The sequence below is a fragment of the Gossypium hirsutum genome, chromosome D02 (assembly GCF_007990345.1).
Source record: "Gossypium hirsutum isolate 1008001.06 chromosome D02, Gossypium_hirsutum_v2.1, whole genome shotgun sequence".
NCBI classification, from domain to species: Eukaryota; Viridiplantae; Streptophyta; class Magnoliopsida; order Malvales; family Malvaceae; genus Gossypium; species Gossypium hirsutum.
The window spans coordinates 12,508,335-12,580,423 of record NC_053438.1 but is presented as its reverse complement, the minus strand read 5'-3'; the positions used below and the strand labels follow the sequence as shown (position 1 = coordinate 12,580,423).

At 33.5% G+C, this 72,089-nt stretch overlaps 2 protein-coding genes and 1 long non-coding RNA gene across 4 annotated transcripts; 1 reads left to right on the top strand and 2 right to left on the bottom strand.

Moving 5' to 3' along the window:
- Nucleotides 1–31,216: 31,216 nt before the first annotated feature.
- Nucleotides 31,217–45,563, top strand: LOC107910364 (histone-lysine N-methyltransferase ASHH2). Its single transcript, XM_016838184.2, has 19 exons — nt 31,217–31,404; nt 31,555–31,609; nt 31,789–35,539; nt 35,732–35,936; nt 37,007–37,176; nt 37,298–37,377; nt 38,344–38,475; nt 38,606–38,722; nt 39,477–39,569; nt 40,067–40,144; nt 40,578–40,634; nt 41,430–42,168; nt 42,247–42,302; nt 42,517–42,596; nt 42,697–42,779; nt 42,883–42,962; nt 43,803–43,882; nt 43,975–44,020; nt 44,137–45,563. The coding sequence occupies exons 3-19, from the start codon at nt 31,843–31,845 to the stop codon at nt 45,292–45,294; spliced, it is 6,951 nt and encodes a 2,316-aa protein (XP_016693673.2). The 5' UTR covers nt 31,217–31,404; nt 31,555–31,609; nt 31,789–31,842; the 3' UTR covers nt 45,295–45,563.
- A 3,305-nt stretch (nt 45,564–48,868) lies between these two features.
- Nucleotides 48,869–50,800, bottom strand: LOC121214618 (uncharacterized). Its single transcript, XR_005910199.1, has 3 exons — nt 50,735–50,800; nt 50,175–50,260; nt 48,869–49,147 (listed from the first exon to the last, which is right to left on the bottom strand). It is a non-coding gene; the product is annotated as an uncharacterized lncRNA (long non-coding RNA).
- An 8,882-nt stretch (nt 50,801–59,682) lies between these two features.
- LOC107910363 (uncharacterized) lies at nt 59,683–62,716 on the bottom strand. Of its 2 annotated transcripts, none has more exons than XM_016838183.2 (5): nt 62,495–62,716; nt 61,203–62,119; nt 60,770–60,995; nt 60,413–60,495; nt 59,683–60,054 (listed from the first exon to the last, which is right to left on the bottom strand). In XM_016838183.2, the coding sequence occupies exons 2-5, from the start codon at nt 62,022–62,024 to the stop codon at nt 59,974–59,976; spliced, it is 1,212 nt and encodes a 403-aa protein (XP_016693672.1). In that variant the 5' UTR covers nt 62,025–62,119; nt 62,495–62,716; the 3' UTR covers nt 59,683–59,973. The 2 variants fall into 2 exon arrangements, with proteins under 2 accessions (XP_016693672.1, XP_016693671.1); XM_016838182.2 differs by having other exon boundaries at nt 61,203–62,152; nt 62,495–62,680.
- Between the last annotated feature and the right edge of the window lie 9,373 nt (nt 62,717–72,089).

Here is a 72,089-nt window from a genome sequence, read left to right as displayed (position 1 = left end):
TGTGTCACACAGTCGTGCGACAGCCCCTGTCTCAAGCCGTGTGAACCCAAAAATGTACCTAAAATCAAGCCATTTCACAACCAATTCATTTGTGCACACTTTCAAGGGACCTAAGCATCATTCAAATACACAATTATGCCATTTCAAACAACCTAATTCCCTAACCAATATGCTATTCAAAGGTACCATAATAGCATTAAAACATCATTTACCTAAACATGTTAACATTTCCTCAATTCATGCATAAAGACCTAGTTCAAATATGTGCCATAACATGTCACAAATTGACCATTTGTAAGCCATCATCAACTTACCAAAAGAACCTTGTTCACAAGCACTTTAAAGTACCAAAATGACATAGCTTAACAAACATTACAAGTCCATCAACCAAACATAATCTTCAAAGCATAACATAATCACCATTACATAAAATCCTTTACATGTCATTATTAACCTTAGCCAAAATACTCAAAAACTATCGAATTGACTACTGGAAAGTGTGATAGGTCTCCGATGAGCTTCTAACTAATCAAGCTTCCGATAATCTAAAAAAGGAAAGAAACTACGTAAGCAACGTGTGCTTAGTAAGCTCGTATAAACTTAAACTAAACTTACTATGTCATTTTAACAATTCAAAGGTTAAACATAAATCATCACCAATGTAATAAGCTTAGTAAAAGCCTATACAACATCACCAACTCACAAGTTAGTAAACTTGTCCATGATACAAATGAAATAAACCATAAGATATGTAAATTCCATAAGTAGATGCATCATTTAGCTCATAAGTCATTTTCATAAGTCATGATTCAATCCATTTGCATATTTACTATTTCATTTCCTTTCTTACCCGTTGACTCATCTAAAATTACATCAGATACTCAGGAAAGCTCACACATAGTGTGCCTTTACATCTGTAATAGCCTGGTTTAGACCCTAGTCGGACAGTGGTTTCGGGACCACAAATCTAAGTCAGAAAAATATTTTAATATTATTTTTGGTGTCTACAGCATGTTAATTTATATGTGTGAAAATTTCCTGTGAAAATTTTATCGTCTGTGTGCTCGATTTTATAAAAGGACTTAATAGCATAAAATGAAAAAGTAGCATACTTTTTGTTAAAGTGCTATATTGTTATGGCTTTTATAATGTGGGGTCCTTATATTGAAATTTGACTATTGAATAATAGCATGGACGGTATTGGGCTTATAATTGATGATTTTATAATGTTTAATTAATGGACAAAATGGTAAATAATATATTATTATGAATTAAATAAACAAAACATAAAATAGCCATGCATTCTCATCTTTTTTTGGCCGAAAGTTGAAAGAAAAAGAAACCATGGTTGCTTAAATAGTTTGGCACACTTGCAAGCTTAAATTAGGTATGTAATTTGTTCGGTTTTTTGATAATTTTTACGTTTTCGAGATCGTTGCTTTGTGTTTTATCTAGCCCATGCTTAAATTTTAGAATCTAATGATGAATTTGAGTTATGCCATTGTTTATTTTGTAAGCTTTGTGATGTTAAATGGTGAAATATGAAAGCTTAATGATAGATAAATATATTTTGTATTGTGATTTTTTATGAATTTGCTTAGTATGTACTAATTTGTGAAAATGAGAAATTGAAGGGTTACAATGTGAAATATATGAAAGATATGAGCTTATATGAACTATATGGATATTCGGCCAAGCATGGGAAATATGAAATTTTGTGTATTTTGTGATTTTATGAAATAGGGACTAAAATGTTAATAATATGAATTTTAAGGGTTAAAGTGCAAAATGCCCTAATTATATGTTTGTGGTTTGAATTGAATGAAATGTGTTATTAAACAGCCAAATTTGAATTTATATGGATCAAGAACAAAAGAAAATAGAATTAAATCGAGGGAAATCAAAAGTGGTCGAATAGCCGTTCTGGTCCGTTCGTCTTCGTCCGAGTTAAGTTCGTAAGTAAATAAATGCCGTTAAATTTCAATGTATATGCATTATAAATGTCAAATTGAATTTTAATAAATATATGTGCAAATGCTGAATTGTTTTTAAGTATGGGAAAATTGTTTACGAGCTTAATTCGATTGAATTACGACATTTGAAAGCTCGTACGAACCATAGGATTCCGTTATGTGATATCGTGTAAGACCTGTCTGGGACGTTGGCATTGATTTGCGATTTACGTGTAAGACCATGTCTGGGACATTGGCATCGTATATGATTACGTGTAAGACTCGGTCTGGGACAGTGACATCGTTATTTGATTACATGTAAGACCATGTCTGGGACGTTGGCATTGTATGATATTTTTGAGTTATCTGAGTATCCTTATTGATTCCAAATGGTTCAACGGGCAGTGTTAAGTTAAGATCGAGTGTGAAATCGAGTTAAATGGCTCAGGTACGTGCGAAATTAAATGTTCATGAAAATAGGTAAGTATAATACTTAAGATGACGATATGAATTATACATGTTAAAGGTGTGACTAATATTTGCATGAGTTTGTTCATGTTTGGCCATATTGATATAACTATGGTAATGTTCATTTGATAATTTATTTGCTTTTAACTTATTAGGAAATATAAGCTTACTGTGTGTGTGTGTTTGTTCGTTATTTTTTTAGATTTTTGGAAAGCTAGTTACGAGCTCGGGGATTGTCAAGGAAGTCTGTCACACTATCGATCTCTATTTTGGTATTTTGAAAGCTTGAAACTTTGAACATATGGCATGTATAGGCTAGCATTTGTTTTGGTTGGTCTCGAAATTTGTATATATTTAGCCTGCGAAGATGGCTCAGTCTTCATGTTAATGTTCTAATGTTTAAGTAATTTTGGTCATGATATATGCGTGTAGTAATCTTGATATATAAATGTGTTTTGTAACACCCTCTAACCCCAAACCGTCGCCGGAATAGAGTTACGAGACATTACTGGACATATCAGATAATTTACAATAATTCTTAAATAAATATTAAACACATTAAGATAAAATCATAAATTCATATAATATTTTAGTAATTGACTTCATTCATTTTTTTAATTTTTTTAAAAAAATTTTGGCAGCATTTCTGCTTATTTTTACATAAAACCCCCTGCAATTAAAAACATTTCATTTTCAAATCACAACCAATTCAACCAATTCAACAAATTCAACCAAATCATTTCACATTCTCAATTTCTATTCCAAATACTTTCTAATCAACTTAATCAACATAATATCAATTTAAATTTAACAATATACTAAATTAAATAAATATAGATAAACTTCTTTCATTATAATTCATAAACTTATAAGACTAACATTTTCAACTGTTTATATTAAAAACATAATAACTTTTATACACATCCTATGTACATGCCACATTACCAAAACAAAATATACGTCACCAAAAAGTTTGCTGAAGTCGAGTCTGGCTTTGGATGCTGGTTCAGTATTTGACTTCTACAACCTGCGCACGGAAACAATCGTACGCTGAGTATGCATATACTCAGTGGTATCACTATAATTCAATTTATAATTAATTACATTAAACCACACACATACTTTTCATTACAATTATCACTACTAATAAACAAATTCAATCTTTTTATATTATCAATTAACTATATATATAAATATCATTCTTATTTCTTTATTTCAAATTTCACTTTTCACATATACTATATCATTCGAGATTGATTTTATCAGTAAATTTATTTCATTTGTCCCTATTAACTTGACTCGGACTCGGCGGATACACGGATTACAACCAAACACACCAGTGAACAGTAATCAGTAACGGTAGCAGTAACGGTAACAGTAACAGTATTCAACATACAAAGTGCTGAACCTGTAACAGTAACGGTAACAGTATTCGACACACAAAGTGTCGAGTCGGTAACAGTAATAGTAACAGTATTCGACACACAAAGTGCCGAATCAGTAACAGTAACAGTAGTCGGCACATAAGTGCCTGATCAGTAAGCCGGCAAATATCCCGTACACTTCCATATCCTATGGCATGCCAACTATATCCGACTAGCCCGACTAGTTAATAGGGTATTTAATTCACTTTTCAGTATAAATTTTCATCTTAATTCAGTATCAATTATAATTCCTTATTTCAATCGGTTTCACAGTATTACAGTAATTCTTTACTTCAGTAATTTCACAATTCAATGCATTATACATAACAATATTCAGTATTTTCACAATTCACTCAGTAATCAAAACAATATCTAGTATTCCATAATTCGGTTCAGTATCAGTTTCAATTTCATTACTACATTATAAATTTATTATTTATTAAACACTTACCTTAAAATACTTACCACACATAATTAGCAAATTAAACACTTAATAATAATAAAGTTTGAATTATAGTGATACAAACCGTAATTCCCGTGTCTATTCCTCGTCCACTTTTTCTTTTCCTTTCCTCGTGGATGCATCGGGTGCGATATTAGCAAATTAAACTCTAAGCTTCAAATCCCTAATTTTTCCATTTTTCTTTTCTTTCTTTCTTTTTCCTTCCCCTGTTTCGAATGACTCTCTATTTCGTCTCTTTCTCTTTTTCTTTTTATGTTCTTTTATTTTACTTTATATTATAATAATATATATTTTATTCTAAATATCTATTAAATATTCAATCATATATTCACATTTGTATAACATCAACACCATTCAATTGTCACAATTTGATTTGTTTATCAATAAAAATCTCCTAATATAATTATTTAATTTATTAATATTTTTTTACTTAAATTTTAAGTAATTAATAATTATAATACAAGTGTGTATATATATTATTACACTTGTACCATCTTATCACCACACATTTGTCTTAATTTTAATTTATTCCATAATAAAATAATAAAATAAATAAAAATTACCATTTAAATAAATAATTATAATAATTATATACATATAATATTTATATATATAACTTAAACAAAACCTTGAATTTAATGCATATATGCCGCCCCATTTATGGGACTTGGCATATTTGCCTATTTAGTCCTTTTAACTTTCTTTTAATCTATAATAAGACTTTCACTCTTTATTCAATTTGATCCTCTTTCCTAATTATTCTTAATTAAACTAATTTCACCTATCTAAAACCTAATTAAACACACAACTAATCTCGTAAGTATTTCTAATAATTATTTATGACTCAGTTTACTAAGATGGAGGCCCGATAACACACACTTTTTCGGTGCCCACGGATTTTGGGTCGTTACATGTTTTGATTGTTAATGAAGTTCATGTTAATGCATTTTCAGTCATGGTATAGATTATGTGGTGTGTTTAGAATTTCATTGTAGTATGAAGCAATGATATACATATATGTGGCTTATGATTAGTTCACTTTGGTATTTGCTTATTACTTGAGCATATTATGGAGAAATGTCCCATTATATATATGTTTGTGACGTTTTGAAATATAATTTGGTATTGGACAATGAAAAGCTTGGTCTATAATCGACTATGAAAGTAACTCACTTTAAAAGTGTATTTATGGTATATGAAACATAGGTTAAATAATGGTTATGTCATTATTTTTGTTGATTATTTAGATGTGAATGGAGATAGTAAATTATGGTTATGTTTTATGGTAGTTTGGTTTGGTCATATGAGTTTGAATTTAGGAACCGAATATATAAATAATGATTCGGTTGAACATAAGTTATTTGGTTGGTTTTAATTCATGTGAATTTGAGATACTATTGATATGATCATTTGTGGCTTAGTTAATTTGATTTGGTTTGTGGTGTCAAATATATATACATATATTATGTTTGAATGTTTAGTCATGTAAGTTCAGTTGTTAAATAATAAGTATTGAATATGTTTCATGATTGTTTTGGTACTTTTTTTGGTACAGATCTAATTGGTAAATGATGATTATGATTTAAATATGTTTTGGGTAGCTTAAATGGATAGTTTAAAAAGTATCAAGATAATGTTAAATTTTAAAATAGGTATGTGCATTATACATATATATACATCAATAATATGTTCGTCCAGGTTGCATTATTACTAAAGTTTCATATGTGATTGCATAATAAGTATAGTTATTTAGTTCGAATGACTTTATTGTATGATTGTACAGAAGTTACTAAATGTTATGTTTGATTTATCTAATGAATTATATGAATGCCATTAATATTAAAGTTATGTGGTTCGGACATCAAATTATATTTAATTAACATGATTTGGTAGATAATTGATATTGGATTTAGAAGTTACATGGTATAGAAGTTGATATAACCATGAGTATAAAAATGACAAATGACTATGCTGATCTATGTTTTGTCCGGTAATACCTCGTAACCCTAATTCGGTGACGAATATGGGTTAGGGGTGTTACAACATCATTGCTCACACTAGCTGTGAAATGGGCTTGCTCACACGAGCTGTGGGTTAGAATGTAAGCTACACGATGTTGCTCACACGAGCTGTGGAGAATTCGCAACAAATGCAGGACCTCAGCCATCGGTAGGACATTCAAGACTAGCACCTGAAACATGAAATCCCTCATGACATATCATTTGTATCCTAAGAATTCTTAAGGTTCAACCGGGACTAGATATCCGTCAATTCAACATAGGATGAATACATTCATATATTGTTGAATTTGTATTAAAGTAACATAGTAAACATTTAATTTAGACAACATTAAAATGAATATTGTTTACACGAACTTACCTCGATAGTTAGGGCGTAGTGATATAGTCGAACTAGTCTGACGCTTTAGCTTTTCCTCGAACTAAGTCCGAACGTGGTTTATCTTGATGTAAAGAGATAATTTCAATCAATAAAGTACTTCTAGTATTTAATTTAATCCATAGTTCATACTTATGTAAAATTACCAATTTGCCCTTAATATTTTAACTTTTTACAATTTAGTCTCTAAGCTTCTAACTTAGAATCTAACCATTTTAACCTAAATTTAACTTGACCCATGATGCAAGGGACCTTGAAACAACCCATATTTACCAACATTTCACGATAAAACCTATAGATTTGCACCTTTAACAATTTAATCCCTAATTTCAAATTTCATCAAAAATCATTTAACAAGATATGTTTGTTTTACAAAAAAAGTTTAATAATCTATCATTTAACATCAAAACACATTCAAAAAAATCCATGGCAAGTCCTCAATCTTAAAAAATTTTGCAAATTAACCCTCGGGGCTAGCTAGATTAAGCTAAAACAATCACAAAAATATAAAAATAATAAAAAACGGGACAATTATACATACCATGCACAAGAACAAGGCTAGTCAAATGCTCCAAGCTCCTTTAATGGTGTTTTAGGTTTTTAGAATGAAAGAATGAGAAACATGATACTTGTTTCATCTTTTCTTCATTTAATTTTTCTTTTAATTAATCAATTACGATTTTAACCTTTAAAAATTATCAGAATTTCATTAAAACCTCGCCCATACACATCCACTAACACCTTAAATGGTCTATTTACCATTCAAGTCCTTTAGTTTAAGATTTCATAGCCACTGGACATTTTTAACTAATACAACCTTAATATAATCCCATAGACCTATAATAAATAATAAAATAAAAATGTTACTCGTCGGAATTGTGGTCCCGAAACCACTGTTTCCAACATCACTGAAAACAGGTTGTTTCATTTTCGTATAGAGAAAAATAAAAATTTTGAAAACTAACTCGATTTGTGATATTTATAACAATAAACCTTAGATCAAATTTGCACTTGTGTTTTTGAATAGGCGGATCTTTGTCGTTCCCAATTTTCAACCAAACAATCTTCTCTGCTATTCTCGTACCACAAACTGCTTCGAGTGTGTGCTCGAATGATTCGAATCAAAACACAGAACTAGAAATAGTTTTCTTAACTTTTGTTGTGAAAAAAAAATTCTCTTCTCAAATAGATGTTGGAGAAAAATGGTTCAAAAATGGTTTTCTTGCACAGCGGAAACTTTAAATTTTGAAAATCGACTCGATTTATGATATTTATAGCAATAAACCTTAGACTGAATTCGTACCTGTGTTTTCGGGTAAGCGGATCCTTTTTTGTTATTGGCTTTCAACCTAACAATCTTCTCTGCTTTTCTTATACGACAAACTATTTTAAATGTGGGATCGAACAAATCAAATCAAATACAAAACTAGAATTTTTTTTTTACTTTCAGTGGAAAAGTAAATCCATCTTAAATAGAAACAAGTAGAATTGCAATTTTCCAAAAATAGAATTTATTCTTAAAATAAATTTTCACTACTTTTTGCCAAAATAGCAATGTTAAAAACTTCAGAGAAACTTGTGTTTTTCTCTTTCAGTTGGTTTTGTAGCCTATCAGTGCCATCTATTTATAGGGAAAGTTGATAGAATCCTAATTGAAGTGGCAGAATACAAAGAATATTATTTTGATAGAAAAAATCTCTAACTCGCTATTATTTAGGGAGAGAAGCCGCAATCCTAGATAGGAATATTAGGGTTTGTCCTCTCATGCATTCCATATCAGAGGAGTTGGACCTCTCCTGTATTGGGTTTAATTATATGCACTGCCTGGGCTTTAACCCAACACTTTAAAATTTATTCCAACTTGGTACATGTCTTTTTTTCTGTTTATCAAATTAGATATTATTTTCTCAATTAATTTAAATAAACTAATTTCTAATTAAATAATTTTCTCAACACAATTCTAATTTTGTTAAAATCATGACGACTTTACCGTAAAAAATATAAGAAAATATATTTAAATTTTCTACATTCAATTCAATTCACAATGACCAATTAATTTAAATCAAATTTTGAACTTCAATTAATTAATTAATTAATTAATAATTTAAAAAACCATAAATTAATGCTCAAGTCATTTCCATACTTAGTGAGAAAACCACATTCATTTTCGAAGGCAACTCATTTCTCTAACTTTATCAATTCTATCCATTTCTATTCATTCGATTCATCCTGCAATTTATTTTTTTGTTTCAACAAGCTATCGAAGTGACTGATTCGACATTTGCAATTAAGGCTCAAATGATTTATAATTAAGTTCCAATTTTTCGCCTATTAATTATAAACTTATTTAGTCACAAAGTTAATCCACTACAGTATCATGATTGAGTTCTCCCCAACAAGGTACCATTACGAAAGCAACATGATCTATACTTGTCCAATGACCTTGACATAAGTGTATTACGCTCATAGGATATCCTTAATGTAACACCCTTTACCTGTCTCTGTCACCGGATTAGGGTTATAGGATGCTACAAACATAACACAAAAGAATTATGCTATATCAATGTAAAATTTCTTGAAACAAACATTGATCATCACACTTATAATAAAAAACATGATATTCATATATTATCAAGGTTAAAATGAACACACGAAAGCTCTAAAACAATTTAAAATGAATAAAGGACTCATTTGAAACATTTTAGAAAAAAAAGGCAAAAATACAAAATAGTAGGGGTTACACGGTCGTGTGGACAAACTGTGTGATAGGCTAAGGCCGTGCGAAGCTATGGAACATGGTCATGCTAAGCTATGGAACATGGTCGTGTTGTTTAACCATGTGCAAGGGCAAAAACCTTGTAGGTGGAGTCATAATGTTGTGTCTCCAAACTGTGTAACAGACTATGGCCGTGTATGCCAATTGAAACCTAAATCACACAGAGCATACCATCGTGCCATATACCCGTGTAAAGGACCCTTTTTCAACAAGTCACCTAAACCTAGTTCACTTAAGTTACAAGCTACATCACGCCAACATTCAAACTTGTTCAAATAATCATCAAAACATACTTAAAACAACACTTATTACATATATCTTAAGTGCCAAACCAATATGCCACAATTGGCACCTCAATTCAAACTTTTTCAAGCTAACATTCAATGACCTTTCATCCATAAATTCTATCACCTAAACATTTCCATATAACAATCATTTCATGTACCAACAAAGCATTTTCAAGTATAAAGACCAAATAGACATATCTTACCAATTCAAAATCTACTTCATCATGAGTATTGCATACAAGCTCAAATATACAACACCCATTGCACACATATGCCATCCTATCCATTCTTTAATTCATTAAAATGTAACTTATAAAACAAGACCAAACAATACATATATACATAGACATTCATATTCACAAGCCTACCAACATAACCAAAATACCATTTGTTCAAACATGTACCATTTCAAAACACAATTTTCATATATACATATAAACCGTAACTCCTATTTACATGTGCATATCCATTAGCTTAAGTAAATTATATTTCAAGTAGGTTATTCACTTGCCACTTCATTTCTTATAATAATACCAAATCATCCAACATCATCAACGTCAGTAGACCAAGATCATAAACATCCAAAATAACTTAAACACAAATGCAACCCTATATACATGTCACATAATTGAATCTGGAGTAAATAAAGATTACCAAATCAGAGGTTGGATAGTGTGAGCTCCAAGTTAATCCGAACAACGCATTTCACAAAATAACCTATTCAAAGATAGGAAAGCAAACAAGATAATCATTACAAATGCTTAGTAAGCTTGTCTGAAATTCATTTAACCTACCTCGATAAGTTTACAATTAAATTATGAAAAACATAATGTAACAAGTACAAATAACATACATTCACAAGTACAAATATCATTTGGCATCCTGTTACATTCACAAGTACATCACTTAACACTTCCAGAGGTTAATATGTTAGATTACACAATATTATAATGTAACCATTTATCTTTAATATGATCAAAAACACATTTGACCAATTATATCTCAATTCATTTTTACTTATTTATCAATCACAACTAAAAACAATATAACTCACCTCTGTTCGCATTTAATTAAATGGATGAGCTACTATACAGTTTCTTGTTATCATAGTTTGATAGCAACAGGTGAGATTATCACACATGAATCAAATAAAATTTCCAACAGTACCATTTAATCTATATAAAAAACGTTCAGCAAGTACAAAATTTAAATTATCCATTCTCATGTATCCATTTTAGATTTAGTATTCACATTATTTAAACAATTTCATTTCATATCTTGTTTATTTTCATCGCCCAGAGAACTATAACGAATATACCTCGGATCCACAAGATAATAATGCTCACACGAGCTATGAATCAGACATTAACCATTACATGATGCTACTTACACGAGCTATAAAGAATATGCAACACATGCAGAATCTTAGCCACCGATAAGGTATCCAGTAAGTCGGGACAGTAACAATTACACGATACTGCTCATACAAGCTACGAAGGATCCACAATCTACGAAGGGTCTTAGCCATCGGTAAGGTATCCCCCACCGGTACATAGTACCTACTATAAAAAACCCTAATGACATATCATTTGTATCCTAGTTATTCACTGAGTTCACATGGGCCCTTTATCACATATTTAATCTTTACATTCTCTTGAACATTTTCGTACATATATCAAGTAACCATACACTTACTCATTTCCATTCATGTGTCAAATAACCATATACTTTTAATTTAAACTAATTAGCATTTAATAATCTCTCCATATCATATAACTATTCGTATTAGCCACATATATTGTACTTTGCACTATAGTTCTTTCGATGCCAACAATTATTGTATTACAACAATTAACTATTAAACAATTAAATAATACAATAACAAACAATCATTAACAAATTAAGCCTCATAAAAAACTTACCTAATCAAAATCAGCAACGAATGTGACACCAAGGACTTTTAGGCAAATTTTCCTTTTTTCATGTTTATCTTCCACTTATTTTAAATCTCGATCTATAATATGATTTAATTAAATTAATCAATTACAAAGATCTCAAAACAACCTATAGTAATCATAAATTAATTCATTTTTCATTTTTCAAATTGCCCTAAAGATTTGCATTTTGTTCAACTTAGTCCCTGAAATCGAAACTAACATAACTTTCATATTTGAGCTTTGATTTTTAAACCCATTTCAAATCCATCTTTCAATACCCCTCTGTTATCAATAATTACATAAATTTCATATCAAATTTAGCATATTCACATTTTAGTCCCTATACACAAAATTAACAAAATTCACTTCATAAAATAGTCCTATCTCAAATCCAAACTTCAAATACAACCATTTAACATCAAAATTTCAAGCATTCATCAATGAAAATATTTTAAAACTTTATCAGTTTTGAAAACAAAGGTACAGGTTAACTAGATTAAGCTGCAACAATCTTAAAAACATATTTACGAAAAACAGACTCGATTTCGCTTACCATGCTAGGGCCGAAAGATTGAAGCTTAAACGATGGTTTTCTTCTTCTTCTTCTTCTTCCTTGCATTTTCAATGAAGAAAGCCAAAAATATGATGATAGTGGTGGCTTTTGTTTCTTACATTATTTAACATATAATTTTAATTTTATTAAAAAAATTCTTTTAAAACAACATCCCAAAATCGTCCACCATTATTAAAAATGGCTAAATTTCTATTTTAAAACCACCCAATTAAGTTTTGTATTCAATTAGCCCTTTTAATCTAATAGCGATTAACTTTTACATCTTTTATGATTTAGTCCTTTTTTCCTTAATTAACTATCAAATCATCAAAATTTTCAGAACAAACTTCAATCTACTTATATGATAGCTGATATCCAAAATTACATCCCCTTTAATATTGAATCTCATATCGCTGATCATACCTTGAATTCAACACTATGAAATTTTCTATAGTTGATGGTGCATTCTCATGAATTTTATAGATTTAGACTTACTACTAACTTTCAAGATTGGCATACTTATCACGCTGCCTAAAACACAATTCTTGAAAGTTCCCAATTATTGATGCATTCCAATATAATTTAATTATTCAACGTCTTTGAATCACCGCCTCATAATATGATCAATTCCTATTCTCGTTCCCACTTATTCAGTTACTTCTTAATTTATGTTCATATTTGACATTCCAAACTTCACTTAATTTTAGTAACACACCTGAATACTTTCTAAATCTTTTTCGAATTTGGGTACTCGTATTCTTACTCTTTACCTGAATACTATAAGAGTTACTGCAATGTTTTTGTTTCATTTCTTTATGGTTTGGTTAAGCACATTTATAATCCATTTTGGTTATTACTTCATAATTATCATTCTTTTACTCCTTTACTTGGTCATTTACTATACAACTCATATTCAATTTCAGGTGTCAACTCTAAATGCACGTTAGTTCACGCTCGTCAATCTCATAACTAACCCATTAACATTTGAAAATCCTTTCAAAACTTTCTTTAACTGTATTCATAAGAATCCATAGTTATCTTGAATTCTTACATTCTATCCTACATCTAACCATGAATCATACCAAATTTTCATGTTCTTATTACCTCTAGACATTATCAAAAGCTCATGTTTTAGTCATACTTATCCATGTCAGATTCACTTTAATAAATGAATATACATGTATGTACTCCATTCAAGTGAGTTGTAGAGTCCTCAAAGCTTTCTTTGGTATACCGTTAGTTCTTACTATTTTTGTTTTCACGATCTCTACTTCCAGACAGTATCAACTTTTACTCATATTTTCATACCTTACTTTATGATTAGAAGTATATTCAAAACTTTCATAATCACCAATTTGGGCACTTACACCTTTTTTTACTATTATCTCAACAATTATTTTTAGAATTAATGTTGAATTTTCAAAGGTGTTAGGTTTAATGGATACTTTAGAAGAACTCTCAGATTTTTATTTAATTCAAATTGGAGTGATGTCTTCTAAATCTTCTCTAGAAATTCAATTGATTTGACAGCACTAGTGAAATCTCGACTATCGTTGGTAACCTAAGTTCATCTTCTTTTAACCACTAGCGATTCTACATTTGCTCAACCTTACGATGACATGCCATTTACATTTATCACCTTATAAACATATTAAGAAATCAAATTTCCAATCCAGTCATAACCCCCAAGAGTTCACCAATCATTAAATCACAAGGCCCTATCATACTTTCCAAGTTCGAGATCGGCTTTCAAATCATATTTGAGATGCAAATATATATACACACAAAACTAATAATCCATTTATAACATTCCACCCCATTTTATTCCAAGCTTAGAATTTTAAACTTAAGTTGAACTCGGAGTGTGTATACACAAACAAATCAATACTATTTCTATATGAATTCAATATTATCACGAGAGCATACTTTAAACATTACTATTCTTTTATTCATTCTAAATTTCCAAAACACAGGGAATAGTTCATATGCTTATATTCATGTATATACATATGGAAGTATATGGTATTTCAATTAATCATACTATTAACCTTCAGCTTCAGTTTCTAATCAAGATCATACGAGAATCGCTACTAATACTTACCTAAGTCTCAGAGACAGATAAGTCTTAACGCTAGAATCATATATCTACATGTTCTTTATGTTTGGAAAAATTCAATTTTAAAAATGGTTTTATGTCACAATGAAAAATTAAATTTTTTGAAAATTGAGTCGATTTATGATATTTATAGTAATAAACCTTTTCGAAAAAGTAGTAATAATTTTTTTTCCAAAAAGTACCTATGCTTTGTGCGAGATGGATCCTAAACGTTCTTGACTTTCAATCGGACCACCTTATCCTTTATTCTTGTACCATAAATCGCTTCGAGTGTGTGCTCAAATAATCACGAATCAAACACAGAACCAAAAATAATTTCTTACTTTAGTAGGAAAGTAAATCTCTCTCAATAGAAACTGATAAAATTGTTATTCCCAAAAAAAAAGAATTTATACTTAGAAAATAAATTCTCACTATTTTCAGGAAAATTAAAAATACATCAAAGTTGTGTATATTTAGCGCTACCAATATAATCTATTTATAGGAAAAGATAGGAAAATTTTAACAACTCATTTTTAGTGGTGTCAAAAATGGTGGTTTTAGAAACTCATTTTCCAATGATTGAGTCAGTATATATTATTTATTTACTAGTCTATTATTTTGTTATATTGAACTTTGATCAATAAATTTTAGTGATTGGGTAGTTATTTAAAGTACAGTGGTTAGACACTAAAGTTAGTAGTTTTGGAAATTAAGGTATCGGGACCTCATTTCTGTAAATCGGTCCTATAAATATTTAATAAAAATATTTACGGGGTTATTATATTGGTGAATTGAATTTTGTATAGGTAAATTTGTTGAATTTGTGGCAAATTAAGGTATAAGAACTAAATTGTAAAAATGTAAAAGTTAATTGTTATTGAATTTTATTAATTAAATGGGCTAAATAGTATTATTAAAAGGGTCAAAATGGTAATTAGGACAATATGAACACGGTTGGTGCTTGTTTTTAAAGGAAAAAAATATGTTTTTATAATATTAAGGTTAAATATAAAATTAGTACTCAAACTTTTCCAGTTCTCCCAAATTAGTACTTATGGTTTCCTAGATTGATACCTAAACTTTTTTTTCATCCACTATATTGGTACCTGAGCCTAATGTTGTTAACTTTTTGCTGATGCGGTAGCGCTAGTCAATCGTATGTCGTCACGTGATGTCCTTTTATACTTTTTTTTCTTTCCTTTTCATTTTCCCTTATTTTCTTCCCTTTGTTCTTTTTTTCTTCTACTTTTTCCTTTTCATTTTCCCTACAAATTCACCCAAAACATCCCCGACGACCTACAAATCCTTTCTAAAACCATAAAATATCATCATCGTTCGCTGCCGTTCACTATTCACTGTCATGGTGTTTCCTAAAATTGTAAAATATCATCGCCATCACCATTCAATGTTATCACTCTGGTGGCATTAGGCTCAAGTACCAATATAGTGGATGGAAAAAAATTTTGGCTACCAATCTGGAACAAAAAAAAACCATAAGTATCAATCTGAGAGAAGTGGACAAAATTCGGGTACTAATTTTATATTTAATCCATAATATTAAATTAATAATAAATTATGATAAAACATAAAAAAATAAAGGTCATTATCCTTTCCCATTATCCTTCCACCGATTTTTCACCATTTTTAAGAGAAAGAAAAATTTTCAAGCATTCAAACTATTCGGCCCATGCATGTAACTTCAATCCAAGCTTGTTTTTCGTAAATTTTATATTTTTGATATTGTTATAATTTAATCAAGCTAACCTTAGCATTAAATCGTAAAAATTTAAAAAATTTTCCCTTGATGATTTTTTTTATGTTAAATAGCTTGATTGTAAGCTTAAAAATGATTAAGGGCTAATTTGTAAAGTGAATTTTGTTAGTTTTGAGTTTAGGGACTAAAATAAAAATATTTCAAATTTGACATGAAATTTCTATAATATCTAAAATTATAGGGCTATAGAAGAATATATTTCAAATTGGATTGTAAAACGAGATTTAAATTTAAAAGATATGATAGTTTTGGTTTTAGGGACTAAATTGAATAAAATGAAAAACTTTAGGAAAATTGTGTAAAATAAAATTAAGTTGTCATATAACTTAAATAAGATGTTATAAGGTAATTGGGACTTATATTTTGAAATGAATTACCATATAGATTAAGAATTGAATCAACCGATATATAATCGAGAAAAAGAGAAAATTGCATATTAGTCCTTGACACTTCTATTGTTGTTGTTTGTACCTAGTAGGTTCATATTCTATAATTATGTTTATAAATGTATTCAATGTGCTTAAATCATGATTTTTTGATATATAAATTATTTTTTTAAATGTATTCAAAATGGTACAAAAAGGGTGAGAAAATATTGAATTGTAAAGAATTAATATGATATACATATTCAGCCCGGATGAACATAGGATAGGATGCAATTGGCATCCCAATAGGGTTATTTACTCACTTGTACGGGATTTGCATTACGGTGTCTACTGATTTGCACTGCGAGGCTTACTGCTCAGCACTTTGGTGCCTACTATTAAAGCACTTCGGTGCCTACTAGTGTGGTGTAGTCACCTGCATATCCGTATCTATTATTATTATTCATTGGGCTAATGGTTTTAAAAGGAAATGAGTTGCCAGATTCAATATGGTGATTGGAAGTTTATACAGTTATATGTGTTCCTATGTTTTGATTGATCAAATGATGTATTCATTTCATAGTTCTAATGAAATGACATTGAATTGAATTGAATTGCACGAGCAAATTGATAGATTATATGGCTGTATATGAAATACTCACCTTATGGTTGTGATATGCTGTGACGGGAAACTTATTTAAACTTGTTATTTTGATATGTTTAGTTACAAAATGAGATAAGTTTACTTTTTTAACACCTATGAGCTTACTAAGCATATATAATGCTTACCGTATTACGTTTTTATGTCTTGTAGTTGTCTTTTTCGAAACGTGAAGATCGGATCAACTCAAAGCTCACACTATCCAATCTTCAATTTGGTAGTCTTTTATTCATTCTAGACTCAGTTATGTGGCATGTATATAGGAAATCTTATGTACATATGTCTACCTAAGATTTGGAGTTTTGAATCATGAATATGGCTTGAATTTTCCAATAGCTAGAAGTTACATACCTATATGAGAATGCCTAAATATGTGACACTTGTGTATATATCTTATTATGTTTGGATGTTAACTTGAATGGTACTAGTTTTGGACCTTATATGGTGCTTAACTTTGAGGGTAAATGTGTTGTGTATTAAGATGTACACTTTGTCATGTTGTTAGGCAATGGATGAAGTATAAATCATATATTTGATTATGATTTGGTTAATATTGGAATGCAAAAGATGAATGGTAAGCTATACTTGAGTAGTTGATGAATACATAGATTGACAAGCTTAGCAAAATGTCCAATTCATATGGGATAGCTTGATTGGTCTTGTGGTTGGTTAAATGGATATGTTGGTATGCATTTAAGTTGGTTTTGTGCAGGTTTGAATGGCCAAATATGCATCATTTGAGCATATTGTTTGGCTTGGCACGAAATAGGTACCAGATGGTCTTATTTTATCAAAAACAAAGTCCTCGTCGCAACGTTGGCCAATAGCCTCTAACGTCTCGATGTCAAGTGGTTTGACGTCATGACATGGTTTGACGTCATGACATGACTCACTATCTAGCAATGTCATGATGTGGAGTCCAAAATTTTTCAACTTTACAATTTTTTCCTAATTCATGGCTGGGTCATCAATAGAGCTTTCTTAAGCTCGATTTAGTCTCAATTTCTATTTGAATGATATCATATTATCACGATTGAGATATGAATGATTATTGCATGATTATTTTATTTTTTTAATTTCTAATTACATGACTGTTGGTTGACTTAGTAGAATAAAAATAATACTTTTCTGATAGAAAAACTAGTTCCCTAGTTCAACTAAGAATGAGGGGTGGCACACCCTAGTTAAATATACTAGGATTGTTGCCCCCTATATGTATCATGAGGGGGTTTCGGCCGCCTCTCCTGTATTATGTCTAATTATGTGTTTCTTGGACTTTTAACCAAACACTTTATAATTTAATCCAACCCAGTACATGTTTTTCTATCTCCCAAAATAAATATTATTTATTAAATTAAATAATTTTCTCAAACTAATTCCAAATCCTTTAAAGTCATGACAAAATCCATAAGAAAATATATTTAATTTCCATATTCAATGGATTCACAATAACCAATTAATTTAATTCTATTTTTAAACTTCAAATATTTGATAAAAAATAATTCAAAAAATTTAAATTAATTCTCAAGTCATTTTCATACTCAGTGAGAAATCACATTCATTTCTGAATGTAATTCATTATCTAACTTTATCATTTCTATCCATTTTTGTTCATTTGATTCTATATGCAATTCGTTTCTGATTTCAACAAGCTAGTGAAGGGACCGCTTGGACATATGTAACTAGTGTTCAAATGATTTATAATTAAGTTTTAGCTTTTCACCTATTAATTATAAACGCATTTAGTCACGAAGTCATTCCATTATAGTATCGTGATTGAGCTCTCCCCAATTACATATCATTACGAAATCTACTCAATCACTGCTCGTCCAATGACTTTTTCATAAGTGTGTTACCCTCAGAGGATATCTTTAATCTCCTTGGGATAAATTCGTTCTCCCAATGTGATCTTATTTTATCTCATGGTAACCATTACATCGTTCTTCATAAAAAGTCAATCACTATCAAATAGTAATTAAGTCATTTATTATAAAGACAAGCAACCTATGACTACATTTACTTTTCATCTATCATGTAATGCCACTAACAGAATATCATTTACACATTTCTTTAGCTATGAATTCTTGTAACACCCCAAACCCGGCCTAGACATTATGGCTGAATCTGGAAATGTTACGAAGAAAAGTTATAAATCCAAATTTTTCTCTATGAAGTCATCGTATATCTTTGTTACTAAAAGAGTCCACTTTATTTAAAATCGTATTGTTATACTTATTAACTAAAATCATCAATTGTTTACATTTTTCAAAATAAATCGAATAACTTGCAACGAAAGTTCTTAAGACGTTATATTTTGGAAAACCGAGTTTGCTTTCTTGAAAATGGTTGATTCCATAAAATAGTTGTTTTCGTAAAATCGTTTTATCAAATGTCATGCTAGAAATCCAAAATTAAAATCCAAATCCAAAATAAAACTCAAAAGTCCAGAGAGTCCAAAATTTACAAAACTCTTAGCTTAGAATTCTAACTAAGTTTAATTTAAGTAAAAGTAGTTTACGGAAGAATGGACATAACCGAGCTTATATCGCATTGACTCGCCTAAGTCTGAGGGTTACCTGAATGTGACAGACAAAGAGAGTGAGATTTATAACTCAGTGTGTAACTAACAAAAATATAATCACCGACTGAATACATAACAGAACAGTTACTGACAAATGTCTCAAGCAAAATCAGAGTCACATACAAATTACAATCCTACCCCATCCGTCACACACCATTTCTGACCATCCCAACATACCATTTGGGGTATAAAACGCCCATCCATCCCTACACACCACTTAGTGTCCTTACGAAACTTTTCAGAAAAAATCACAACATTGCTGCAAGTATAATGGTAAGTTAACGCCTCACACAGAACACTTCTTCAACATAAAACATAACCCGCCCCATAGCCACATACAAACAGAATACCAAATATATCATATTAACAGACAGTAGAACATATATATCATGCATGCTTATATAATAGATATTGAACATTCTCATACAAAGCATATCAAACATATCGCATCACATTACATGCATTTAGGCATTATTTACATCGATTTCATACTAACAAAATATCAAATTTCATGCTTAAAGGCTTATATAACAAATACTGACCCCATGGACGGCTCACAGCCGATCGGGATGACATGTATGTCCCTAGGGAAAAATTCAAAAATTTGGGACCACATGCCCGTGTGGCCCATACGGCCCAAAGTACCATTTCCTGAGTGGCCCACACGGCCTAAAATAGCCGTGCTTGTATGGCCCACATAGCCCAAAATGGCCTAGACTTGTGCCACAAACGACCGTGTGAAGTCTACAGGTCCCAAGTTCGGCTTTCGTCATTCCTTGTTTTTCGATTTTATTATTACACACCTGATTTGATTTCATCACAACAGCACCCACGGAGTAAACAGTACCTAACAATCGACAATAAAACGCCTAGAATCAATCTCAATTCCCTAATTTTTATCGAGTAACCATGACTATAATGCAACCATACACAATTCCAGCTAAAAGATTGTACTCATAATCGTTCAAAAACTTACCCACGTCCATGGCAGCCCCTAATCTCTAATTCGCAATAGGAGAATCTCGGACTCCTTGAATGCCACCTAGCAACAATGATACACGGAGTCAACATACGCTTCAAATAGAGTACTAAAAAATTAACAAAGGTTCCTACCAAATCCACAGGAAATCTTTACTTACAACACATACTAACACTACCTAGATAAATCGAGTTGCAAAAGAAATGAAAAAGATCCCCAACACCATGCAAGAGCATAATTAGAATCAAACTGTGGCAAAAAAAACACCACCAATTGAAGGAGATAGCAAAGAATAAAGAATAATCAAATGAAAAGGGAGAAGACGATGAAAAAGAAAGAACTGACATGAGAGAAAAAAATGGAAACGTAGGAAAAGAGGGATTTTGGGAAAAATAATAAAATAAAAAGATAAAACCAACCCCTCTCAAATCCCCAACTAACAAGAGGTAGTTTTCTTTTTGTTAAGGAATTGTTGTGGCTTGTAAAGAGGTAGTTAGATTAAAGTGAAATTGGGTAAGCAACCCCTCTCAAACCCCCAACTAACAAGTTGTATTCCTTAACAAAAAGATAAAACCTTAACTAACAGAATAGATTTCCTCCTTAAGACCATAACATCTCGATCCAGGATCTGGACCAGCTCCTTCTCAAAAGTTAAATCTAGTCTAACTTCAATCTGCTCAACAAAAACAATATAAAATGGGTCCAATCGATACCGCCTCAACATAGAGATGAGAAATATGTCATGAATACGATCTAACACCTGAGGTAGCTCTAACTGATAAATAATCGATCCCATATGTTTCAGAATTTGATACGACTCAATGAATCTAGGGTTCAACTTGTCATTACATCCAAATCGTAGAACTTTTTTCCATGAAGACCCCTTAAGGAACACATAATCACCCACGGAATACTCAATGTCCCTCATTTTCAAATCCATACAAGACTTCTGTCTATCAGAAGCTGCCTTAAGACGATCTTGAATCAGTCTAACTTTGTGTTCAGTCTCAGAAACTAACTCAGGATCCAAAACCTGTCGCTCACCCAACTCCGTCCAACACAATGGAATACGACACTTATGACTATACAGAGCCTCATAAGATGCCATTTGAATACTGGACTGGAAACTGTTATTATAGGTAAATTCGGCTAACGACAAAAAATCCTTCCAATTACCTCAGAAATCAATTACACAACTTCGAAGCATATCCTCTAGTATCTGAATCACCTTATCAGATTGACCATCTATCTGAGGATAGAACACAATACTGAAATCTAACCTCGAACCTAGAGCCTCATGAAGTTTTCTCCAAAATTGGAAAGTGAAGCGAGGATCTCTATCAGAAATAATTGAGACTTGTACCCCATGAAGTCTCACGATTTTTGAAATATACAACTTGTCTAACTTCTAAATAGAATAATCTGTCTAAACAGGAATGAAGTGGGCAGACTTGGTCAACCGATCTACAATGACCTGTACAAAAATCTTTCTTACTAGGTGTTAAAGACAACCCACTAAAGAAGTCCATAATCACACGCTCTCATTTCTACATAGGAATCTTAATGGGTTGAAGCAAACCCGAAGGCAACTAGTGCTCAGCCTTAACTTGCTGGCATGTCACTCAATGAGAAACAAAATTTGTCACCTCTCATTTCAAACCAGGCCACCAGTATAGTTTACGAAGATCCCGATACATCTTGTTTTTATCAAGATGTATAGTATAAGGGCTACTATGTGCTTCCCCCAGAATGGACTGTCCTAAATCAGAATAATTTGGTACACAAACCCGTCCTTGGAAACATAGAACTCTATCACTATTCAGCCCAATATCAAGCGTACCACCTTCCTCTACCTGACAGAATCGTAAAACTAGAGAATCATTCCCTAACTACTTATCTCGAATCTAATCAATCAAAGTTGGTATACCTTGAAACTTGTCTAACGGACCCCCATCATCAAATAGACTTAGGTGAGCAAACATCGCCTTCAAATCATACATTGCTCTATGGCTAAAAGCATCGACCACCACATTGGCCTTATCGAAATGATACTCAATAATGCAGTTGTAATCCTTAAGCAGTTCAATCCATCTATGCTGCCTAAGGTTTAAATCCTTCTGGATAAAGATATACTTAAGGCTCTTGTGATTAGTGTAAATAATACACCTCTCACCATACAAATAATGCCTCCAAATTTTTAAGGTAAAGACAACAGCAGCTAACTTGAGATAATGTGTCGGATAATTTCCCTCATGTGACTTAAGCTGTCGAGATGCATAAGCCACTACCTTACCGTCTTGCATCAAAATACATCCCAAACCAATGTGCAACGCATCACTGTATACCACGAACTCCTTACCAGATTCAGGCTCTATCAGAATAGGAGCCTGAATCAAAATAGATTTAAACTTCTCAAAGCTTGATTGTTAATCGTCAGTCCAGACAAAAGGGGCGTTCTTATGCAACAACTTAGATAGATGAGTTTCAATTAACGAGAATCCCTCGAAAAATATTTGATAATAGCCCGCAATGCCTAGAAAACCACAGATCTCAAAAACATTCCTAGGCTGTTTCCAATCAAGCACAGCTTCAATCTTTCTAGGATCAACTCAGATCCCCTTCATAGAAACCATATGCCCCAAAAAAGTTACTTCCCTTAACTAGAATTCACACTTGCTCAACTTAACGTAGAGTTGTTTCTCTCAAAGTATCTAAAGGACTATTCTAAGATGTTCATTATGATCATCTTTGGTCTTAGAGTATACCAGAATGTCATCAATAAAGACCACGACGAACTGATCAAAAAATGTTAGAAAACGCGGTTCATCATATCTATGAATACAGTCGAAGCATTCGTCAAACCAAAGGGCATGATTAGGAACTAAAAGTAGTCTTATAAACATCAACATTCTTAACCTTAAGTTGATGGTACCCAGAACAGAGATTTATCTTTGAAAACATCAAAACCCCACAAAACTAATCAAACAAGTCATCGATCCTCAGAAGTGGGTACTTATTATTCACTGTTAACTTATTTAACTGACGGTAGTCAATACATATCCTCATAGTACCATCATTTTTCTTTACAAACAAAACTGGTGCCTCCTACAGAGACACACTAGGACAAATGAACCCACAATTAAGGAGTTCCTGAAGTTGAGCCTTTAATTCTATAAGTTCATTCGGTGTCATACGATAAAGAGCGATGGACACCAGAGCTGTACCTGGCAGAAGCTCAATACCGAGCTCGACTTCCCAATCTGAAGCTAAACTCGATAACTTTTCGGGAAAAACATCCAAAAATTCTTTAATCGTTTGGATGTCCCAACAGACTAACCCACAGAAGTCAAATCACTCACAAAAGCCAAGTGCGCTTCACACCCTTTCCGAACTAGTTTCTCAGCCACAAGAGCGAAAATCACATTGGATAAGTAATCACGTCGCTCGCTGATTACAACCACCTCCGCATCATTCTCAGATCTTAAAACCACTCTCTTAGTAGCACAATCCAAACTAGCTTGATGCTCGACAATCTAGTCTATACCCAGAATCAGATCAAATCCTTCAAACTGTAATTCTATTAGATTAGTCAGAAATACAACCCATTGTACCTCCAACGGTACATTCCTATACAGTCTATTATCCCAAACAGATTGGCCCAATGAGCTGAGTACAGTAATCTCAATAGATGTGCTCTAAATCGAAACCCTCAAGTTTACAGAAATAAATCTAGCTACATATGAATGTGTTGAACCTATGTATATCAGTGCAAAATAAGGGGCATCATAAATAAAGAACGTACCTGTAATCACATCAACGATATCTCTATCCTCACGATGTGTAGCAGCAGAAACCAATGTAGACTGCCTTGCTTCAGTCTGATTAGCACCTCTGTTCGGTGCTCTCTGCCCCCTACCAATACCATTACGACCCTTGGCCGAACCACGGCCCCTAAGCGGTTGCTGAACTATCAGCTGAGGCTAAACAAATCCCAGAGCTGGAGTTTGCATCTGATCAGAACACTGTAGGTAATCTCTAATACGGTACTCCATCGACCCACACTATAGACACGCTTCCAACCTCCTTCAACACTCGCCCAGATGATGTCTACCACAGTTTCTACACGGCTGACCCATAGTAGGAGCAACTGGAACCCCAAATCTTGAAGGCCCATCAGATCTGACCCGTGAACAAAACTAGAGGGCTCTAAATCCCTCTTATTCTTACCTCTCTTTCAGTCCCTATTCTCGTGCTCAACACGCTTAACCTCCTCAGAGATCTTTACATTATCCACCAAGATAGCGAATTCCTACTCCTTCTGCGAAGCTATTAAGACTCTCAAATTACCCCTTAAACCATACTTAAAATGAACACATTTATTATACTCAGTCGCCACTATCCCACAACCATAATGACTCAATCTAAAAAATTCGACCTCATACTCGGCCACAGTTCTATCCCCCTGAGTGAGATTTATAAACTCGTGTTTATGAGCATCTACGTAACTTGCCCTCACATATTTACTCTAGAAGGCGGTCTTAAAATATTCCCAAGTAATCCGATCTGGTTTAGTACCCTCCCCAACCGTTAACCACCACCGATACGCCTCATCGCGAACCAGAGATACTGCACCATTCAATTTCTACTCAGGGGTGCATTTGATATCATTCATTATCCTCTCGATGGCCTCAAACCATTATTCAGCCACAGTCGGGGCGACCCTAGTGACACCCCTAAATAGCTCAGTATTATTAGACCAGAGTCGTTCAGTTACCAACCCGTGGCTCTCAAAACTAGAATGGGGCTCAATGACCCTTTCCAATACTCTAAACATAGCTTGGGACAATGTATCGTCCCCAATCGAGCAACTTTGAGACTCGATCTTAGCAGTAGGTGTAGTTAGTGTCTCACTCGTATCCAGATTGGACATACTGCCCATCAAGGACTACTGACTCGAGTTCCTCTATGGCACCTGCCACGCCCACGAGTACCACGACCATGAGCACTCATCGTATTATCAGATTATCTACATTACGAAGTTTTATGTATCAATTTCAGTATTTATTAGTAAGTATTTTATGTTTCAAATAATTATTAGAACTAGTTTCAGAAATTTTAGAAATTTTCATTCTCTAACTAACTCAGTGCAGTTTTAATCGTTTCAGAGTATTCTAATTAAATGATTTCTAAGTTAGAAGTACTTACAGTATCAGCACCAGAGACTCGGTGTTCCACAAACTTACTTTTCAAATTTAAAAATAAACTTTACTCAAAAAATAGTTTTTACAAATATAATTTTGAACCCAAAATTTTCACAGCCCGAGTTTTGTAAATTGGCTTTGATACCACTAAATGTAACCTCTTAAACTCGACCTAGATGTTATCACTGAATTTGGAAATGTTACGAAGAAAAGTTATAAATTTGACTTTTTCTATATGAAGCCATTGTATATATTTGTTACTAAAAGAGTCCACTTTATTTAAAATCGTATTGTTATACTTATTAATTAAAACCGTTAATTGTTTATATTTTTCAAAATAAATCAAATAATTTGGAGCAGAAGTTCTTAAGACGTTATATTTTAGAAAATCAAGTTGTTTTCTTGAAAATGATTGATTGCATAAAATAGTTGTTTTCGTAAAATCATTTTATCAAACATCATGCTAGAAATCCAAAATTAAATTCCAAATCCAAAATAAAACCCAAAAGTCTAGAGAGTATTTACAAAACTCTTAACCCAGAATTCTAACTAAGTTTAATTTAAGTAAAAGTAGTTTACGGAAGAATGGACGTAACCGAGCCTTTATCGTACCGACCCACGTAAGTCTGAGGGTTACTTGAATATGATAGACAAACAGATAGTGAGTTTTATAATTTAGTTTGTAAGTAACAGAAACAAAATCACAGACTGAATACACAATAGAACAGTTATTGACAAATGTCTCATGCAAAATACGAGTCACATACAAATTACAATCTACCCCATCCGCTCCGCACCATCTCCGACCATCCCAACACACCATATGAGGTTTAAAATGTCCACCCATCCCTACACACCACTTAGTGTCCTTACTACATTTTTCAAAAAAAATCGCAGCAGTGCTACCAGTATAATGGCTAGTTAATGCCTCACACATAACACTTTCTCCACATAAAACATAACCCGCCCCATAGCCAGATAAAAACAGAATACCAGATATATTAGATTAACAGAAACCAGAATATATATATCATGCATGCTCATATAATAGATATTGAACATGCTCATACAAAACAAATCAAACATATTGCATCACATTATATGCATTTAGACATTATTTACGTCAATTTCATACTAACAAAATAGCAAATTTCATGCTTTAAGGCTTATATAACACATACCGACCTACAGAAGGCCCACAACTGATCCGGACGACATATACTTCATTAGGGAAAAAATTAGAAACTTCGGCCTACATGCCCAAAATACCCTTGCCCATGTGGCCCACATGGCCCAAAATAACCTAGACCGTGTGTCACACACGGCCTGTTATACGACCGTGTGGCATCGATAGGCCCCAATTTCGACTTTCACCGTTCGTTGTTTATCAAGTATCTCGTTACACACCTGATTCGATTTCGTCACCACAACATCCAAGGAGTAAAAAATACCTAACAATCGACAATAAAACGCCCAGAATTAATCTCAATTCCTCAATTTCTATCGAGTAACCACTCGACTACAACGTAACTATACATAATTCCATCTAAAAGATTGCATTCATAACCTTTCAAGAACTTACCGACGTTCATGACAGCCCCTAATCGCTAATTCACAATAGGAGAGTCTCAGACTCCTTGAATGTCACCTAGCAACAATGATACATAGAGTCAATTTATGCTTCAAATAGAGTACTAAAACATTAACAAAGATTCCTACCAAATCCACAGAAAATCTTTACTTACAACATTTACTAACACTACCCGGATAAATCGAGTTACAAAAGAAATGAAAAAGATCCCCAACACCATGCAAGAGCACAATTAAAATTAAGCTGAGGTAAGAAACACCACTAATTGAAGGAGATAACGAAGAACGAAGAACAATCAAAAGAAAAGGGAAAAGACGATGAAGAAGAAAGAACTGGCGTAAGAGAAAAAATGGAAACGTGGGAAAAGAGAGATGTTGGGAAAAATAATAAAATAAAAAGATAAAACCAACCCTCTTCAAATCCTCAACTAACAGATTTGCTTACCCAATTTCACTTTAATCTAACTACCTCTTTACAGGCCACAACAATTCCTTAACAAAAAGATAACACCCTCTCGCTCACATCAAGTCTCAAACCCAATACCTCAAACACACTTCCACATCACTTAACCACTGTAACAAGCACTTAATCATGAAAGAAATTAACAAACCAAAACTTAAGACTTTTGGGATGTTACAATTTCACTATTGTGAATGGTGCTACATATTGCAGAAGTCGTATACCCAAGGCACTAGCTTTCAGTTCCTTATCTTTTTAAACTCAGACTTTTACTTACATTAAAGTATACGAGTCACACATACATAGTTTATTATCCACTCAAGACTAAGGTATGTCATACTATGAACATCAAAAGTGAATAAATCTATAAATAGATTTAGGATTTATTCTACTTAGGTCCTGTCCAATGTACTATCAGTCCAATCAGTCACATCTATGTCTCTATCTTCTGGAAATCATCAGCTCTGATGCTCAAGACTAAGTATCTCCCAAATTAGATTTAATAGAAGACATATTAGTCTTTCAATTAGTTTGCTTATTTCTAATTAAACTAAGAACATGTTTATAATCATCTACTAATACAAGCTATCTTTCCATATTACGATCTGATGATATAATACCACTTAGTTTTAGTTAAACATTAGATAACCAATGAACTAATATTTGCTTTCATTTTGCTTTGCGTGTAAAAACCATTGAAGATAATATATAAAGGGTATTAATGTAAATTATGGATAATTTTATTAAACTAATTTGTTCAAAAAAATAAAAGTATACAAACGAATATACTACACTTAGGGCATTAGATCTAACTATCTATTCAAAGGTATATTCATTATACTGAACTTCATGATAGTCTTATTCAACAATTTAACACAAGTTAATGAATTTCATTTCAAGTTATCTAATATAATTTATTTTAAACTTTATATCTGGATCTTTATACTCTTACTTAGTCATTTAACTTTTATATTCGTAATTCTATTAGACATAATTCACACCTTGTTATTAACTATCGCCAATGTAGCATAAGATCTCAACATGACAATATCATTAGAATCATCTAAGCTTATTATATTTTTATTTTAATCCAATTTTAACAATTAGAACCATTAACTCATGTCACTGTTCATTTGTTACTATTTATAATCTCGGTTTGCGTAATATACATCACACTTTCAACTTTTGAACTAACACTTATTAAGTATGTATACGTTCAACAAGCATATAACATAACCCATATAACATTATACACCCATTTATTCATAATTATAATACTTATTCATACGACAAATAGTCTAACCATGCATTTTTCAGTACCAAGTCATCAAAAGCTCGATATCATTATCCTTTCTTGAGTATCCATTACCTTTACATATCTTTAACATCATATCTTCGTAAAACACTAGGGAATAGTGTTTATGTGATTTTCATCAATCACTTCTCATCCTCAAGGGAAAATTATAAATTATATCTCACCCACAAGGTATTAATAAACATAATACTTATATTAACATCTCAATCTATATAAACAATTTAAAAATAGACACAGCATCCAAACTTAGCTTGGTATTGGCACCAATCACGACATGTACCTCTAGACTCAATTACAGGGTCTGGTTTAGTCCATGAATCGACTAAACTCTAGGTCTGATATCACTAAATGTAACACCCCACACTTGACTCAATTGCTGGATCCGGATGCATGATACCACATTACGTTGTCGAAGCAACTCAAGCTATCTCATTACATAATCATAAAATTTAAATCATACTTATCATTAAAATCAATTTAATCAGCAATCATACTCGCACGTATACATTCACAATGTTTAAGATTCAATTTATCATGTTATGGGGTTATGTAGGGTCAATTTTAAAGTTGCAACTTGATTCCAAACTCAACTATCAAATTTCTATGTTATGTCTTGAGATAGATGACTCATTGTCTCGAGATAGGCTTCATTTTATTTTAGGTATTTTTTGTCCGAATTTAATTTGTCTCAAGATATTATAAATTGTGTCTTGAGGTATGTCCCTTATGTCTCGAGGCTAGGTCTTGAGACCAACCTCCCCTGTTTTCTTATTTTAGCTTAGATATTTGAATGTCTCGAGACAAGGGGTTATTGTTTTGAGACCTGTAATAGGACAAAACTTATTTGGCTTCGATGTTTTCTTGTCTCGAGACAAAGACAAATACCACTTTATCTCGAGACTATTTAGATAAAGTCTCAAGACATTAAACATATAGCTAGACAATAAGGTAAATTTTATTTTTATGGTATCGAGACATATTCATGTTGTCTTGAGACTCATTGGTAAAATGACCAAAATGCACATTTTCAAGAGTTTAAACCTTACAAAAAGATACCTTAAATGTATCTAAACTTTACCTCAATGCAAGATCATCATTTTAATACATATAAACACAACAAAAACATCATCAAATCATAATTATCAATGTATTATTGCCTAACCAACTAGTTCACATATTCAAACGTATATAATCTAGCATAATTATCTGCTAATTCAAAGGATGACATTCACTTTTATAACTCTTTTAGGTCAAATACTAAATATACCAAAATGAAAACTCAACACCAAAAGAGATAATAGGACGTATCCTGAACTAAGTTGTTGAGTGGGATTCTTGACTACTTTAAATTAACGTCTACTCTAGTTTATTCACAATTAAGCATAAAAACATTTAAAATTTGCTTAAAACACTAAAAATGCATCACTAACCCCTAGTATCCAAAAATTATTTAAAACACTCTAAAATTTAATATTTTCACTTTAAAACAAGCTAAATAAAATGTGAAATGTACTAAAATTTATAAATCAAATTTCTACCCATCAATTAGACTTTGCCCTAACCATTACTTGTTCCCTTAAGCTAATGTAAAGGGAAAAGAAACTCTAATTCTTTTACTGTGAAATAAATTTGAGTATTTTTAATATAAAAATAAAATACTACAAGTAGTAAATAAAATGTCAAATTTGTACTTTGATCACCAAACCTTTATTAATATTCTTATTCACACCCAAAAAGAAAAAAAAATCGTCTGAACACATTTTCCAACAAAAACAGATATATAATCAGAATTTAAAAAAAAAAACAAAATTCTAATAGGAAATGGCAACAACACCCATGAGAAATACACGTGTCAAATGGGAGAGCATAAAGTATCGGTGTCCTAATCAAACTCGGCTTACAAATTAAAGAAGGAAAGGTCAAAATTGATACTTTAATATCTCATCTTCCTTTCCTTCTTTCTTTTTTTCCCTTTTTTTTCCTTCTCAATTTTTCTCTCTCGTATTCCTTTCTCCCAAACAGGTTTATAAAAAAAATATTCTTTTTTTTAATAAAATAAAAAGATATAAAAACGGCCTTTTTCTTCCTTCTTCAACGGCCTCGTTCCTCTTCTCTCTAACAAAGTATTTTTTCTCTTTTTACTTTTTTTGTTGAATTTAATTTTTTCTTCGTGGTTAATTATTTCAATGCATTATCCTTTTATTATTATTATTATTTTGGGATATATGCATTAGTGTTTAGATTCTGAGATGATGGGTTTTTCGATTGTGCAGAGATAGGGATTCTAGGGTTTTCTCCGAGGTTCTTCCCAGAGAGAGCTTTGATAAGGTAATGTTTTTAGTTGTTATTTTTTTATTAAGGTTTTATTGGGAACGATATGATTAAAAGGGAGCTAGGGATTCGTTGGCGGTGAATTTGAGGTTGCATTGTATTGGTGAAGGGGGATGTGCTTGATTTTGATTATTGGGTCAAACTTTTTTTTTCCTTTTTTTTCACTTCTTATGTAGGTTTGGAGTAATGAGTTTGCAGCATTGTTGATAATTTGTTTGGAAACAACTGAGATGGGTTCGTGTGGGAATATGACTTTTGTTAACGAACCTTCGCGTGAAGTTGCTTCTGCTGCTGCCGAGCAACATTTGTGCTCTGAGTCAATGGGGAAACTTGTCTCTGAGCAACGGGCTTGCGTTGTGATTGATTCTAATGGGGACTATGCTAGTGAACCGGGTGAAGATGAAAACAGTGCTTGCAAAAGGTCTGGGGATATTGATTGCAAAGTTGGAATAAAGGGTGAGGCCCAAATTGTTGGTTCTGGTACGAAGGGCTTGATGGGTGGTGAATGTTGTGAAAACTCAGTTTGTTTGAAGAAAAATGGGGGTGAAATTGCTGATGCTTCTTGTTCAAAAGCATTGGTGGGTGATATGTGCGGTGATAGTGTGGTTTGTTTGGAAAATAATCAGGGTGACCTTATGGGTGATTCTGGCTTGAAGGAATTGATGGGCAATGCGAATGATGATACTGTGGTTTGTTTGAAAGATGAGGGTGAAATTATGAATGATTCTGATTCAAAGGAATTGATGGATGATAGGTGCAGGGATTGTATAGTTTACTCAATCGAAAATCAAGGTGAAAAAGAGGATGGTTCTTTTCCACTTGACTTGAGGAGTGATACATATCGTGATAGTACAGTTTGCTCCATTGGAAATCAGGGTGAGAATGTAGATGGTGCTGGCTCGAAGGAATTGATGGTTGATATGTGTGGTGATGCTATGGTTTGTTTAAATGATAATCAAGGTGAAAATCCAGATTGCTCTGGGCCAGAGGAATTGATGGGTTATGTTGATAATACAGGTTATTCAAATGAAATTCAGTGTAAAAATGTAGATTCTGGTTTGAATGAACTGAAGGGTGATAGGATCAGTGATCATGGGGTTGGTTTGAATGAAAATCAGGATGATGTTGACATTCATGATTCAGTAACTGATGTGTGCTTGGAAAAAAGTGGACCTTCTGGAGAGGATGGTACAAATGCTGCTAAAGGATCACTAGGCTTGTCTCAGGACAAAAACACTGCTGCTTTGAGCAGTGGCATAGAGATTTCTACTAACTGTGAAGATCAGATGAAGGGTGACAATGAAAATGTGGTTGGTTTGATGTTAAAAGAATGTATGGGCAATAACCAAGGTAGGATTTGTTTGACTGGGAATATGGATGTAGATGATCATCTCGACTCAGAAAATGATGTTTCACAGGATGGGGAAATGCCAATAGAACTGAACACAATGTCTACTTCACCTAGAAGTTCCGTTAAACTGGATAAGCAGGATGACGATGAGAGGGTCAATGGTTCCATTCTTCAAAGGATTTTGGAATATGGGGAAATGAAGTTTGAAGAGAAAAATGATGCAGTAGAGAGGAAAGGGACTGATGTTCTGAACCAAATATTGCTTTCAGAGAACTTTAAAGGGCCCTTTGAGTTAATAGATGCAACTGGTGAACACAAGAGTAAGGATGGTATGAGTACCTATTGTTCCTCTTCGGAAGTAGCTATGGAAGAAAAACGAGAGGTATTAACTGAGGTTGAGGCTAATATTTGCAACCAAATGTCATCTATTCAGGGTAGTCACTTGGCTTCAACATCAATAGGCATTGGTGATTGCAGGAGTGATTGTCCCCGACAAAATGACCTGAAGGATAGTAACACTATCGTGGGTCCTTCTCTAGATGGGGAAAGTGGTGCTTCACCCGTGATAGAATCTGATACATGCGGCAAGATATCTACTTCATGTTGTGTTGAGACAATTTCCAACTTACAACAAACAGGTGATTCAGTGGGTAGTTGTGATGGGCATAACCAGAAAGATGATCTCAGTAGCAGTGGTCTCTCATTGGAAAGTTTTCCTAAACCTGTGGAAACTAAAAGTACTGATGATTTATGCATTGAGTTGCTAGCTTCAAGGAGATTATTTGACACACAGAAGAATGCACAAACTGTTGGTAATGATATTAGTGATTCATCAGGAGATGGTGTTGCAGAGGTTTCTGAGGGGAGGACTGATTTTCTTGCATATACAAAGGCTGAGATTTCCAGTGAAATAATAATAAATGCCAAAGGAAAGGCCTGCAACTCGAACAGGGATTCTTTTGAGCAAGGTGCAAACTGTCTTTGTGATAAATCAACTTCTTTGTCATGTCAGCCTGTTGATGTTGTTGAAAATGGCTTGTCTGGTCGGTTGGATCCACAAGATCTTTTGGCAAAGGATGCATGTGCTGCAATTAGTTCTAGCAGTTCAATTGACTGTTCTGGACAAGGAGAAAATGAAGGGAAGGATATCGTCAAGGCTGATTGTGTTTTAGAAACTAAAAATTATCCAACCACATCTTCCTCTTCTCGAAAGGGCAGACAGAAAGGTAAATCAAGCCGAAAGACTCCTGCCAAAAGGGGTGCTAGAAACTGCAGTAGCACAAAGCTGCGTCACCCACACGAAAGTATGGAATTCCTTTTCAAAGCTACAAGAAGGAAGAGAAGCTGTTCATCAAAACCAGCTCGTTCTTCCATTTGGGGATTGTTCAGTAACATTGCCAAATTTATTGAGCCATGCCCTGATCCTTCATGTAATGAAGTGCAGAATCGAAAACCTTCTAAAGCTAGGGGTGGACGAGGAAGTGGGAAACGAAGCAAAAACCGAGCTGGTCAAAACAGAAAAGAATCAAGTGGGCTAAGTAACACTTTAACCAGTTGCCTGCGTCTGAAGATTAAAGTGGGCAAGGAAGTTGCTCCAAGTAATGTGAATACTTTGGTTGCAGAAGTGGTTGATCCATCAGTTCTTATTGGTACTTCTTTTAGTAATTATGGGAAGGAAACCAATTTACAATATCCTACAGTAGCAAATATTGTTGAAGATAAAGTAGAACTGGGTAGTGAAATGCGGTTTCAGTCCAAGGAGGATCAAGAAATGGTGAAAACATGCTCTGATGTTTTTCTTACAGAAGTAAAACTAGCAAATAAGGCTGTCAGGTGTTCTGAAAATCTTGAGAGGTTGTCTGAAGATGCTACAGATAGTTCCCTTATAAGTCAGTCTGATGCAGTTGCTGAAGCATCTCAAGAAGCAATAGAGAACAAGTGTATGGACCCTGGAACTTCACCAGATTCAGAAGTAATCAATACAATTCCTGATGCACAAATTGGGTTAATACACCAAGAAGAGTCGCTTGATACTGTTTTGAATACTTCTGGGCCTTTAGCTTCTCCTAGAGGTGCTAAGACTAGCAAGGGTAGCAAGAGGGGAAAAAAGGATAATCATAGATCTCCTGGTACAGCCAGCACTAGGAAAGCTAAATCATCTAAGAGTCGCCGAAGCAGAGAAAAAACAACAGGTAATGGACTTGTCTCCATCGAGGCTCTTACTTCATCCTCTGCTGCAAATTCTTCAAGAGAGAATTGGATTGGAGTCCCCAAAGAGGCAACAGAAATGGAAAATAGTATGGATATTAAAGATTGTTGCAGTCCTGATGTTCCAGATACAAAGAACACTAAGCATTTCTCTTCCTCTAATAGCAAGTGCAATCAACTTTCCAAAAGTTCAAGATCTCAGGGAGCGAGCAAGGGAAAGTCCAGAGTCTCTGATTCTGTCAAGAGCAGGAAAGCAAAAGGTTCTAAGCGGAGGGGAGACGAGTCGAAGTCAGTAAGTAAGAGCAAAGTAAAGGAGAAATGCTCTGATGAGGAGATTGTAGCCAGAGGAGGAAAGAGCCCAGTAACAGGTACTGGAACTTTAAGGATTTGTGTAACTATTTCTTCCCTCCTCCCCTGTTCTTCTCATCTTATTGTTATAATTAGTCTCTAATAATTTTCACATATCAGTTGTCATTCTTCTTCCTTTCCATTGGGATAAATTGATTCGGAATAGAAGTTGGAGACTGTTTTAACTATTTTTGCAATAGTTGGTGCTGCAGGAAATCAGATTTCAGATGATAATGAGCACTTAAATACTGGAAACAGTATTGAATCTGCAAACATGGTTAATGTTGACTTGGTACCAGATGGTGTCATGGAGCAGCATACACAGCCTGATAATGCTTGGGTGCGTTGTGATGATTGTCATAAATGGCGGCGAATACCAGTTTCACTTGTAAAGTCAATTGATGAGGCGTACCATTGGTATCTATCATTTCATACACCTCTTTATTATCTTAGAATGCAATTTATGTGAAAATTTTTATCAAATGCTGGTGGTTCCTTGTTTGTTTTGTTAGCTCTTAAATGTTTGAGAACAGTCAACCACTTGTCCAAACACATTACAAATTTGATTTAGGAAGGATTGCTTGAATAGTCAGTTAATTTATGCTTTTCTCAGCCTGATTCTGGTATGGGTATCTATGCAATTTGGACTTGAATGTCGCTTCCATCCAGGTTCTGAATAGATTTTGGGGGCTGTGTTGCTTCCACAGTAGTGAATCTATGGAAATTGCCTGACCACCTTAATTTCTTTCACAGAAGATTCTAATTGTTGCATGTTACTGCTTATTTGTAAGATAAAAGAAGAAAAGTCACATTTTAATTGAGCTAAATCAGGATGGTTTTAACATCTATGGCTGATGCATTATTATTATTTTTAAAGTAAAAGGAAATATATGAACAGTTACTGTGCATGGTTTCGAGATCTGGTCTCTATTCAATTCATATTTTACTTTGAGCCACTTTATTGGGAAGAAATTGCCGTCTCACTGGATTTTTGACTTCCTTTTAAGATTTTAATGGTGGAATCTGTATGAGAGGGATGCTGTTTATCCTATCTCTGTTAAGTCCACTTTTTATCCATGGAAGTCTTCTTTATGATTTCAGGATTCCTTAGCCTTCAGGAGAGGTGTGCAAGACTTACTGACCTCTATTGCTAATTGTTTGTTGTGTTTCTCTTGAGCCTGAGGTGATACGTTATCAACTTGTGGAAACTTAATTGTTCTTCTAATGATCGCAGTCTTCATAGACCATGGCATCTTACTATCTGATTGAATGTTTTATCTTCTGATTGAGCTTGTGTTGCATAATATGTTCTCCATTTCAAGTGTGTTCTCATTTTGTATCTTTTCATAAGCTTAGATACATACAAAACGTAATCTCTTTACTTTCCTCAAGTTTTTGACTTAAGACATTGGTGACTTTTGTCTTGTTGCACCGAGTGAAGCAGTCTGATGTCTTAGAATATTTCTATTTTGTTATTTACTTGGAAGGGTCTGTGGGGACAACGTGGATAAAGCATTTGCTGATTGTTCAATCCCACAAGAGAAGTCCAATGCAGATATTAATGCTGAGTTGGGGATATCTGATGCTGAGGAAGATGGTTGTGATGGTTTCAATTATAAGGAATTGGAAAAGGGATTTGAAACTAAACGTATGACAGGTATAATGTTTTCTATTGATAGCCAAACTGCATGAATGAATTGTAGATAGACGCCGTTTTAGTATAATGATTATTTTCCTTTTTGATCATCCTTTCTTACTCACTTTCCAATTTATTGCAGTGTCGCCACCTTCACATTTTTGGCGTATTGATAGTAACCAATTTTTGCACCGTGGCCGGAAAACTCAAACCATTGATGAGGTCCAACTCTGAGCCTAATTTGATTCCGTTATATATTTACATACTACTGAGTCTGCAGTTGGATTTTTCATCTTGTCAGTATACTCATTCCATTTTGTTGTGATGCTAATAATGATCGGAGGGGCTTCCTCTATTAACTCAATGTGAAAATATAGGTATTACTGTAAGATGCAACATTTCAGTCTTAAGTTCTAACATATGGATGGTGCTTCTAAAGATTATTAACCAACATCAGTTAGAGGATCTGTTAGTCATGGTTCAAAGTAAATGCTACAAACAGGGAGATAATATAAAAAATGCATCTTGCTTGGTTATCAAAGGCAGTATGACTTTATCTTGGAGGGGAAGCTTATTAATCTTTTTAGGTCTTTTGATTCTTATTTATTTCCACCTTTTCCTTCCTATAGATTTTATGCTGACATAGTGATTCATGTGATAATATAATGTAGTTTTTATTTTTTGAAACTACATTAATGTATCACATGAGCTCACTATGTCAGCATAAGAACTAATGGATGGGATCCTCTATTGCTTCTTACTTTAAGGGGAGGGGAGGGGTTTGTGGCAGGAAGTATTTCCTATGTTTTAACTACTTCATCACCTTCTTCACTTATTCTTGTTTAATGTCTAGGGCTCTAGGTCTAGGCTACACTACTAAGGTTAGATTTTTTGAATTACTTGATCTCCCCAAGTAAGGCCTTGGTGGTAGAATTTGATCCCATGTCTTGGATAAATAACTTTATAAGTTAAGCTCTTTCACTCCTCTTTTTCCTTGCTTTAATTTTCTTTCAGTGCATCACAAATATTGGCATATAATATAAACTTTAACTGAATTGGAGAAAAGAACAACTTAACTTTTTCTCTCTGATTCCATTCTTTCATTGTCAGATTGATACTTTTGTGGTTATATTGTTTGCTCTTGTGTTTCTTTTTCTGTAATTAACATTTCAGTTAAATTTTAAGCAGATAATGGTTTGCCAGTGCAAACGACCTCCGGACGGTAAGCTTGGTTGTGGGGATGAATGCCTAAATCGGATGTTGAATATTGAATGTGTTCAAGGCACTTGTCCTTGCGGGGACCTCTGTTCAAATCAACAGGTTCTTCACTGTTTTTAGTAGATGACAATATACAATCTTTTTGCAGTATATATTTGGTTGTCTTTGTTTCTAACTTCTAAGAAGACTTCTTTTTAAGAGTATTATTTTCTTCCAAACCTCTATTTTGCAGTTCCAGAATCGCAAATATGCGATGATGAAGTGGGACAGATTTGGTAAGAAAGGTTTTGGGCTGAGGATGCTAGAGAATATATCTGCTGGTCATTTCCTTATTGAATACGTTGGAGAGGTAAACACATGATTTGTTTTATGGTACTTTTATGCTTGTTGATCTTGACAGACTTGTTGAACTTATAGTCAAATTCAAGTTATGGCTTTTTTTATATTTCATTTTTGTAATTGTTTAAGTAGATGTTACCTTTATGTAAACCACAGCCATAATGAACACTGTAGTTGAGGCTTCCACCCCTTAATAGACTTTTAGGTAAAAGCACCTAATGTATTGTCAAATGGATTTGCTGAGTAAGCATGCTTAAGGCATTGTTCTGCTGTGTCATGGGTGAGCTTCATTATCTAGTTTATATAATCTATGCACTGTCTGAAGCAGTAAAGTGCAGTAAAGTCTGTTTCTTTTCAACTTTCTTCAATGGGAATTAAGGATTCATATCCTAGAGGAAGGACAAAGTTCGGTGTATCTAGTTATTATTATGATCTCTCAATTATTGTGTCATATGATATCATGTTGACTGTTGGTTTTTTGTGCAAGCCATTTTCCAAATCTGATAGCAAGTTAACCAATTCCTGTCTTACTCAACTGAAACTTTCTCTTATTTTTTATGTATTCAAAAGCTACATTTTTTGTTGTACAAGAAAGAAAGACATAATTGTTGAAGGCCTGTTGTTGTCTGATCCATAATTCATGCATGAAATAATTCTGATTGTCCAGGCAGTATAGTGGGGATGTATATTATGCTGACTCTACTTTTGTAGTCACTATATATATGTATAATTATGGGTGGCATTTTAATTATTTGGTTCATCAGGTTCTTGATATGCAAGCTTATGAGGCTCGGCAAAAGGAGTATGCTTCTAGGGGTCAGAGGCATTTCTATTTCATGACATTGAATGGCAGTGAGGTTTGGATGATATCCTTTTCCATTCATATTTTACAAACATAATATGACCATCAACTAGCATACAACTCTGATAGTAAGAAGGCAGTAGCAAGTGAAGAAAGTTTAACCATCTCCTGTCTGTATTTGGTATTGTTAATTTAATTATTAAACGCTTAGTACATGTATGCGTACATAGCTGGAAACATAGTTTTGTGCACTTATTTAAAAAGTAGCTTTTATTTATTCTTCATGATAAACCCTTTTATCACTGAAAGTGCTCTCGAGAAACAAAGGATGCTTCCTTGCAGCTTTAGCTTTGCCTTTAAAATTCATGCTTTATATGCCATTGCAGCACCATGTTTGCTCATAATTGTAATTATCCATTTGTCCTGAATGATATTTTCCTTAGTTTTCTCAGTTTATTTTGTTTATCAATAAAATCCAGTATGTTGTATATTTTTTTGGTCAATTTATTACTTCGATGGTTTGGTCTCAAGGATAGTTTTCCCTTGTTCCAGGTAATAGATGCATATGTAAAGGGAAATCTGGGGCGCTTCATTAACCATAGCTGTGATCCCAATTGTCGTACTGAAAAGGTGATGCCCACCTCCTTTTATAATGCGAGGATATCTCCACTATATGGAACCTATTAAAAGCTAGATTGATAAATTTATTTTGGGGATTTCTGTTACGAACTTTTCTTTTGGAATTTGATTTGCCAAATCTACTAGTATCACAGTCATCTTTGCCTTTTTAGGTTTTGTTCGTGAACTGACCATGGCTTTAAACTATTTTTTTATATTAATAATATATCAATATGTTAAGTCAAACTTAGATTATAAGGGTGTAATAAAATTAGCTTCTTGTTTTGCTTTTCTCCCTTGGTGACCTCTGTACCTTTCTATGTCTTTGGGGCTTGTCTCTGTATATCGTTTGGTCAATCATATTTTGATGTTTTCCTTGTTTATGTTTCCTGAATATAAATATGGCTAACCTTGTTTCCGTTGTCTTTATCTTTCTCATGAGCAGTGGATGGTGAATGGTGAAATTTGTATTGGACTGTTTGCATTGAGAGATATAAAAAAGGTAAGTTTGCAGAGCATGTTATTGATGCCAAGCATAATATGGGATCTTGCATTTACTTTTCTTTTTTCTGGTTTGGCTCATACATACAACTTGAATTTCACATAACTGATCTACCGAATTCCTTTAAGTTGAGATAGTTGAGATTTTGAGCTCCTAGTCCAAGTTCTCAAGTCTTAAAAGTTTGAAATTTTTTCTTTTTCCAAACATAAACCCCAAGAATTTAGTTTGTTCAGCGTGACTCCTAAGTTCCCGACAAGCCCTGTTAGTAGATTTCTGCCATATATTAGCTGGTTAGTCTTTTATTGAGGCTAATGACTAATTCCTGCTACCATGTTGAGTGGCTGGCAGAATACAAAGATTAATGATAAAATGCCTATTCTAGAGGCACTTCCTCATAACAAGACAAAATACTTAATTAGCGAGTTGAGAAACATTAAGTTGATCAGTAAACTTCATAGTAGCCACGCGTGATTCATGAATCCCCAATGTCAGAAAATTTAATGCAGTTGCTGTCCTTTCTACTGAAGATTTAAATAAACCAAAAACAGAGGGGAAAACCTCAATAGTCAAGATAATAGCTTAAGGCTAAACTGGAGCAAGCAGAATCCGATGTTTAGGCAGAGAATTTTTGGAGGGTATAGGGTACATGGACTGAACTTGAAGAAATTGTTATGCCATTTCACAGATACACACACATATATACACGTGTGTGTGTGTGTATGTCTGTGTCTTGTCTTCAGTTGCATGAGAAGTCATCTTCGTATATATGTGTGACGAGCTTGGTATATTTGTTAGGGTGAAGAGGTTACATTTGACTACAACTATGTGAGGGTATTTGGAGCTGCTGCAAAAAAATGTCACTGTGGTTCACCTCATTGTCGGGGTTATATAGGTGGTGATCCACTTAGTGCTGAAGTCATTGTTCATGATGATTCGGATGAAGAATCTCCTGAACCGATGATGCTTGAAGATGGTGAAACCTGGACTGGTTTTAAAGATGTTTTATCTAGATCAGGTTCCTCTGATGGTGCAGCAATGCAATCTGTGGAGAGTGTAATAACTGATGGTGTACTGAAGCCTGAGAATATGCCAGAAGCTGAGGACTCTGTGAACCGTTCTGCTTCTGCCACATCAGAATTGAACACAGTTGAAACTGAAGAAGCTTCGCCTGTGACAATTGCCAGTGAATCTGTTAAGCCAGATGGTACCGAGGAACAGAAGGCTATGAACAAAACCTCATGTTCCATTCAGAAATTAGATGCTTCTCAAGATATGTCAGATAATAGATTATCTTCCGATGTTATTGATGCTAATAAGAAGTCAAAGTCTGATGCTGCAGAAGACAAACAGGTTTCTGCAAAATCACGCCCCCTGATGAAGACTTCTCGTTCATCCAGTTCTATTAAGAAGGGGAAGATTAGTAGTAATTCTCTGAGTGGAAATAAGGTTCAGACGACATCCAACAAATTTCAAGTGTCAACTGTCAAGCCCAGAAAATTCTCGGAAAATTCTAGTACTTGCCGTTTTGAAGCAGGTTAAGAAACCTCTTATCTTTAGAATGAGATGTTTGTAAATTTTCATTTTACTGATACATACAATTGGATGCTTGCAGTGGAGGAGAAACTTAATGAGTTGCTGGATTCTGTGGGGGGAATAACAAAACGAAAGGTTAGTGGTGAAGTTTTTAAATTAGCATTTTTTTTTCTTTTTTCTTTTCATCATTTTTACTAGCTTGCTCTCTGCTTTGGCATCTCTTCTAGTCATACTAAGATGATACTTATTTTAATGAGGAAATTATGTGGATTTTCTTGTATTGCATCATGCTTCTTTATTTCTGAATTTTATACCTGATAATTTCATTGTACATTTTCATTTGTGACAGGATGCTTCTAAAGGCTACTTGAAGCTTCTGCTTCTCACAGCTACTTCCGGTGATAGTGGTGGTGGTGAAGCAATTCAAAGGTCAATTTAGTTTCTCTTATTTTAGATACCTTAATAACATTATACTTTGTGCACACTATGTAAGTTTCCAGTCTCTGATTCTGGCTTTCTCCTTGTGCAGCAATCGAGAGCTTTCAATGATTCTTGATGCACTTTTAAAAACAAAATCCGGACATGTGCTGACCGATATAATTAACAAGAATGGTATTCTTTCCCAACTTTTGCTGCACAGCATCCAATTATGGGTACTTCACTTCAGTTGCATCTCTATTGGCTTGTAAATAATGGCTGTTGCTTTGGTTTTCAGGTTTGCAGATGCTACACAACATAATGAAGAAATACAGAAAGGACTTTAAAAAGATCCCTATTCTTCGGAAGCTTCTAAAGGTGCAGTGTGGAAACTGTGTTGTTGCATTGTTATTTTGTGGTGATTATATAATGATATTTGTGAATATGCTATGCATGCCATTTCTAGTATTGCTTCTTGGAATTTAAGTTGCATCATAATATTTTAATTGAATGGTAGTAAAAAGGATGTACTCCCCTTTTCCTATTTTCAGGGAAAAAATATCGAGGAAAGCATTCATTATCATGGGTTAAGTGCTTTCCTTCAATGGTTATTTTCAACAGTAGTATTTGCATTTTACTGCTGAATGAAATGGCCTCAATGCTTAAGTAGTTTGCTTTGAAAGAAAAAACAGTTTGGCAGCATACGATTCACCCGTAATTCTAAATTAAATGATGATCTGCTGCTGTGCCTGGTTAAGTCGGTGATAGTGCAGACAGATCATCTTTTTAGTTTTCCACCTCTTTTGCATAATTGTCTTTTTTGGATAATCTTCACCTTCATTTGAAGTATAAGGATATTTACTTAAGCAGCTCTTTTAGGACACGGTAAATGGTGCATCCCAAGGGTAAGGTTCCTTTATGTAGGAGGAAAACTTGAAAAAAAAACAAAAAAAACAGAGCAATATGAATGCCTTTTGCCTAGTCTGCCACTACCATGGCAGAAAATTTCGCATAAGATTCATTTAGTATATATGTGCATTTGTGTGCGTGTAAGGATGGTTTGTTTATCTGAATATCTCACTTTTTTGGACAATACAAAAAGCTTGATAATCCAGAAGTTTCAAGCTATGATGATAAAGTGTCATGCGAACTTGAAATTAAATAAGAAAATTCTGTGGAAAATATGACAAGACTACAGCTTGCAACTTATTTCTGCAGGTTTTAGAGTATTTGGCAGGCAGGGGAATTCTTACACAGGAGCATATTAATGGAGGTCCTTACTGTGCTGGAAGGGAGAGGTTAGAGAATATAACTGAGTTTTGTTTTGATTGAACATGCTTTTCTGTCTTTTCTGTATCTTTACATGAAAGCCATGCTTTCTCATGCACAGCTTTAGGGAATCGATTCTGTCATTCACAGAGCATGATGACAAACAGGTATTGACCGACAAACATTCTCTTTTATTGTTTAATAGTATAGCTTCTGTAATCTATGGACTAGTCTTCTTTCCCTGGATGTATTTTGGATCTAATTGTTTATACCTGTCTTACAGGTCCATCAAATAGCCCGAAATTTTCGAGATAAGTGGATTCGAAAACCTGTTAGAAAGCTTGGCTACAGGGACAAGGATGAGGGCAGGATGGAGTTTTTTAGGGGTTTGGACTGTAACAGGGTTTCAGCATCTCACAATCATTGGCGTGACCAGGCCATACGATCTACTGAAGCAATTAATTGCATCATGCAATCTGTGGTTGGATCAACTTCATCAGATACTTCTACCCGAGAGGGTGGTTCCTCGTTATCAGTTTGTCTTTCCCAAACCAACAGTACCAGAATTCGCAAGCGGAAAAGCCGCTGGGATCAGCCAGCGGATACAGAGAAAATTGATTCTCAGTCACCAAAGAAACTCGAATGTAGCTTGTTATCTGCTTTAGGTCAAGCAACACCAGATCAGATAGAGAAGATGAACAGTGGGGATAACAAATGCCAAGACAGTTTTTCCAAAGGTGAAGCTATTAACATTGAGAATGGAAACCAACGCTTTCAGCAGGATGCTCCACCAGGGTTCTCATCTCCTCTCAATGCATCTTTGGTGTCGTCTACTGCTCCATCAACTGCTACAGGTTTCCCTCCACCTAAAGTTGGTCAGTTGAAGTGCCCTGATGTGGTTATTGCTCATCCACAGAAGAGATTCATTTCACGTTTGCCTGTTTCATACGGAATCCCACTGCCCATTTTCCAGCAGATCAGATTACCAGAAGGTGAAAGTCTAGAAAGTTGGGCAATAGCCCCTGGCATTCCTTTCCACCCGTTTCCGCCTTTACCTCCATGTCCCCCCGATAAGAAAGACACTAAACCAGTTTCTGCTGCTCTCTCCACTGGAATTAATGCCGACTCAAAAGAAGGGCAACAGGAGAGCCGTCGACCTTCCACTAGTTGTCCTGATGAGAGCGTTGCAAGCACAGCTGGTGGAAACCACCCAGATTCAGACATTCCAGGTACTGACATCCAACAGACATTGAAAAGAACGAGAGAATCCTCATATGATTTGGGTAGGAAGTACTTCAGACAACAGAAACGAAAAGGACCGCAATGGGATAAATCTGAAAGCTTGGGAAACAACCATACAGGTGAGATATGCTGCATAGATGTAGGAAATATAAACAATGAGCCCCGGAATTCATATTACTCGGATGATATAAACCAGTAGAACTGGAAAGAAGGTCCCAAAGATCTTTTTATCTGGAATCACAGTGCCCATCCAAATCAACATTATTGATTTATAGAAAAATTTTCTGAGAACTGGATTTTCTTTCATTTCATACATTTGATGTATTTTCCCTCAATTCTTTGTTTCCTGGGTTTAAGTTCCAGTGGAAATGTGTAACTTTATTCGATTACCAACTTGTGAAGGTAATTAATCTCAGGTTCTTTGTGATTAATGGTGTTTGCCATCTTGGAGGTGGCATTTTGTGTTCATCTTATTCTGTTTTGGCTTTTCAAGAAAGGATATGGTGTTTGCCGGCTTAGTTTTGCATTCACTATCCATCAGCAGCATTGGACAATCTGTTTCTATATGGCATTGCTTGAATGATCGGTGGATCATTTCATCAAGCTTCGCATTTTCCTCCCCTACTGTTTCAATTGATATTAAATTTATAATCGTTTTAAATGTAATGCAATCAAAAACCCATTCCTAGTAACAATTTAAATCTTACCTTTGATCCCAATTTGGATTAGGGGTGAGTGTTATTGTACTGCTGGAAGTTATTTCTAATGTCTAAATTCTAAATATATTTAATTTTTTATTTTTTATTTAATTTATAAAAATAATATAAAATATTTTGTAAAATTTCAAATTAAATAAACTCTTATTTCGAAAAAAGTTGTGATTGAAAACATATTAAATAAAATTCAGCACAAGGCGAAGTCAAATATTTGAGTGGAAAACAGGGCAGAGAAAAACCCATCCGTATTTGCAATTTTGCATTGTACTCAAATCTATATACATTTTGAGAGTTGATAGAATGCAGACAAATTACATTCATAAATAGATTAATTCAATTGAATTAATAATTGTACAATCAATTGCATAGTTCATTCAATTAGGTTCACGAAAATATGCATGCACATAATGTGGATATATTAGTGTTACTGGCCAAAGTGCAAAGCCCGTGACCATGGCAGAAGATGCGCCTCATGGAGGTCTATCGATTAAATGGGGAACATTTAACCCACGAGAACTGACCCGATTCAAAAAATTATTGGAAAAGTCTGTCAGATTGAAGCCAAGTTGACCCGATAATGAAAATATAGCAACTTAGGCTATTTCTAGTAAGTAAGGGAATCATATCTTGTAGATTTGATATGATATGATGTAGTCTTGTAAATCCCCAAAATTAAGGGATAGGTTAATCTCGTCCGTCAAAGTAATTAAATCTTGACCGTCGATTTTAAGGGAGCTCAACTATAAATAGAGAGCCTCCTCTTCACTTGTAAATCATTCCATTGTACTTGAATTCTTAAGAGTAATAGAATTCTGAGAGCATTTACTCAAACACCTTGTGTGCGTTCTTTTCTGTGGTTTTCTGTTGTTCTTTGTGCCTCTTTTGGCATAAGTTTGCTTCCGCTATACAAATTGGTGCCTTGGAGGAGTTTTTAAGGAATCTTCACTTCAGTAAAGGCTGACTTAGGCGAGTTTAGACGAACGGATTGCCTAAGGCCGCACGGATCACGAGATAAAAGATCTAACCCCGTGGCAAGTGGTATCCGAGATATTGGTTCGAAGGCACTGTTGGGATGCCGAAAGAAGTTATCAGTCAGAGTGAGCCAATGGAGACCCGTGGAAGGGCTAGAAAAACGAGTTGGTCAAGGGATTTATTGTCAGCTTTGGAGGGTCAAGTCGTCACTCTCGAGGAGTCCATGGAGGACGTCAAGGAGAGGATCGACGAAGTCAATGATAGAATCACTGATGGGTTGCAGTCCATGAAGGAGCAGCTCAGGGAATATGTATGGGATACTATCGGTTCCTCGAAAAATAAGCTGGCTGGGAAGGATGATGCTCTCGAGGCTATGGTGACAGCTTTGAAGGAAAAGATCAATGAGCTTAAGGGGGAGCTCAAGATTTTCAAGGCTGTCGTGGGTAATGGAATGTTGGCTTCAAAGCCGAAGTAGGAGGCAATGGATGTGCCCAAACCGAAAGCGTTTAAAGGGGCAAGGTCCGCAAGTGAAGTGGACACTTTCTTTGGGCAATGGAGCAATACTTCCGTGCGATGAGCATCGAGAATGATGCCACAAAGGTAAATACTGTTGCTATCTATTTTACTGACATTGCTTTGTTATGGTGGCAACGTAGGTCCACTGATGTGAGATGTGGTGAGACCGAGATTGGGACTTGGGAGGAGTTCCAAAAGGAGTTCAAAGCATAGTTTTACCCTGAATATGCCAAGGATGAAACTCGAGCAAAGTTATGGCAGCTTACGCAACGAGGCACAGTTAGGGAGCATGTGCGGGAGTTCAGTAAACTCATGCTCTAGATTTCTGATTTGAGCGAGAAGGAAGCATTTTTCTCCTTTACGGATGGGTTGAAACCATGGACGAAGCAAGAATTGCAACATCGAAGAGTTCAGGAACTTACCAATGCTGTAACACCCCTAATCCGTATCCATCACCGGATTAGGGTTACGAGGCATTACCGACCAAAATACAGCTCAGAGCAGTCGTTCATTTCTAAACATACAATAAGTAATATTAACTAACATACATCAAAGTCATATTTTACTTTCATGTACTGAATTATCAAGATACAATTATAACATTACTAAACTCGAATCTCCACAAATCATTTATACTAAATTCGAACATATGAATCATAAAGTCAACCAAATCAATCATACTTTAATAGTCATGTATCACAAATAAAGCATATCTCAAAATTCAACCAATTTCAATCTGATTACCAAATCAAATCTTTCATCAAGCTAACTCATGAAAAACGAAATTGAACTAGTTCCATAATTACCAAATTCAAACCATATGGTCATCAATTAATAACAATCATACATGTGTACCACTTAACCAACTAACCAAACATATTTTACTATTATAAAACATCATATCATAATACATATACATTATAATTCTTTTAGTCGGACCTTACATCCATTCCATAAGCTTTCCCACGTGTGCATATTTAAGCCACAACTAGCCATATCAATTCATAATATTAACTAATATCAAATATATTAGTTATGAGCTTTGTACATACACATACTAGCTTAAGTTAAACTATACTATACTGCAAAATGGGCAAAATTATACAAATGCCTACAAGCATTACCCAAATGATCGAATCTCAATTGTAAGTATACTCAATCCATACACTACTTATTCAACTAACTTTAGTAATTTTCTAAGTAAAATAACTGAATTTAAACATGCCAATTTCAAATACTATATACCATGCCAAAATTTCATATACACAACCGAATCATTTAATCCTATATTCGGTCATCAAATTAGCCTCCAAAAATTCATACCATTTCCATAATGAACTGTACCTAAAAATCACTCAAACAAGCTTACCATATGTGCATGCTTAACCATTCCAACCAAAATCACAAGACCAATCACAAATACAAATTAAATCATGTATCAAGCTTACTAAATGAGCTATTACAAGTCATTCATATCATTACTCAACCAAGACATATAACCAAAACACCATTCATACATGTCATGGGACATACTTACCAAAATGTGCTTATACCATGATCAAATTTACACAACCATTAGCATTATAATCATGCCAATTTTTGCATGGCTAAATATATATATATCATCAAAACCAAACATATTAAAAACTAGCCTATACAAAATAACCAAATACATACTTAAAACATGCCAAATCATATGGCCAAATACACTTTCCATAGTAAACCAAAATAACCATAACCTAGACATGCCATATAACCAAGTCACAAAGTATATAAATACCGAAAGTATTAGCTGGATAGTGTGATGCAATCTCCGTCGACTTCCAACCCGAGCGAACGTCCCAAACACTATAAAACATAAAAAAAACACCAAGTAAGCTATAAGGCTTAGTAAGCTCGTAATGTAATAACTCATATTACTAAATAGCCACATTACAAACAATTTCATCAAGTTATAATATAGCTCATTTGATTTCACAATTCTACCTCATATTCATACACATGATTAAACAAGATTTCCACGAGTTTATTCATTGCAAAGCTCGTTTACAAATACATAAGCAACAATATATAGCTTTATTTGATCCATTATTCATTACATTTATATAGCTGAAAGAATCATGTAAATTATCGTTAAATAATTGTAATTCTCACTCAATGTGCCATATTCATATCATTAACACAATCATTGCTCATATCACACATATCATTCAATTCATACCTCATTATAGCCAAATAAACACATTTTGGCATAAAATATAATTATACACTAATAATTCTCATTAAATTACATTCGTTTAACTCTCACATAGGTTCTGAACGTACCTGTGTTGCTTAATTCAATTGAACTTTCATTCTTGTTTTAACTTTGCATGATGAACCATTCAGAATCGTTAAAGATACTCGGAAGTCTCGTATATCACATATAATGCCATATCCCAGATATGGTCTTGCATGTTATCACATATCGATACCAATAGCCCAGCTATGGTCCTACATGAATCATATATCGATGCCAATGTCCCGGACATGGTCTTCCACGAAATCACATAACGATGCCAATGTCCCAGACATGGTCTTACACGTAATCACATATATCGATGCCATATCCTAGATATGGTCTTATGCAAAGTCTCATATATCAATGCCATAGCCCAGCTATGGTCTTATACAAAATCATGTAATGCCATGGTCAAACCATGGTCTTTTCCACCAATTCGTCTTTCGTTACGAAACGATTGTGTTCGATCTTGCATTTTTACTTATTTCGAACATTTAATTTAAGCTCCACAATTAAATCAATTATATGAATACATTCATACTATCATTCATCAATTACATAAATATACACTGAAGTTTGATTATACGAACTTACCTCGACTGTTAAAACGACGGAACGGATCGACTGGTCCGATACTTTATCTTTTCTCCAATCTAGATCTGTATTTCACTTTTCTCGATCTAAATATAATCAAAATCAGCTTATTTAATTATCTCTCTATTCGATTTAATCCAAAATTTACCTTAAAGCATATTTACACTTTTTCCCCCATAATTTCACATTTTTACAATTTAGTCTTTATCACATAAAATCACAATTTCATGAAATTAAACATAAATCCAAGCTAGCTGAATTTTCCACATATCACTACCAGCCCATATTTTCAATTTATTTCACATTTTAACCGCTAAATTTCCACATTTCACAATTTAATCCCTAATTGACATTTTTATCAAAAATCACTTTATAAAAGATAAAAATCTAACATCAAATATTCATATTTCATCAAAAAATATCAAAGATCTCAAGTATGAAACAATGGAAATTCAAAAAATCTTTAACAGTTTTAGAAACGGAGGTACGAGTTAGCTAGATTACGAAGCAATGATCTCAAAAACGTATAAATTATTAAAAACCGAGCAAAAACCACTCACCAATTTGTCTTCAAAGTTTGGCTGAATAACAAGCTCTCCCATGGCTGATTTTAGGTTGAAATTTTGGTGAAGATGGATAGTGGAAGAAGATGACACAATTTGTTTTATTTAATTTAACATATAATGCCTTTTTACTTATTTAACCTTTAATAACCTTAATAACTACACCAAATGCCACTCCACTAACATCCAATATCTCAATAATGGGTTATTTATCACATAAGGACCTTCAATTTAAAATTCTATAGCTATTAGACACCTTTAGCATATAGAATGCAACTTTCGCACTTTACGTAATTTAGTCCTTTTTATCAAATTAAGCACCTAATTGATAAAATTTCTTCATGAAATTTTTACACAATCATAATATCATACTATAGATATTAAAATAATAATAAAATATTTTTTTGACTTCAAATTTTTGGTCCCGAAACTACTGTTTCGACTAGACTTATAAATCGGGCTGTTACAAATGCCATGATGGTAGCGGAGTCCTTAATGGAGCTTGTTCTGAGAAGGGACAGGTTTGAATCTTCCAAGCCCAATAGAAGGGGCAATGGTACCATGAGGAATATGAAGAGGGATATAACGATTATGGCAATACTAATAGTAGTGACAGTGGTAATGGGAAACCACGAAATAGGAAGTGAAGACCTAATAGCTCGAATGAGAAGAGGGGAAAGTTGAGATGCTACATTTGTAAGGGACCTCATATAAAGATGGACAGCCTAAAGGTATCTTCAATTTCAGCTATCAAAAGGAATGATGAGCCGGAAGAGCGAAGCCTATTGAAAAAGAGACATCGAGGGTTAATTGGATGGTGCTCATTCTGTAACAGCCCATTTTTAGTGAAATTAAAAAAGTGGTTTCGGGACCACAAATTCGAGGTTAGAAGAAAATTTATTTTAATATTATTTTATGGTCTGCAGTATGATAGAAATATCATATGAAAATTTCGTTAAGAAATTTTATCATTTACATGTCTAGCTTGATAAAAAGGACTTACAATGGATTTTGTATCGGGGTTAGCCTTATCCCCAAAAAAGAAAGATGTCATTTGGGTTATCGTTGATCGTTTGATGAAGTCTGTACATTTTATTCCGATACGTATAGATTTCTCACTTGATAGATTGACTAAGTTATATGTTTCAGAAATTGTCAGACGACATGGAGTGCCAGTCTCCATTATTTCAGATAGAGATTCGCGATTCACATCACAATTCTAGAAAAAGTTACAGGAAGCTCTAGGTACGCAGTTGCATTTTAGCACTGCATTTCACCCTCAGACTGATGGTCAATTAGAGCATGTGATTTAGATTCTTGAAGATATGATTCGGTGTTGTGTTTTAGAGTTCGAAGGCAATTGGGAAAAATATTTGCCATTAGTCGAATTTGCATATAATAATAGTTTTCAGTCAAGCATAAAGATGGCACCGTATGAGGCTCTGTATGGTCACAAATGTCGAACTCCATTGTAATGGACTGAGCTCAATGAGAAAAAGATACACAGAGTTGATTTGATTCATGAGACTGAGGAAAAAGTGAAAGTGATCCCAAATAGCTTGAAAGCAGCTTCTAATCATCAGAAATCTTACGTGGATCTTACATGTAAAGAAATAGAGTTTCATGTTGGCAACAAAGTATTTTTGAAAGTTTCGCCCTGGAAAAGAGTTCTCTGGTTCGGCCATGAAAGAAAACAGAGTCCACGATTTATTGAGCCGTATGAGATTGCTGGGAGAATCGAACTCATTGCATATCGATTAGCTTTACCGTTCGAATTAGAAAAGATTCACAATGTCTTTCATGTGTCTATGTTACGACGGTATCAGTTAAATCCTTCACATGTTAATTCTCTGATAGATGTTGAAATTCAGCCTGACATGACATACAGTGAGGAACCGATCAAAAGTCTAGCACGTGAGGTGAAAGAATTGAGAAGTGAAAAGGTAGCTTTAGTAAAAGTCCTCTGGCAACAATACGAAATAGAAGAAGCTACCTAGGAACCTGAAGAAACTATGAGAAAGCAATATCCGAACTTTTTTACTGGTAAGATTTTCAAGGACGAAAATTCCTTTAAGGGGGAGAGTTGTAACAGCCTGTTTTCAGTGAAATCGAAATAGTAGTTTTGAGACCACAAATCCGAGGTCAAAAGAAAATTTATTTTAATATTATTTATAGTCTACAGTATGCTAGAAATATCGTATGAAAATTTTGTTAAGAAATTTTATTGTTTACATGCCTAGCTTGATAAAAAGGACTAAATTGCATAAAGAGTGAAAATTGAATTCTAGTAGTTAAAAGTATCAAATAACTATGGAATTTAAAATTGGAGGTCCTTATATAGCAAATAGACTATTTACAGTAGTTAGTAGATAAGAATGATTATTCGTCATGAGAAATTTAATAAATTAGTAAGGTTAATTTTGGAAAGCTAATAAAATAATGATGATAAATGAATTAAATAATTATTATTATCATTCATTCTCATCATCTTTCATAAAAATATGGAAACCCTAGACATGGAAGCTTGAGTTTTAGCAAGCTTATTTTACTCATTTGGGTAAGTATTCTTGTCCCGTTTTTAATGATTTTTATGTTTCCGAGATCGTAATAGCTTAATCTAACTATCTCAGGGATTAATTTGCAAAAATATTAAAGTATTAGGGCTTTTTCATGGATGAGTATAGTTGAATTTTGAAGTTTTATGATAGAAAATGAAAGGTTGTTGTTAGATAAACAACTTTTGTAAAGAAAATTTTGATAAAATTATCAATTAGGGACTAAATTGAAAAGATGAAAAATTTATAGAAAAATTCTAAATTTTTTGAAATACATGGGCTACTATTGATATGTATGAAAATCGGCTAGGCTTGAATAATGATTAAAGTGTATGAATTTCATTTTTTGAGCTTATGGACTAAATTGTAATTAATTAAAAGTATAGGGGTAAAATAGTAATTTTCCAAAGATGTGTGTTGGATTAAATTGAATATGAATTATATTAAATTGAGTTAAATTCATTCGTATAGATCCAAATAGACCTAATACAGAGTTAGATCGAGGCAAAGAAAAAGTATCGGATTAGTAACCTTCGTATCTACGAAAACCTATCAAGGTAAGTTCATGTAACTAAATTATATAACTATATGTTTTAAAATTTAATGTTGTTGTGTGTGATTTTACAAATTTCCATTTGTAATTATGATCACATATCCGATAATTATCGAGTCTCGTTTGAACCTTAGAAATTCGAAGGATACAAATGACATGTCATTAAGTTTCTCGATATGGTTGTGATCCTGCATGTGTTGTGGACACACCACAGCTCTCTTGAGCTTCCCGATACTTAGCTCTTATGAGTTTCTCGATATTTGGCTTGGAGTTTCTCAATATACAGCTCGTATGAGCTTCCCGTTACTTAGCTCACATGAGCTTCTCGTTATATGGTTCGAAAGAGCTTTCCGTTTACATGCTTATATAAGTATACAAGTACATGAATTGACGGATTATAGATTTGTACACTTCGTGTGCACTACCCGTGTATCCAACGATATTTTAAATGGTTCAACGGGCAAAGTTCTGATATGAAACAATATGAGTTTGAAATGAACAATTATGAGTATATACTTGAATTACATGGAAATGATATTACATGATATGTTGAAATATGAGATGGATGATACATGTATGTGAATCTTACCTAGTGATTATGTACATCCATGTTTAATGGTTAATGAAAGTGTTACATGACTGACATGTTGAGGATATGTGTTTAGGCATTTGGCCAAATTGGTTTTGTTATATTAGCATACTTACCTTAAATGTGATTACATGGTAAGTGAATTTTCTTGTTATATGAACTTACTAAGCTTAAATGCTTACTCTGTGTTATTTTTCATGTTTTATAGTAATTCGAAAGCTCATTTTGTTTGGAAGTTGGTCGGAGCAACTTCACACTATCCATCAGCCTTTTTCGGTATAATTAGTAAATTAATTTTGGTTATAATGGCATGTATAGGTTAATTTGTCCAATGATGGCATATAAATGTTTTGTTAGAACTAGCCATTTGAATGACTTGTGATGGATAAATTTTGATGTGTATGTAAGTGGCCTTATCATGTTTGATGTGTGTTTGAAATGGTTGAATGATGGAAATCTTATAGGTATATTGATAGTTGGGTTGAATAGGTATATTCGTTAAATTATGCATATTTGTATTTGGTTATGTAGGTGAAATTGGTTATTTGATTGATATGAGTTATGTTGTCATTTAAAGAGCCTAAGGGCATATTGTTGGTATGTGATAGTAGTACATGTTTAAGTATTGATTTTGGCTTGATTTGAATGCCTTGTTACGGCTTGTTCATGTCCAAAATGTTGATTTAGGTTGATGACAAATTGGGTGAGAAATATGGCTAGGAAAATGGTCTATTTTTGTCCACACCGGAAGAGACACGGGGGTGTGTCTCAGCCGTGTGTGACACACGGCCAAGTGACACCATCGTGTGTCTCTTGTACCTTTAATTTGCACAAAATAGAATACTCACACGGCCTAGCATACGGGCGTATGGCTTGGCTATGTGACCCAAGTCTAAGAGTTACACGGGTTGGGACACGATCGTGTGCCCTTATTTTGAATACCCACACGACCTGAGACATGGGCGTGTCTTTTAACCATGTGAGTCACACGGCCTAGCCACACGAGCGTGTGTCCCCTGTACCTTTGAAAAATTTTAATGTTTTTCAAAAAATTCTTTGAGTACCCAATTTAGTCCTAACTTATTTTCGATGTGTATTATGAGCCTCGAGGACTCATATATAGAACAATATATATGATTTTGATTGATTTTTAATATGAATATAATATGATGTGAAATTTCTGTCTATTTGTTTTGTAAACTCCGGTAATGCTCTGTAACCCTATTTCAGCGACGGATTCGTGTTAGAAGTGTTACATTTATTAGTATCAGAGCTACGATTTAGTCGATTCTCGGACTAACGTAGCCTATATGAGTCTAGCTATACATGCTATTATATAACTTGTGATAGTGTGATATCTCCTGATTGTTTTAAAACATGTTTTCATATAGTAATGTCATCCGACTCAGCTGATTCCGATGAAGCAAAAAGTAACGCTCAAGCCTTCGTTCAAGGAGCAGCTTCGAGTGGTACGAGGCCCATATCTGAGGGCCAAGAAAGAGAGGCTAAAGAAGCTTTCTTCCAAATGATGAATGAATGGTTTATTGAATTTGTACGAACGAACCTGGCTATGTTACACATTCCTAAGAAAAGGAATGGTGGAGAAGGGTTGATGTTTGTAGACATCAACATTGCAGGTCAAAAGAGGAGTGCTCTTGTTGATACGGGAGCATCAGACTTGTTCATATTGGAAAAGGCTGTAGGGAAACTTGGTCTCTCTATTAAGAAATTGAATAGGAAGATTAAGACGGTAAATTTTGATGAGGCCTCAATTGTAGGAGTAGTTCGTAATGTAGAGTTACAAATCGGCGAATGGAAAGGCAAGAAAGAATTCGAGGTAATCCAATTAGATGATTACAATTATGTGCTTGGCTTAAACTTTCTTGACAAGATTCAGACATCTTTGTATCCATGGGCCAATCAATTCATATTGTCACTGGTCCGTTATCAAAAATTATTATGTCGGTGCATCGAGATATGAAGGTTAGGACAAAGGTGTTGTCGTCAATCCAACTAGTTGTGGATGTTTCGTATGGGAAGAATATTAACTTGATAGAACGTAACGCTACAAAAGCCTTTTCGGAAGTGTTAATGGCACAAGAGATCGATGTAAAGCCTATAAATTCGATTGTGGAGCCAACACCTTTGGGAAATGTGGGTTGTGCCTCAGGCTTCGAGGGAAAATGAGCAATGCAGAAATAGTTTGGACGAGTAAATGCTGCAAGTCAGGTATATTGTGAACACTTTGATAGTGTTTTGAATTCTGACTTGTTGGCTTTACAAGGTCGTAGGGGCCCTTTCAAAGTTCATAAGCAATGAGGTCGAGGGATTGTGGGCAATACGAAGCCAATGTGTGAGAATCAATGCGATTCAAAAGGAAACAAGTCAAAATTAGGACAAGTTAGAGTGAAGACTTCTTGCCAATGAGATGTACCAACGAGTGTAACGATTCAAGTAAAGAGGCGAAAAGGAAACAAGTCAAAATTAGGACAAGTTAGAGTGAAGACTTCTTGCCAATGAGATGTACCAACGAGTGTAACGATTCAAGTAAAGAGGCGACGGAAGCCGAGGTAAAGGTTCCGAAAGAGGGGACAACCCAATTGTAAGACAAGTCGGGAGGAAACCAAGGCAACAAGAGAGTTCCAAGGTGAATCAAGTCAGTGTCATTCGGAAGTCACAATGAGGAAGTTGCGAAAATGGGTGGGGGAGAATGTCACGGGCCAAAGTGCAAATCCCGTGACTATGGCACAAGATGCGCCCCATGGAGGTCTATCGATTGGATAAGAAACATTTATCCCACGAGAACTGGCCCGATTCAAAGAATTGTTGGAGAAGCCTATCAGATTGAAGCATGGTTGTCCCGATAATGAAGATATGACAACTAAGGCTACTTTTAGTAAGTAGGGGAATCATATCTTGTAGATTTGATATGTATGATGTAATCTTATAAATCCCCAAAATTAAGGGATAGGCTAATCTCGTCCGTCGATGTAATTTAATCTTGACCGTTGGTTTTGGGGGAGCTCAAATATAAATAGAGAGCCTCCCCCTCACTTGTAAATCATTCCATTGTACTTGAATTCTTAAGAGTAATAGAATTCTGAGAGCATTTACTTAAACACCTTGTGTGCGTTATTTTCTGTGGCTTTCTATTATTCTTTGTGACTTCTTTTGGCATAAGTTTGCTTCCGCTATACAAATTGGTACCTTGGAGGAGTTCTTAAGGAATCCTCACTTGAGTAAAGGCTGACTTTGGCGAGTTTGGATGAACGGATCACCTAATGCCGCACGGATCGCGAGACGAAAGATCTAGCTCTGTGACACTAGTACATAAACAATTCAATTAGATCATTGAATGTGTGGTTCTTATATAATTCATTTGATTATGTTTATATAATTAATGATTGTATGATTAATAGTAAAATTCATTCAATTACATTTATACACCAATTCCATTAGATCAATGATTATATTTTATTCGATTACGTTCATAATTAGGTAAATGCAAATGATCATAATGTTATAAAACTTGTATAGAAACGATTCAATTAGATCATTGAATATACGACTAATTATAATTCCTTCGATTAAGTTCGAATAATTAATGATTGTATGATTATTAGTAGAAGTGGCAATCAGGCAAGTTTAGATAAATTCAAGTCGGGTTATTTCGGGTTTGGATCTTTTTAGGTTCAAGTTATTTTGAGTTTGATCTCGAGTTCAAGTTTATTTTATATTTGATGTAATTATCTACATAACGTAAATGTTTACATCTCAGTCGATGTTTTCAAAATTGGGCCAGATCAACATGTCAAATCAATTGGACTGACAATTAACTAGTACTCCAATTCGAAACAAGGAAAAAATTCGATTGATCATGAATCGGTACAAATTAGAGGTGTTCATGGGCCGGGCGGCCTGGCCCGGCCCGAAATATGGGAGGGTTTGGGTAAAAATATAGGCCCGAAATATGGGCTTGGGCAAAAAAACGAGGCCCGATTAAAAAACGGGCCGGGCCTCGAGCACCATTTTTTTTGGGCCGAGCCCGGCCCGGCCCGAATAATAATTTTTTTTATTTTTTTTAATTTTAAAATACTTTTTTTTTAATTTTTTTAATTTTAAATTTTTTTTAAAATTTTTTAAAATACTTTTTTTAATTTTTTTAATTTTAAAATATTTTTAAAATACTTTTTTTTAATTTTTATTTTAATTTTTAAAATAAAATTTTGGTATTTATTTAAAAAAACGGGCCGGGCCGGGCCCGGGCTTATGAATTTTTTCCCGGGCCGGGCCTGGGCAAAATTCTAGGCCCATATTTCAGGCCGGGCCGAAATTTTTTTCTGGGCCCGGCCCGATTCATGAACACCTCTAGTACAAATCGGTTGAACTAAATTTTATATTTTTTAAATAGTTATTTTGTTTTTTATGATTTTTAATAATTCATAATAATTGTTAAAGAAATTAATTGAAAGTTCAACCATTCATTTAGTTCCAAAAATTTTGATTTCAATATAAATTATTAGTTTATTATAAATTAAGTAAATTATTATTGTAATGAAATAATTTTATTAAAATTAACATTTGTTATTGATAGCATAAAAATTATAAAAGAATTAATTTATTATATAAAATCAAATGTGTGAAATAATTTTATTTTAAAATATAAAGCATTGCAAGTTAATTATGTTAATTTTTTTTAACGTTAATTTCATTATAGATTGTTATTATATATGCTCTTTTTAATATAATACTTAAAACTATCTATAATCTTTTCTCAACCCTTAAATAAGAGAATAACACGTTTCAGCGCACTCGAATCTATGACAACAAGATTAATATCAATCGAACTTAATCGAACTAATACTCTAATTATATTAAATTTTTAAAATAATGAAATAGATTAACTTAATTTTTAAAAGTTTAAAAAGAGGTAAATAGGACTCTTGACTTAATTTAGATTCCGACATACTTAGCATTTAATATATATTTAATGATTCAAAAACTCATTTTCCAACGTAAAAAAAGAAAGTTTAAGATGTGGTAACCAGTTGAGTCTTGAGTTGACATTTCAATGACTTCAATTATTTTCATTAGTGCAATGGCTGAGATGATTTTAGATCACAGGATCGCACCACACTGTAGAGGTTGTGACAGGCAAATGTCAAATCTCTCTACACATCTCTGTGGTTCGGTCCAAATTTTCAATTCCCTCTTTAACCAAGTCAGCTATCAAAACTAGGCAACTGTGTACTACATCATATATAATAATAATATTGAAATTCAACTAATTCAGACATTAAAGGAAACTAGTATGCAACAACGATGGTCAGTTGTGGTAGCACAGACAGACAGACTAGCCACATGTAATAAGCGTCGGTTTCAAAAGCACCATGATTTACAAAGTTGCACCAAACACAAAAACTTACTTTAATAAGCCTGAATGCCATAGCATTCATTAATTGTCAAAATCCTCACCAGTATGCATGCGTGCCCAATGCTACAGCTGCTTCCATCCTTTGCTTTATAATATTGATTCAGTTCAGATATTTCTCTGGTCAGTCAAAGCTTTCAAATACGACCGGTCCGTCCATGGTTTAAATGCACCTTCATGAGCCGTATTCTGACAAAATACTCGTAAAAGCTTAACTTCATACATAATAAGCTGCTTAGGAAACTACAAGCTATTGAAATGCACAAAAATGCCTCTCTATGTTTAAAGTCATTAGAGTTTCATTATTCATATACAAACTATAAAAACAGCTTTTTGCTTTATATAAGCATTATATCTTCTATTATTTCAGCATCATTACATTTGAATCTACTAGCTAACCTAATTCAAGTTATTTACTATGCCAGTTTGTCCCTTTCACCGAATGGTTTTACCTTTAAAATGGGTTGATCGGTAACACAAAAGCCGATGCTTTTCCCTGTTTCAAATATATTAGCATGAGATGATGTACCAATGATAAAACACTCACCTTCAACCAAAAGAAAAATCCACGTAAGAGACATAAAACTTTACGTGTATCAGGCCTGAATTCATCAACTGTTGTTCTTAGATCTGCAAGAGGAACAAAATGGTTATTAAAGCTAACATTGTTTGAGAATTTCACTTAACTTGTATAAAATACTGAAACTAAATAAGGAAACAATTATCAAGCTCAATAAGTTCTGCTTAACCAAAAACTATGGAACCAATGCAAAATCTGAAAGTCCAATAGAATGAAGGACCACTAAAATCACTTGCAAAGACAATATCTTGTGCGTCGGTCTTTGCTTTCAAGAAACGTTTCTTGTTCAGTAACAATCAATAAACTCGGAGAAACCAAATGTACCTTTGTACCAATCAAGGTACGATTTTCCAACGGTTTTGGTTGAATATGATTTCATTCTTCCATGGCGCAAGTCTTTAACACCCTGCACTGGTTTTCTTTGAGTTACATCTCGCCAAAGATTTTGAAACTCCTCTCGGTTATAGGGAGTTTTAAGAAGATCCATAAGCTGCTCCCTGAACAGAGACGGACTAGAACTTCTGATGCCATCCCCACACTCTTCACCAGCCTTTTTTTTCCAGCAACAAGCACCATGGAACCAGGAAAAAAAGAAGGTAAATGAATTAACAACGCACAAAACTGAAGGAACAAAATATACTAGAAATCCCTTTCTTGAACATCCAGATGAGGTTAGAGAGTTACAAAGCAAAGATAAAGGAAAATAAGAACAAAAGCAATATAGAGAGTTACAAAGCAAAGATATATATATATATACCAATGATTGATAGCATTTTGATGGCACAAATGGTGTATAATCTCCTTTGCATAAAGGCATATTATCCAATGTAAATACTTCTACATCAGGACAACTTCCATCATTTTTCTGATGTGTACTTTGAAGACCCTTTTCATAGCTCGGTTCAGTTTTGGTGCCAGACTTATCAAGTGAAACCAGAAACTGAGTGCACTGTTCATCTTTAATAGCATAATTCATCATCTTCGATGGTTCTCCACTTGATTTACAAGCAACTGGATGAGCCTCAACTTCCTCTTCTAGTTTGTTTTCATTATCTCCACTTTGTCTTTCCTGGCCAGGAGAATTTCTTAATTTTTTCTTACTCCTTTCATCTCTGATCTCCAAAGGTCTCTTCACAGTATCAGGCCTTGCTTTCCTTGAAAAACCACCCAAAATGTCAGAAACCTTAGCCTTTTCTCTTTTCAAATTACTCTTGGAATTTGTCTGCCTATCCACATTCTCAAAGGACTCTTCTTCCTTTCCCTCATACTTAAGTACAAGTGAGATATCAGAACTAATTGGAATTTGGACCGTGTATGATTCCCCATTCTCATCCAGTTTTAAATTCTCCAAAAAACAATTATATTCAGGATTCTTCTGCAGCTCTTCTTCCTCATCATCGCCATCTTTGTCATCGTCACCACCACCACCACCATCAGCAGCAACAGAAGCAGCAGCAACAACATCATCATCATCATCACCATCATCATTGCCATCAGGATGAAAATCGAACTGCTCAAGATTGTTAAAAAATTGTCCATACTCAGAATCTTCCATGTCAATTTCGTTATACTGATCCATAATTTCCTTTTCAAAGTCCTTACGAGTTTTAAAAAAAATGCCGGTGTTTTTTCTTCAATAGACTATAAGCCTTGAATCCTTCAACATCTCTGCAACTTCATCATAACATGTAACATTCTTCAGTTTCCCTATAATAATAAAACAAATACATAAAGAATAAAAAACCTCTCATTTTTGCTCTCAGTTCTCTACCAGTCGATCACATTGTGCATGCAATTACAAAAATAAAAAGGCCGTGCATTATACTATAACAACCAAAGAATGAAGATTTTTATTTCCAAACATAAAAAAGAAACCATCTTTCTCCCTTCATAAAACTGCTACGAGTTAATCGAGGCTACTTTTAGTTAAAAGAACCAAAAAGAAGAAGAAAAAGGCAAAAACAGAAATCGCACAGTGGCTTGATTCTGTTTTGTTAGGCTTTCTCAGGGAACAAACAGAAAAGAGTAAAGCAGTAGAGCAGAGCATACCGGAAAGTCTGGAGTGTTGCTTAGTTTACTGTTGGTCGCTTTTGATGAGTTGAAGTAACCAACAGCTTAAAACTCGGCGGAAGAGAGACACAAAAACATTGAATTTAAACAGGGAATTGAATGTCACTTTGTCTTTCTTTTCTAATTATTTTGGTTGGCCCATTTAAGTAAGGGAAAAATACTTGGATTTGCTCTTGGCGTCGATTTGTGTATCTTGGCTTACGTAAATTTCGTTCGGTGTGAATTGATTAGTAGCGTATTTGGGAGTTGGATTGAATCCAGAGAAAATTTTAATCCAATTAATAACTTTTATTTTATTATATTAATTTAGTTGGAATTTTTTTAAAATGATATTCAAGTTAGAATATGAAATCATTAAAATTAAATTAAAAAATAAACATCTCAAATTAAAATATTATTTCAGTATAATACATAAATTTCAAACCATATATATTTACAAATTTTTTTCAAAGCAATAAGAAAAAAATTCTTTAGTATGATAAATTTGATCCTTAATTAAGTCCCAAAATTTTTATTTTAGAAAATTTTTAAAATTTTAACTTTCTTTATATATTCTTTAAAATTTTTTAATTTTTTATAAAATTTGGTCTGGGAATTTGCTAGCAAATTCTATAGATCGTTCTATTGGGGTAATGGTTCCTTGGGTAATGTAATGACCTAAAAACCTTATTTTGGTTTGGAATAAACTTATTTTGGATTTAGAAACTACTAAACCATTATTTCTTATGACTTTTATAAAGATTGATATATGTTTAAAGTGTTTTTCTAAATTTTCTGAAAATACTAATACATCATCGATGTATACTATTGTGAATTGAGAATATCATTCATTATTCTTTGGAACTCAGATGGAGCATTTTTTAACCCAAAAGGCATTACATTCCATTCATATTGTCCAAATGGTACAGTAAATGCTGTTTTATATCTTTCTTCTTCTTTTATTTGGATTTGCAAAAATCCAGATTTCATATCAAATTTTGAGAAAATATTTACATTACAAAGTTTTTGTAGCAAATCTTTCTTATTTGGTATTGGGTATCTAATCCATTTTAAGGCTTGATTGAGAGGTTTGTAATTAATTACTAATCTTGGCGTTCCTCTTTTAAGTTCTGCATTTTTTATTACATAAAATGCTGAACAACTCCAAGGGGAACTGCTCTTTCTAATTAATTTTTTATTAAGAAGGTCTTGTATTTTTCAAAATATTTGGATAATTTTTTCAACAAGAATCCAAGATTATGTAAGTCTGTAGCCCCGGATCAAACCACAGCAAAATTTCTTCAAGCAAAGTCAACAGCCAGTGCAATGTTAGCTCAAGCCAAGACCAAAAAAGAATACAAAAAACTCATGGCTGAAATGCTCAGCTCATTGGACTCCGAATCTGAAGATGAATCTCCGGCATCCTCAATCAAAACGGTGGATCTTGCAGATGATACCACTTCGGTAACCATCACCAGGTCCAAAAAGAAATAATACATGAACAGGAGAGATTCCCTGCAACAAAATAATCCGTGAACAGGAGAGATTCCCTGCAAGAAATGATGTGAACAGGAAATATTCCCTGCAACAAAATAATGTGTGAACAGGAGAGATTCCCTGCAACAAAATAATGCGTGAACAGGAGAGATTCCCTGCAAGAAATGGTGTGAACAGGAAAGATTCCCCGCAACAGAATAATGCGTGAACAGGAAATATTCCTTGCAAGAAAAGACAAGTGAATAGTTATGTAATTTGTATTTTGTAACCAGAGAATATATTCTCTGAAAATTTATTTTCAAAAGTTTCAAATGTAATGATTAAACGATTTAGATGATGTAAGGAGAGAATAGCCCTCTATAAAAGGCTATCAGTTTGTGAATGGAAGGCAGAACTCGATTTTACCCATTTGAGTTGTTTCTCCCAAAAGTTTCTCAAAGTTTTTCAAAACTTTCGCATTAACAAAGTTTCATTTTAAGTTTCCAAAATTTCAAATTAAATAATATTTTCTCAAATTGCATTTACAAAATTAAGTTTTCAAACTTAAACTATTTTCTTAAAAATATCTCATTACCAATCCGGTCCTCAGATCCTCGGGACTTCCTGGTATCAGAGCCAAGGAGGAGCAGGTATTCTTAAGTTTAAGAAAATATTCAATTTATTTTCGTTATTTCTGAGTTCTGGTTTAACTATCTTTATTATCGTATTATTATTTTGCTGAGAATTGATACAGTGTCCAGTTAGCCATGGGTTAGGCGTGTCAAGGACTAAGTATCCCCGTAGGCAACTTAATTAATTCAGAGATTCAGATAGTAGAACCCCCTGTAGGAAATACGAAAACAAAGAATGTTTCCTTTCCTTAGAAGGACCAATTCTTCTGCTAGCTTTGTTTCTAATCAATCCCAAGAATCTGACAAAACCTCAAACAATACTGTTAATGAACAAGAAGAACATTATGAAAATATTCCCCAAAGATTTGATAATTGGACTCTTCCAAGAGTTCCAACAAACCAAGTTTACAAAAAAACAACTTTTGAAAATTTAAATGCTTTTTGCAGTTATGTTATAAAAACAAAAGAAAGGAGTTTACCTATTCAAAAAGAATATGAAACAATCCAATTATTAGATAAAGTCGTCATTAATAAACTCAAAGAACAAAGATACAAATACATCCCTTTTGGATTAGTCCAGGTTGGAGTCAAACCTCTTAGTGTTGAAGCCACTAAAAATACCTCAATATTAGTAGTCTTAAGAGACCAAAGACACATCATGTTTAATGACTCATTATTAGGAACTATAGAAACAAGCCTATGTACTGGCCCAATACATTTTAATTGTTATCAAAATTTTATGGTTTCTTTGACTGATAAAAACATTTTACAATCTTTAACACTTCAAATACATACCCATAACTACAAAATGCTTCCAGGTACAGAAGTGTTAACTTTGGTTTATAGACTCCATTTCACAGCCATGTATTCTGTAGTTAATACCAAGGCTTTACTCCAAAGCCCAAAAGGAGAAACCCTCTTAATAGAGACAGACACCACAAGATCTCATACTACAATCCCCAGAACAATACAATGGCATGAGATAAACCTTCCTGATAAGTGGAAACTTGAAGGTGCTACAGACCCTGTGGCACCAACCCCCATAAGAAACACTTCATTAAGTGAAATTTCTCAGCACCAAGATGGCACAGTTGAATTAAAATTCAATAGGCCACAAAGAATGCCTCCAAGACACTCCTTCGAAATAGGAAGTACCAGCACAGCTTTTAGGAGGTTAAATATAGAAGAAGAGTCAAATCCAGAAACACAAACAGTAGATTTTAGGACAGCCAGAGCCTCTGTCTCTTCTATCCCAACAACATTTAGGACCAATTTACAAGGAATAGATAATTCCTCAAATATAGCTCAACCTATCTATGCCAGACAAGAAGAGAGTCCCCAAAATTCACCTAACATGTCACCAACTTATTCATCAATGACTAATAATGCAAGACAAAGAGAAAATTCAGAAATATTTGTTTTAGAAAAATTGTTTGAAATAAATAAAGAATGGTGTAGAAAGCACTTTTATTCCAACAAAAATAAGCAAAAAAGAGAAGATTACTTTAAAAATTATAATGATAAAAAAGAAAATATTCTTCAAGAATATTATAGATTTATGAATACTCATAAAGTCCATATAAAATTTTTTGAATGGTTTGAAGAATATTATTTAGGATCTGTTAATACAATAAGATATAATACTAGATGGCAAACTAATAAAGGAGAAGTTGAATCTCGACATCCCCCTTTAATGAAGGTTCAATATCTTCATAAGAATACTGGAATAAAAGCAAACCCTTTAAGAATGAGAGCTCCCGATGCAGGAGAACAAATCTCATCAAAGGATATCAAAATGATAGTAGAACAAAACAATTATACAAATATTAATCTTCATACAATAGGAAAACAATTAGATTATATTGAAAATTTGGTAGAAAGTCAACCAATCAAGAGAGAACCAGTAAAAGAGATAACCGAAAAAAGTTCCAAAGAACCAATATTCACACCTTATGAGATTCCAAAAGCTTTCCAAAAATCCCAAAATGATTTCCTAACAGAAATCCAAAATAGACTTAATGCTTTAGAAAACCATAAGTCTGAATTAATCGCCCCTGATACCCCAATACAAACCCAATATTCAGTAAATACATTACACCAATCCTCCCAATCTGACTCGGATCAGTCAGATGAACAACAAATTAACAAGATGGCTTGGAAAGAACCAAAAAGATTATATTATCCAAAAATCACTGCACCTGATCTTAACATAGAAGAAAAACCTGTTTTCCAAAATAAATACAATGCTAATACAATCTATGAATGGAATATAGATGGAATGTCCGAATATAATATTCTTAGTTTATTACAACAAATGACAATGGTTTCAAATGTTTATAAAACCCAAAATCAAAATGGATTAATCAATGACCATGCTATAGCTAATCTTTTAGTTGTTGGATTTACTGGTCAATTAAAAGGATGGTGGGATCATGCACTGACTAAAACCCAACAGGAAGAAATTTTAAAAGCAATAAAAAAAGATGACCAAGATAGAATTATTTTAGACGAACAATGAAGAGAAATCCAAGATGCAGTAGCAACTTTAATTTTCTCAATCTCTAAACACTTCATTGGAGATCGTTCTCATCTTAAAGATAGAAATTCAGAATTACTATCAAATTTAAAATGTAAAAAATTAACCGATTTTAAATGGTATAAAGATGTCTTTATGACTAGAGTCATGCAAAGATCTGATAACCAGCAACCATTTTGGAAAGAAAAATTTCTAGCAGGACTTCCCACATTATTAGGAGAAAAAGTTAGGAATCAAATAAGAGAAAATTACAAAGGTATTATTCCATATGAAAAGCTTACATATGGTGAACTAATTAGTTTCACCCAAAAAGAAGGATTAAAAATTTGCCAAGATTTAAAATTACAAAAACAACTCAAGAAAGAAAGATATCAATGTAGAAAGGAATTAGGATCATTCTGCCACCAATTTGACATCAGGAATGAGCCTTCTTCTTCAAAAACATGTTGCCCTGAAAAGCCAAAAAATAGGAAAAAGAATATTTCAGAATATTATAAAAAACCTAAATATAAAAAATACAGAAAAGGGAAGAAACAACAAAAAACAGAAAACAAAATTGACAAAACAATAAAATGTTATAGATGTGGAAAACCAAGACATATCTCAAAATATTGTAAAATCAAAAGAAAAATCAATAACTTAAATTTAGAAGAAGAGATAGAACAAAAATTAAATGAAATCCTATTAGAAACAACTTCTTCTGAAAATGATACATCTACTGAAACAGATGAATTACAAATAGACGAATTACATACAACATCCCAGTCTTCTGGAGATGAGAATGAACCTTCAATTAATATGCTAACTAAAGATCAAGAATTTATGATAGAAGTTATTGATAAAATTCAAGACCTAGAGCTTAAAAGAGAATACCTTTTGAAATTAAAATCCTCATTAAAAGATAAACCAGAAAAAGAAAAAGAAATCATTTCTAGTCAATCACAAATGTATAATATACAAGATATAATATTTAATAAATATGAAAAAATAAAACCAAGACAAATTACAAACTCTGAATTACAGTTGGAAATAAAACAGATTAAATCAGAACTTTCTCAGCTTAAAATAGAACAACAAGAAATGAATGAACAAATTAGATCCTTAAAAGACGAAACCTCAGAAAAAAGTTCATCAGAAACTGAACCTGAACCTGAAGAAAATACACAAGAATATATGATGGTTCTAACTAAAGTATCTATTCAAAGATATTTAATAAAAATAAATATTGTCATAAATAATGAATTTCAATTAGAAACAATAGCCCTTTTTGATACAGGAGCAGACCAAAACTGCATTAGAGAAGGAATAATTCCAACAAAATATTATAATAAAACATCAGAATCTCTTAAGGCTGCAAATGGTAAAAAATTAAAAATTACTTACAAAATTTCCAATGCAAAAATATCCAACAAAGGTATAAAATATCAAACATGTTTTTACCCAAGATGTCATATTAGGAACCCCATTCATATCCTTACTCAAACCTTATAAAGTAACAAATAATTCTATCTCCACTAAAGTTTTAAACACTAAGGTAGAATTTCCTTTTGTAGAAAAACCGAAAATAAGAAACCTCAACCTATTAAAATCTTTATCCATTCATAATGGACAAATTAATAATTTAATTAATTACAAACAGAAGCAAATCTCTTTCCTAAAAGAAGAAATATGTTTTAAAAAATTAAATGAACAATTAAGAAAAAGAGAAATACAAAAAAGAATAGATCAAATCAAAAAGGAAATAGAATCAACAATTTGCTCTGACATTCCTAATGCCTTTTGGAATAGAAAGAAACATGAAGTAACATTACCATACGAAAACGATTTTGATGAAAGACAAATACCCACAAAAGCAAGACCAATACAAATGAACAAAGAAATGGAAGAATTTTGTAGAAAAGAAATACAAGACCTTCTTAATAAAAAATTAATTAGAAAGAGCAGTTCCCCTTGGAGTTGTTCAGCATTTTATGTAATAAAAAATGCAGAACTTGAAAGAGGAACGCCAAGATTAGTAATTAATTACAAACCTCTCAATCAAGCCTTAAAATGGATTAGATACCCAATACCAAATAAGAAAGATTTGCTACAAAAACTTTGTAATGCAAATATTTTCTCAAAATTTGATATGAAATCTGGATTTTGGCAAATCCAAATAAAAGAAGAAGAAAGATATAAAACAGCATTTACTGTACCATTTGGACAATATGAATGGAATGTAATGCCTTTTGGGTTAAAAAATGCTCCATCTGAGTTCCAAAGAATAATGAATGATATTCTCAATTCACAATAGTATACATCGATGATGTATTAGTATTTTCAGAAAATTTAGAAAAACACTTTAAACATATATCAATCTTTATAAAAGTCATAAGAAATAATGGTTTAGTAGTTTCTAAATCCAAAATAAGTTTATTCCAAACCAAAGTAAGGTTTTTAGGTCATTACATTACCCAAGGAACCATTACCCCAATAGAACGATCTATAGAATTTGCTAGCAAATTCCCAGACCAAATTCTTGATAAAGTCCAATTACAAAGATTCTTAGGAAGCCTCAATTATGTTATAGACTTTTATCCAGGTCTTAGCAAATTATGTAAACCATTATATGATAGACTCAAAAAGAATCCACAACCTTGGACAAAAAACCATACCAATATTATCACCCAAATCAAAAAACAAATCACTAAGCTTCCTTGTTTATATTTAGCTGATCCAAATGCCCCCAAGATAGTTGAAACAGATGCTTCTGAAATAGGGTATGGTGGAATCCTAAAACAAGTTAAAGGAGGAAAAGAGCAAGTAGTCCAGTTTACTTCCAGACACTGGAATCCTACTCAGCAAAATTATAGTACTATTAAAAAAGAAATTTTATCAATTGTTTTATGCATTACAAAATTCCAAAGTGATTTATTAAATCAAAAATTCCTTTTGCGAATCGATTGCAAATCAGCAAAAGAAGTTTTACAAAAAGATGTTGAAAACATTGCCTCAAAACAGATTTTTGCAAGATGGTAGGCAATTTTGAGCATATTTGATTTTGATATTGAATACATCAAAGGAGAAACTAATTATTTGCCTGATTTTCTCACCAGAGAGTTTCTTCAAAAATGCCCCCAAACTCCGAGACAAAGGAAAAGGGAAAATAGAAGAATCATCCAAAACCCAAATCACATCAAAAGCAATTAAAACATGGTATGAAATTTGCCAAGGAGAAGATGAGAAATCATCATCATCGTCAAAATCCTCCAAAAATACAATAATTCAAGATGCACAAGATCCAAATGAGATTGGTTCTCAAATCAAAAAATAGATTGAGTCCCTATCTCAATCTCCAGAAGTAGCATTGGCCTTTTCGCAAATGAAAGAGGAAACTCCTCTCAAACAAATTGCTGCTGAAGCAGCAAATGTTTCAAAAAATAAAGAGATTGTTTTACACAAACCAAAATCTCTTAAAAATGTTTTAAAAGAGACTTCTCTCCAAGAGGTTTTTCCAAAAGAGATAGCGGTATCTTCACAAACTGCTACACAAAAATCTTCACAATATTTTCCAAACAAATATTTTGAAAAAATTCTTGTTATGGAGGAAGAATTTTCAGAAAAACCTCCACATATACTGGCAAAAGAACTTTTCAATGGATGGCATTTCAAACCATTGGATTCTCAAAAACCCCAACAATATTATGAAAATATACTGGACCAAACTGGATCTGTTTTGTTCAAACATTACACAGATCCAAAAGATCCAAATTTTATTACCCATTCAACAGCCCAAATATTAAAAATTCTCCGACCAAGAGATTGGAGTGAAAACCCAAATGCTTCAAAGAAATTCTCAGCCAAATTTACCACCAAAATAGACCATTACCCATATTTTACATATTGGGATTACCAAATGGCATGGTACAATGCCTTTTTAATGAACAACCAACACATGAGACATTCGTGGCTCATATATTTCAAATATGGCACCCAATTCAAATTCCCAAACTGGTTCCAAGAGTGGTGGAATTGGTATGGACCATCATCCTTTGAGATACTACCAGAAAAAATTCAAAACTTATGGCCCAAATTCTTTGACAAATTTCATCCTGAACTAGATCAAAAACACATTTACAGGACAATCCATTTTTTCTCAAAACTATGCATTTCCTGGATTGTCTCATGGAATTATTCTTATGAGCAAGACCAACACACTGGAATTCCATTATTAGTTCGCAATTACAGGACTAAATGGTGGGACAAATTTAATGATGAGAAATATGATTCAAAATATTTGGATAATTTTTTCAACAAGAATCCAAGATTATGTAAGTCTGCAGCCCCGGATCAAACCACAGCAAAATTTCTTCAAGCAAAGTCAACAGCCAGTGCAATGTTAGCTCAAGCCAAGACCAAAAAAGAATACAAAAAACTCATGGCTGAAATGCTCAGCTCATTGGACTCCGAATCTGAAGATGAATCTCCGGCATCCTCAATCAAAACGGTGGATCTTGCAGATGATACCACTTCGGTAACCATCACCAGGTCCAAAAAGAAATAATACATGAACAGGAGAGATTCCCTGCAACAAAATAATCCGTGAACAGGAGAGATTCCCTGCAAGAAATGATGTGAACAGGAAATATTCCCTGCAACAAAATAATGTGTGAACAGGAGAGATTCCCTGCAACAAAATAATGCGTGAACAGGAGAGATTCCCTGCAAGAAATGGTGTGAACAGGAAAGATTCCCCGCAACAGAATAATGCGTGAACAGGAAATATTCCCTGCAAGAAAAGACAAGTGAATAGTTATGTAATTTGTATTTTGTAACCAGAGAATATATTCTCTGAAAATTTATTTTCAAAAGTTTCAAATGTAATGATTAAATGATTTAGATGATGTAAGGAGAGAATAGCCCTCTATAAAAGGCTATTAGTTTGTGAATGGAAGGCAGAACTCGATTTTAC

What these genes read in the sequence shown, in the direction of transcription:
- LOC107910364 (XM_016838184.2), top strand. Translation starts at nt 31,843, where the DNA reads ATGGGTTCGTGTGGGAATATGACTTTTGTTAACGAACCTTCGCGTGAA. An exon ending in GGTGGTGAAGCAATTCAAAG is followed by an intron (nt 42,597 to 42,696) that starts GTCAATTTAGTT and finishes CTCCTTGTGCAG; the next exon opens with CAATCGAGAGCTTTCAATGA. An exon ending in CGATATAATTAACAAGAATG is followed by an intron (nt 42,780 to 42,882) that starts GTATTCTTTCCC and finishes TTTGGTTTTCAG; the next exon opens with GTTTGCAGATGCTACACAAC.
- LOC107910363 (XM_016838183.2), bottom strand. Translation starts at nt 62,024, where the DNA reads ATGGATCAGTATAACGAAATTGACATGGAAGATTCTGAGTATGGACAA. An exon ending in CAAAATGCTATCAATCATTG is followed by an intron (nt 60,996 to 61,202) that starts GTATATATATAT and finishes TGGAAAAAAAAG; the next exon opens with GCTGGTGAAGAGTGTGGGGA. An exon ending in GATTTTTCTTTTGGTTGAAG is followed by an intron (nt 60,055 to 60,412) that starts GTGAGTGTTTTA and finishes GTATTTTGTCAG; the next exon opens with AATACGGCTCATGAAGGTGC.